This window comes from Salvelinus namaycush, chromosome 26 (genome assembly GCF_016432855.1).
Source record: "Salvelinus namaycush isolate Seneca chromosome 26, SaNama_1.0, whole genome shotgun sequence".
In the NCBI taxonomy this organism is placed as follows: domain Eukaryota; kingdom Metazoa; phylum Chordata; class Actinopteri; order Salmoniformes; family Salmonidae; genus Salvelinus; species Salvelinus namaycush.
The window spans coordinates 37,763,006-37,825,635 of record NC_052332.1 but is presented as its reverse complement, the minus strand read 5'-3'; the positions used below and the strand labels follow the sequence as shown (position 1 = coordinate 37,825,635).

Here is a 62,630-nt window from a genome sequence, read left to right as displayed (position 1 = left end):
GCATTACAATAGACTAGGGCCCTTAGATCATTACAATAGACTAGGGCCCTTAGAGCATTACAATAGACTAGGGCCCTTAGAGCATTACAATAGACTAGTGCCCTTAGAGCATTACAATAGACTAGTGCCCTTAGAGCATTACAATAGACTAGTGCTCTTAGAGCATTACAATAGATGAGGGCCCTTAGAGCATTACAATAGACTAGGGCCCTTAGAGCATTACAATAGACTAGTGCCCTTAGAGCATTACAATAGACTAGGGCCCTTAGAGCATTACAATAGACTAGGGCCCTTAGAGCATTACAATAGACTAGGGCCCATAGAGCATTACAATAGACTAGTGCCCTTTGAGCATTACAATAGACTATTGCCCTTAGAGCATTACAATAGACTAGTGCCCTTGGAGCATTACAATAGACTAGTGCCCTTAGAGCATTACAACAGACTAGTGTATGAAGCTGTCTTGTTTCACTTAATCTCTTTCTCTCTCTCTCTGCCCGGTCTCACTCTCTATCTCCCTACCATCTCTCTCTCTCTTCCCTGTCTCACTCTCTATCTCCCTACCATCTCTCTCTCTCTCTTGACCTCTGTGACCTGGGAGAGTAAATGGTAATACCTTCTCTTCCTCCCTCTCCTCCTCCTAGGCTGCCTTCAAATTCTCTTCCTCCTCCTTGTCTTCCTCTCCACCTCCTTCAGCTCCTCATCGTCCTCCTTGTCTTCCTCTTCACCTCCTTCAGCTCCTCTTCCTCATCCTTCTCTTCCTCTCCACCTCCTTCAGCTCCTCTTCCTCCTCCTCCTCCTTCTTCTTCTTCTTCTTCACTGCTCTACGTCATGTCTGCCTCACAGGGTCACAGTACCTTTACAGCTAATGGGAAGAGAAATGTAGCTTGACTAAGTGGCAAATGGGAGACAATTACCGTGGCCATGTTCTGCTCCAATCCATTGCCTGTTTGCTGAAAATGTTTAGAAACTACTAAATAAGTGAAAGCATAACCATGAAAAATCTCTCTCTCTCTCTCTCTCTCTCTCTCTCTCTCTCTCTCTCTCTCTCTCTCTCTATATATATATATATATATATATATATATATATATATATATATATATATATATATATATACAGTGGGGCAAAAAAGTATTTAGTCAGCCACCAATTGTGCAAGTTCTCCCACTTAAAAAGATGAGAGAGGCCTGTAATTGTCATCATAGGTACACTTCAACTATGACAGACAAAATGAGGGGAAAAAATCCAGAAAATCACATTGTAGGATTTTTTATGAATTTATTTGCAAATTATGGTGGAAAATAAGCAAGATTTCTGGCTCTCACAGACCTGTAACTTCTTCTTTAAGAGGCTCCTCTGTCCTCCACTCATTACCTGTATTAATGGCACCTGTTTGAACTTGTTATCAGTATAAAAGACACCTGTCCACAACCTCAAACAGTCACACTCCAAACTCCACTATGGCCAAGACCAAAGAGCTGTCAAAGGACACCAGAAACAAAATTGTATACCTGCACCAGGCTGGGAAGACTGAATCTGCAATAGGTAAGCAGCTTGGTTTGAAGAAATCAACTGTGGGAGCAATTATTAGGAAATGGAAGACATACAAGACCACTGATAATCTCCCGCGATCTGGGGCCCACACAAGATCTCACCCCGTGGGGTCAAAATGATCACAAGAACGGTGAGCAAAAATCCCAGAACCACACGGGGGGACCTAGTGAATGACCTGCAGAGAGCTGGGACCAAAGTAACAAAGCCTACCATCAGCAAGAGCATTGAAGATGAAACGTGGCTGGGTCTTTCAGCATGACAATGATCCCAAACACACCGCCCGGGCAACGAAGGAGTGGCTTCGTAAGAAGCATTTCAAGGTCCTGGAGTGGCCTAGCCAGTCTCCAGATCTCAACCCCATAGAAAATCTTTGGAGGGAGTTGAAAGTCTGTGTTGCCCAGCAACAGCCCCAAAACATCACTGCTCTAGAGAAGATCTGCATGGAGGAATGGGCCAAAATACCAGCAACAGTGTGTGAAAACCTTGTGAAGACTTACAGAAAACATTTGACCTCTGTCATTGCAAACAAAGGGTATATAACAAAGTATTTAGATACACTTTTGTTATTGACCAAATACTTATTTTCCACCATAATTTGCAAATAAATTCATTAAAAATCCTACAATGTCAGAGTCTCTGGGTTCGCGCCCAGGCTCTGTCGCAGCCGGCCGCGACTGGGAGGTCCGTGGGGCGACGCACAATTGGCTTAGCGTCGTCCGGGTTAGGGAGGGTTTGGCCGGTAGGGATATCCTTGTCTCATCGCGCTCCAGCGACTCCTGTGGCGGGCCGGGCGCAGTGCGCGCTAACCGAGGGGGGCCAGGTGCACGGTGTTTCCTCCGACACATTGGTGCGGCTGGCTTCCGGGTTGGAGGCGCTGTGTTAAGAAGCAGTGCGGCTTGGTTGGGTTGTGCTTCGGAGGACGCATGGCTTTCGACCTTCGTCTCTCCCGGGCCCGTACGGGAGTTGTAGCGATGAGACAAGATAGTAATTACTAGCGATTGGATACCACGAAAATTGGGGGAGAAAAGGGGATAAAAATAAAAAAAATAAAAAAATACTACAATGTAATTTTCTGGATTTTTTTTTTCTCATTTTGTTTGTCATAGTTGAAGTGTACCTATGATGAAAATTACAGGCCTCTCTCATCTTTTTAAGTGGGAGAACTTGCACAATTGGTGGCTGACTAAATACTTTTTTGCCCCACTGTATATATATATATATATATATATATATATATATATATATATATATATATATATATATATATATATATATATATATATATATTACATTCACTCCACTTACCAGTTAATCAGGTATTCCGTCTATCAGGAAACCAAGCCAATTTCCGAATGTTGCATCTGGCTCTGATCTGCAGTCGCTTAGCAAGGTCTGACCCTCGTTAAATAACTAACAGACTGTAGATTACATTCAGTCTGACTACACTGGAAACAATTACTTTCTGAATTGACCCATAACAATGACTTTAACTGGTCACAAGTTAATTAGTAATGTTTTCTCAGTTTAAAAATACTACATTTGTTGAAACCAAATATGATGAAATTTAAACTGTTTTATTTGATTATTACCAAACCTATATGTCAAGTTGAAACCTATTTCTTTCAACACCAACTTAATTTCCCCCATTGGTTAATAAACCTTATGAATAACAAATACAAACTAATATGTCATGAAATTTGAGGAACTGACTTGTTGGAAAGGTGACATCCTATGGTATGAGGGTGCCACGTTGAAGGTCACTGAGCTCTTCAGTAAGGCCATTCTACTGCCAATGTTTGTCTATGGAGATTGCATGGCAGTGTGCTCGATTTTATACACCTGCCAGCAATGGGTGTGGCTGAAATAGCCGAATCCACTAATTTTCAGGGGTGTCCACATACTTGTGTATATACAATGTATTTAATGTAAACACAACCCATTTTTTCATCTTGTTCCAAGTTCACTTTTTAATTTGGAATTACCTATCCAAATGTATTCAATTGGGTAACAAATAATACAAAAAAATACTCTAAATCAAGAAATTAAGTTGGTTCAATCACTTGAAATAATGTTTTCAAAGATATTCTTTATTAAAGACTTTCACATTTAGTAGCCGAAATATCAAAATTAAGCATTGGTTTCCTTATACATAGAAACCTTATCTGGCTCTTTAGTATCACATACAATTCTGCTCCCGAATGGCGCATCGGTCTAAGCCACTGCATCTCAGTGCTAGAGGCGTCACTACAGACCCTGGTTCAATTCCAGGCTGTATCACAACCGGACGTGATTTGGAGTCCCATAGGGCGGCGCACGATTGGCCCAGCATCATCCGAGTTAGGGTTTGGCTGGGGTAAGCCATCATTCTAAATAAGAATTTGCTCTAAGCTGACTTATCTAGTTAAATAAAGGTTAAATAAAATAAATAAATAATAAATAAAATGCAAGAATTATTACAGATTCTAGGAGTGTATGTGTTCAGGTTTGAACAATGACTACTATAGACCACATTATTTGGAATGACATTCACTCTGACAGGTCAGTTAAGTCAGTTAAGAATAAATTCTGCCACTTTAAGAATGTTTACATATCTCGCATTACTCATCTCATGTGTACAGTTGAAGTTGGAAGTTTACATACACTTAGGTTGGAGTCATTAAAACTCGTTTTTCAACCACTCCACAAATTTCTTGTTAACAAACTATCGTTTTGGCAAGTCGGTTAGGACATCTACTTTGTCCATGACACAAGTCATTTTTCCAACAATTGTTTACAGACAGATTATTTCACTTATACTTCACTGTATCACAATTCCAGTGGGTCAGAAGTTTACATACACTAATTTGACTGTGCCTTTCAACAGCTTGGAAAATTCCAGAAATGTATGTCATGGCTTTAGAAGCTTCTGATAGGCAAAATGACAACATTTGAGTCAATTGGAGGTGTACCTGTGGATGTATTTCAAGGCCTACCTTCAAACTCAGTGCCTCTGCTTGACATCATGGGAAAATCAAAAGAAATCAGCCAAGACCTCATAAAAAAATTGTAGACCTCCACAAGTCTGGTTCATCCTTGGGAGCAATTTCCAAACGCCTGAAGGTACCACGTTCATCTGTACAAACAATAGTACGCAAGTATGAACACCATGGGAACACGCAGCCGTCATACCGCTCAGGAAGGAGACGCTTTCTGTCTCCTTGAGATGAACATACTTTGGTGCGAAAAGTGCAAATGAATCCCAGAACAACAGCAAAGGACCTTGTGAAGATGCTGTAGGAAACAGGTACAAAAGTATCTATATCCACAGTAAAACGAGTCCTATATCGACATAACCTGAAAGGCCTCTCAGCAAGGAAGAAGCCATTGCTCCAAAACCGCCATAAAAAAGCCAGACTACGGTTTGCAACTGCACATGGGGACAAAGATTGTACTTTTTGTAGAAATGTCCTCTGGTCTGATGAAACAAAAATATAACTGTTTGGCCATAATGACTATCATTATGTTTGGAAGAAAAAGGGGGAGGCTTGCAAGCCGAAGAACACCATCCCAACCGTGAAGCACGGGGGTGGCAGCATCATGTTATGGGGGTGCTTTGCTGCAGGAGGGACTGGTGCAGTTCACGAAATAGATGGCATCATGAGGGAGGGAAAATGATGTGGATATATTGAAGCAACATCTCAAGACATCAGTCAGGAAGTTAAAGCTTGGTCGCAAATGGGTCTTCCAAATGGACAATGACCCCAAGCATACTTCCAAAGTTGTGGCAAAATGTCTTAAGGACAACAAAGTCAAGGTATTGGAGTGGCCATCACAAAGCCCTGACCTCAATCCTATAGAACATTTGTGGGCAGAACTGAAAAAGTGTGTGCGAGCAAGGAGGCCTACAAACTTGACTCAGTTACACCAGCTCTGTCAGGAGGAATGGGCCAACATTCACCCAACTTATTGTGGGAAGCTTGTGGAAGGCTAAACGTTTCAAAGGCAATGCTACCAAATACAAATTGAGTGTATGTAAACTTCTGACCTACTGGGTGTATGATAAAAGTTATGAAAGCTGAAATAAATAATTCTCTCTACTATTATTCTGACATTTCACATTCTTAAAATCAAGTGTTGATCCTAACTGACCTAAGACAGGGAATTTCTACTCTGATTAAATGTCAGGAATTGTGAAAAACTGCGTTTAAATGTATTTGGCTAAGGTGAATGTAAACCTCCGACTTCAACTGTATGTACTGTATCCTTAACGATCTATTCTTTACTATCTATTGCATCTTAGCCGCTCTGTCACTGCTCATCCATATATTTTATACTTATATATTCTCACATGACAGCCCGCTTGGAGTTTGCCAAAACGCACCTAAAGCATTCTCAGACCATGACATACAAGATTATCTGGTCTGATGAAATCAAGATTGAACTCTTCGGCCTGAATACCAAGTGTCATGTCTGGAGGAAAACCTGGCACCATCCCTCCGGTGAAGTACGGTGGTGGAAGCATCATGCTGTGGGGGGAACTGGGGGACTAGTCAGGATCGAGGGAAAGATGAACGGAGCAAAGTACAGAGAGATCCTTGATGAAAACCTTCTCTCGAGCGCTCAGGAGCTCTGACTGGGGCAAAGATTCACCTTCCAACAGGACAACGACCCTAAGCACACAGAATATGCAAGAGGATGTCCGTTTTTATGGGGTGATATACAATATATACTGAAAGTATTCAGACCCCTTCACTTTTTGTTACGTTACAGCCATTATGGGATATTGTTTGTAGATTGATGAGGAAAAAATGTTATTTAATCAGTTTTAGAAAAAGGCTGTAAGGTAACAAAATGTGGGAAAAGTGACGGGGTTTGAATACTTTTCAAATGCACTGTAGAACACTGTTGTGTCTTATGTAGGGGCTGGTGAGATATGAACAATGAATATATTTGACAGATTGATTTTGACATGATAATAAATTAGAGGAATATCTTTGAAAAGAGTGCTGTCCCAAACAGTGTCATGGATTAAAGGAGGATTCACTGCACCATTCATTAGAAGGAAATGCACTTTTGAGTGAGCATGTTGCTTGCTGTTGTGAAGGGTTTTATCACTGAAATATACTAGGAGCAAAAACAGAGGTAGTGAATAACACACACACACACACACACACACACACACACACACACACACACACACACACACACACACACACACACACACACACACACACACACACACACACACACACACACACACACACACACACACACACACATATTACAGTTTTTCTCAATTGCTAAAACATTAAAACCCATTGGCTGAACAAAGTTCTCAGTTGCCTGGACTCATTTAGCTAATTATGCAGTCTGTTGTCAATACCTTAAACCATTTCACATTGTAAAACACAATCTGCAGATCTCACTTAGACTTTTCAGCAAAACTCTAAACACATTCTCATTTTCAAAACACATTCTGCACTCTAATACACATGTCATCCATACTGGTAAACACAAGTGGCAACAATCAAATACAAATAGAGAACACATGTCATTGATTGACACACAACCACTCAAAATGGATTTAACCTGTTTCAAATGATGCCACACAACCAATATAAGCCAGTTCAGAGAGCAAACAGGTTGTTGAAGGTGGGAAGGAGAAAGTCTGAGAATGGATAGAAGAAACAATGTGAGAGGACGAGGACGAGTGCGTATGCGAGGTGGGCGACGAGGAGGAAGAGGGCAAGAAAGAGGAAGAGGAGGACGAAGAGGAAGAGGAAGACAGAGTGGAAATATCTGATGAAATTCGAGCAACAGTTATAGACCATGTTCTTGTCCATGGACTGACAATGAGGGAAGCAGGACTTAGAGTGCAACCCAATTTGAGCCGATTTTCTGTGTCCACCATAGTAAGGACATTCAGAGAAGAGAACAGGTACAGTATACTACTGTATTTTTGTAATTGCAAATTTACTGTACTACACTATATGCAGCTGTTTCATTTGTAAAGTTAATCACTGTATGTATTGTACTGCATGAATGTTTTGTAACTGCACAACTACTTTTTGTAGAATTGCAAGGCTGCCACATGCAGGTGGAAGGACAGCTATATTCACTCGGGAGCAAGAGGCCGTTATAGTTGGCATGGTCCTTCAAGATAATGCAATACGACTCAGAGAAATCCAGGAACGAGTGATACAACACAACACACACTTCCAGGGAATCGACAGTGTGAGCATTTCCACAATTGACCGTGTCCTCCATCGTAACAGGATGCGAATGAAACAAGTATACAGAGTACCTTTTGAGCGCAACTCACCAAGGGTGAAAGAACTGCGAGCTCAGTATGTGCAAGTAAGTGTACATTCAGAAACATTTACTGTAATCCAGATTGTCTACAGTACTAACACATACTATGTGAATGACATTACTCTTCAGTACATACAATGTATGTGAATCAGAAGCCTAATTGTACTCTACAGTATAGCACTGTCTCTGTACGACTTACAAAATCCTACATACAGTATATTGTATTTCGACACAGACAATATTTGGAATCCTTGGACAGACCCCATGAGTTCATCTCTGTCGATGAAGCAGGCTTCAATCTAACAAAGAGGAGAAGGAGAGGCCGAAACATGATTGGACAGCGGACCATTGTTGAAGTCCCTGGTCAACGAGGTGGCAATGTCACAATCTGTGCTGCTATCAGCAACCATGGTGTTCTACATCACCATGTTACACTCGGGCCATATAACACCCAGCACCTTCTAAGATTTATTGCCAATCTAAGAGATATTTTATTTGAGCAGCAGGTTCAAGAGCAGCAGGGTCAAGAGCTAAATGAGAATCCCATTCTCACCTATGTGATAGTGTGGGACAATGTCAGTTTCCACCGAGCTGCTCAGGTTAAGGGAATGGTTTAACATCAATGGGCAGTTTATGAACTTGTACCTCCCTCCATACTCGCCTTTCCTGAATCCGATTGAGGAGTTTTTCTCCTCTTGGCGATGGAAAGTGTATGATAGACAACCCTACACCAGAATAAATCTGCTGCAAGCCATGGATTTAGCCTGTGTTGATATAGGTGAGGAATCATGTCAGGGCTGGATACGGCACACAAGAGGCTTCTTCCCCCGTTGCCTCAGGAGGGACAATATTGCTTGTGATGTCGACGAAGTGCTCTGGCCTGACCCAGCCCAAAGACAAGAAGAAGCACATTGATCACATGTTTACTCCTTTGATTTTTGTCCCTTTTAGTATTGTATACTGTAGTACAGTGCATTGTAGGCTGTATACTGTACAATGGACAAATTGTATGGCCCTGAACATTGTGCTTTCCATTTATTAACAGTACTGACTGCTCAATAGATTTTGACTGGTTGCAGGTTCATATCAACAAAGAACAAGAATTACAGTATCACAGAGACAAAGAACAAGAATTACAGTATCACAGAGACAAAGGACACGTTTGTGAGATGCAGGGTACAGTACTGTAAAAATAGAGGTACAAGGAGGAGGAAGAACAAAAAACTAAATTGCAAAGAGCAAAGCAGAGTAGTAATTTCTGATCAATTTTGAGCTACTATGATGGAACATGTTTTCGTTCATCAAAAGACAATGACGGAAAAATATGAATATTTTTTTTGATTAAAAATGTACTTCTCCCTGAGAATTGTATGTTTTAAACAATGTGTTTTATATTTTTAGGTGTATTGTTTACTGACTGCTTGAGAGTGTATATCATTTTGATCACTTTGTTTATGATTTGAGAGCAGTGTTTGATTTTGAACACCGGTAAAACTGTTTTGAGGCGAATGTTTCATTTTGCGAGAGGAGTCAGAGGTTATGTAAATAGTGCTTGAAGATGAGGTTTTGTGTTTAATGTTTTCAGGAAATGGAGCAAGGTTTCAGAAATTGTGTTTTAGCAATTGAGAAAAACTGTAATGCCTGTGCATTTGGTCGTGTCGCAAGCACATGTCAGTGTGTGTGTGTGTGTCAAAGGGAATACATTAGCACAGAGAAAAAACACATCAATAATAAAGCAAAAAACACTTTACTGAGAAACTGAAACTGTATGAAGAACAACAGGAAAACAACTTCGGCTTAAGAGACATAGAGAGAAAAAGAGAGGTGGTGAGAGAGAGAGAGAGAGAGAGAGAGAGAGAGAGAGAGAGAGAGAGAGAGAGAGAGAGAGAGAGAGAGAGAGAGAGAGAGAGAGAGAAAGAAAGAAAGAGGGAGTGAGAAAAAGAGAGTGAGGGAGAGAGAAAGAGAGAGAGAGCAAAAGAGAGAGAAAGAAAGAGGGAGTGAGAAAGAGAGAGATGGTGAGAGAGAGACCGGGAGAGAAAAAAAGAGAGTGATTGGTGTCATTGTGTGTTTTAGCTGAGCTGTGTGTGTCTGTTCGCCTCATTGGAGACCCTGTGCCAGTTGAAATCAGCCCCACAGCCTTTAATGACAAGGGCATCTGTGCTTACATTTCAAAACACTCTTCAAGTAATGGTCCTGGTGGTGTCTGGCCCATTTGCCAGCTTGATGACATGTGCACTTCTCTCCTTCTCCCTCTCAGTACAGACACATCCCCTTCCTCTGACCTTTCTTCCCTCTATCCCCTCTTTCCTCTCTCTGGACCTTCTATACTCCCTCCATCTCTCTCTTTCTCTCCATCCCTCCCTCTCTCTCTCTCTCTCCCCATCCCTCCCTCCCTCCCTCCCTCCCTCCCTCCCTCCCTCCCTCCCTCCCTCTCTCTCTCTCTCTCTCTCGTTCTTTCCCCACTCTCTCCCTCTATCCCTCCCTCCTTCTCTCCAAGTAAATGGCTTTCTTCAGCTGAGTGATTTTCTAAGGTCACAGGAGCAGGATTTAGGGCTGAGGCCAGCAGAAAAAGTGAGGAAAGGAGGAGGAAGATGAAGAAAAGAAGGGACACAGAAAATATGAATTACTGTTGATTACAGGCTGAGGCTGTTACTGTTAATGACAGGCTGATGCTGTTACTGTTGATGACAGGCTGAGGCTGTTACAGTTGATGACAGGCTGAGGCTGTTACAGTTGATGACAGGCTGAGGCTGTTACAGTTGATGACAGGCTGAGGCTGTTACAGTTGATGACAGGCTGAGGCTGTTACAGTTGATGACAGGCTGAGGCTGTTACTGTTAAACAGGTCAACATACACAAGGCTGCGGGGCCAGACGGATTACTAGGGGGAGTGATGAGCTCTACAGCAGAGTCTCACAACTCTTCACTGGTTGAAAACTGTTTTCTGCCCCTCCCAAAAGATAGAATTTGTAGATAATTGGCCCTCTTTCTGGGACTCACCCACAAACAGGACCAAGCCTGGCCTGCTGAGGAGTGACGAACTCCATCCTAGCTGGAGGGGTGCTCTCATCTTATCTACCAACATAGACAGGGCTTTAACTCCTCTAGCTCCACAATGAAATAGGGTGCAGGCCAGGCAGCAGGCTGTTAGCCAGCCTGCCAGCTTAGTGGAGTTTGCCACTAGCATAGTCAGTGTAGTCAGCTCAGCTATCCCCATTGAGACTGTGTCTGTGCCTCAACCTAGGTTGGGCAAAACTAAACATGGCGGTGTTCGCCTTAGCAATCTCACTAGGATAAAGACCTCCTCCATTCCTGCCATTATTGAAAGAGATCGTGATACCTCACATCTCAAAATAGGGCTACTTAATGTTAGATCCCTCACTTCAAAGGCAGTTATAGTCAATGAACTAATCACTGATCATAATCTTGATGTGATTGGCCTGACTGAAACATGGGTTAAGCCTGATGAATTTACTGTGTTAAATGAGGCCTCTCCTCCTGGTTACACTAGTGACCATATCCCATGTGCATCCCGCAAAGGCAGAGGTGTTGCTAACATTTACGATAGCAAATTTCAATTTACAAAAAAGAAAATGACATTTTCGTCTTTTGAGCTTCTAGTCATGAAATCTATGCAGCCTACTCAATCCCTTTTTATAGCTACTGTTTACAGGCCTCCTGGGCCATATACAGCATTCCTCACTGAGTTCCCTGAATTCCTATCGGACCTTGTAGTCATAGCAGATAATATTCACATTTTTGGTGATTTTAATATTCACATGGAAAAGTCCACAGACCCACTCCAAAAGGCTTTCGGAGCCATCATCGACTCAGTGGGTTTTGTCCAACATGTCTCTGGACCTACTCACTGCCACAGTCATACTCTGGACCTAGTTTTGTCCCATGGAATAAATGTTGTAGATCTTAATGTTTTTCCTCATAATCCTGGACTATCGGACCACCATTTTATTATGTTCGTAACAATTATGCGATTATGCAATCGTAACAAATAATCTGCTCAGACCCCAACCAAGGAGCATCAAAAGTCGTGCTATAAATTCTCAGACAACACAAAGATTCCTTGATGCCCTTCCAGACTCCTTCTGCCTACCCAAGGATGTCAGAGGACAAAAATCAGTTAACCACCTAACTGAGGAACTCAATTTAACCTTGCGCAATACCTTAGATGCAGTTGCACCCCTAAAAACTAAAAACATTTGTCATAAGAAACTAGCTCCCTGGTATACAGAAAATACCCGAGCTCTGAAGCAAGCTTCCAGAAAATTGGAACGGAAATGGCGCCACACCAAACTGGAAGTCTTCCGACTAGCTTGGAAAGACAGTACCATGCAGTATCGAAGAGCCCTCACTGCTGCTCGATCATCCTATTTTTCCAACTTAATTGAGGAAAATAAGAATAATCCAAAATTTATTTTTGATACTGTCGCAAAGCTAATTAAAAAGCAGCATTCCCCAAGTGAGGATGGCTTTCACTTCAGCAGTAATAAATTCATGAACTTCTTTGAGGAAAAGATCATGATCATTAGAAAGCAAATTACAGACTCCTCATTAAATCTGCGTATTCCTCCAAAGCTCAGCTGTCCTGAGTCTGCACAACTCTGACAGGACCTAGGATCAAGAGAGACACTTAAGTGTTTTAGTACTATATCTCTTGACACAATTATGGAAATAATCATGGCCTCTAAGCCTTCAAGCTGCATACTGGACCCTATTCCAACTAAACTACTTAAAGAGCTGCTTCATGTGCTTGGCCCTCCTATGTTGAACATAATAAACGGCTCTCTATCCACCGGATGTGTACCAAACTCACTAAAAGTGGCAGTAATAAAGCCTCTCTTGAAAAAGCCAAACCTTGACCCAGAAAATATAAAAAACTATCGGCCTATATCGAATTTCCATTCCTCTCAAAAAGTTTAGAAAAAGCTGTTGCACAGCAACTCACTGCCTTCCTGAAGACAAACAATGTATACGAAATGCTTCAGCCTGGTTTTAGACCCCATCATAGCACTGAGACTGCACTTGTGAAGGTGGTAAATTACCTTTTAATGGCGTCAGACCGAGGCTCTGCATCTGTCCTCGTGCTACTAGACCTTAGTGCTGCCTTTGATACCATCGATCACCACATTCTTGTGGAGAGATTGGAAACCCAAATTGGTCTACACGGACAAGTTCTGGCCTGGTTTAGATCTTATCTGTCGGAAAGATATCAGTTTGTCTCTGTGAATGGTTTGCCCTCTGACAAATCAACTGTACATTTCGGTGTTCCTCAAGGTTCCGTTTTAGGACCACTATTGTTTTCACTATATATTTTACCTCTTGGGGATGTCATTCGAAAACATAATGTTAACTTTCACTGCTATGCGGATGACACACAGCTGTACATTTCAATGAAACATGGTGAAGCCCCAAAATTGCCCTCGCTAGAAGCCTGTGTTTCAGCCATAAGGAAGTGGATGGCTGAAAACTTTCTACTTTTAAACTCGGACAAAACAGAGATGCTTGTTCTAGGTTCCAAGAAACAAAGAGATCTTCTGTTAAATCTGACAATTCATCTTGATGGTTGTAAAGTCGTCTCAAATAAAACTGTGAAGGACCTCGGCGTTACTCTGGACCCTGATATCTCTTTTGACGAACATATCAAGACTGTTTCAAGGACAGCTTTTTTCCATCTACGTAACATTGCAAAAATCAGACATTTTCTGTCCAAAAATGATGCCGAAAAATTAATCCATGCTTTTGTTACTTCTAGGTTAGACTACTGCAATGCTCTACTTTCCGGCTACCCAGATAAAGCACTAAATAAACTTCAGTTAGTGCTAAATACGGCTGCTAGAATCCTGACTAGAACCCCAAAAATGGATCATATTACTCCAGTGCTAGCATCCCTACACTGGCTTCCTGTTAAGGCAAGGGCTGAATTCAAGGTTTTACTGTTAACCTACAAAGCGTTACATGGGCTTGCTCCTACCTATCTTTCCGAGTTGGTCCTGCCGTACATACCTACACGTACGCTACGGTCACAAGACGCAGGCCTCCTAATTGTCCCTAGAATTTCTAAGCAAACAGCTGGAGGCAGGGCTTTCTCCTATAGATCTCCATTTTTATGGAATGGTGTGCCTACCCATGTGAGAGACGCAGACTCGGTCTCAACCTTTAAGTCTTTATTGAAGACTCATCTCTTCAGTAGGTCCTATGATTGAGTGTAGTCTGGCCCAGGAGTGTGAAGGTGAATGGAAAGGCTCTGGAGCAAAGAACCGCCCTTGCTGTCTCTGCCTGGCCGGTTCCCCTCTCTCCACTGGGATTCTCTGCGTCTAACCCTATTACAGGGGCTGAGTCACTGGCTTACTGGTGCTCTTTCATGCCGTCCCTAGGAGGGGTGCGTCACTTGAGTGGGTTGAGTCACTGACGTGATCTTCCTGTCTGGGTTGGCGCCCCCCCTTGGGTTGTGCCGTGGCGGAGATCTTTGTGGGCTATACTCGGCCTTGTCTCAGGATGGTAAGTTGGTGGTTGAAGATATCCCTCTAGTGGTGTGGGGGCTGTGCCTTGGCAAAGTGGGTGGGGTTATATCCTTCCTGTTTGGCCCTGTCCGGGGGTATCATCGGATGGGGCCACAGTGTCTCCTGACCTCTCCAGTCTCAGCCTCCAGTATTTATGCTGCATTAGTTTATGTGTCGGGGGGGTGGGGTCAGTTTGTTATATCTTGAGTACTTCTGTCTTATCCGGTGTCCTGTGTGAATTTAAGTATGCTCTCTCTAATTCTCTCTTTCTCTCTTTCTTTCTCTCTCTCGGAGGACCTGAGCCCTAGGACCATGCCTCAGGACGACCTGACATGATGACTCCTTGCTGTCCCCAGTCCACCTGGCCGTGTCGCTGCTCCAGTTTCAACTGTTCTGCCTGCGGCTATGGAACCCTGACCTGTTCACCGGACGTGCTACCTGTCCCAGACCCGCTGTTTTCAACTCTCTAGAGACCGCAGGAGCGGTAGAGATACTCTTAATGATCGGCTATGAAAAGCCAACTGACATTTACCCCTGAGGTGCTGCACCCTCGACAACTACTGTGATTATTATTATTTGACCATGCTGGTCATTTATGAACATTTGAACATCTTGGCCATGTTCTGTTATAATCTCCACCCGGCACAGCCAGAAGAAGACTGACCACCCCTCATAGCCTGGTTCTTCTCTAGGTTTCTTCCTAGGTTTTTAGCTTTCTAGGGAGTTCTTCCTAGCCACCGTGCTTCTACACCTGCATTGCTTGCTGTTTGGGGTTTTAGGCTGGGTTTCTGTACAGCACTTTGAGATATCAGCTGATGTACGAAGGGCTTTATAAATACATTTGATTTGATTACCAGGACGTGTGCTCCGGGCATGTGCTGACCAACTGGCAGGTGTCATCACTGACATTTTCAACATGTCCCTGATTGAGTCTGTAATACCAACATGTTTCAAGCAGACCACCATAGTCCCTGTGCCCAAGAACACTAAGGCAACCTGCCTAAATGACTACAGACCCGTAGCACTCACGTCCGTAGCCATGAAATGCTTTGAAAGGCTGGTAATGGCTCACATCAACACCATTATCCCAGAAACACTAGACCCACTCCAATTTGCATATCGCCCAAACAGATCCACAGATGATGCAATCTCTATTGCACTCCACACTGCCCTTTCCCACCTGGACAAAAGGAACACCTATGTGAGAATGCTATTCATTGACAACAGCTCAGTGTTCAACACCATAGTGCCCTCAAAGCTCATCACAAGCTAAGGATCCTGGGACAAACACCTCCCTCTTCAACTGGATCCTGGACTTCCTGACGGGCCACCAACATGTGGTAAGGGAAGGTAACAACACATCTACAACGCTGATCCTCAACACATGGGCCCCTCAAGGGTGCGTGCTCAGTCCTCTCCTGTACTCCCTGTTCACTAATGACTGCACGGCCAGGCACGACTCCAACAACATCATTAAGTTTGCTGATAACACATAGTGGAAGGCCTGATTACCGACAACAACGAGACAGCCTCTAGGGAGGAGGTCAGAGACACGGCCGTGTGGTGCCAAGCCAACAACCTCTCCCTCAACGTGATCAAGACAAAGGAGATGATTGTGGGGAGGTTAACCACTGGCATTCCTAAGGGTTACACCAGCAGAGTCCTTACTGTTGATCAGAGGGGAGGTTAACCACTGGCCTTCCTAAGGGTTACACCAGCAGAGTGCTACTGTTTCTGTGGTGTGTGTGTGTGTGTGTGTGTGTGTGTGTGTGTGTGTGTGTGTGTGTGTGTGTGTGTGTGTGTGTGTGTGTGTGTGTGTGTGTGTGTGTGTGTGTGTGTGTGTGTGTGTGTGTGTGTGTGTGTGTGTGTGTGAGAGAGTGTGAGAGTTTGTGTGTGTTCTGTGTTTCCCTTTATAATTACTGCTCATTAAAGTCAATGAGGGCTTCATGAAGTGTGCTCAATGCCCAGGAGTAAGGGGCTCTCTCTCTGTGTGTGTGTGTGTGTAATTGTTTGAAGCACACACACACAGACTAAAACGTAACTTAGGTAGAGATGCTGTAAAAGCAGCAGTAATCTGCTTCATAGGACGCGACCCTTCAGCATGTCATGTCATCATATCATAGGACAGGACCCTTCAGCATGTCATGTCATCATATCATAGGACAGGACCCTTCAGCATGTCATGTCATCATATCATAGGACAGGACCCTTCAGCATGTCATGTCATCATATCATAGGACAGGACCCTTCAGCATGTCATGTCATCATATCATAGGACAGGACCCTTCAGCATGTCATGTCATCATATCATTGGACAGGACCCTTCAGCATGTCATGTCATCATATCATAGGACAGGACCCTTCAGCATGTCATGTCATCATATCATTGGACAGGACCCTTCAGCATGTCATGTCATCATATCATAGGACAGGACCCTTCAGCATGTCATGTCATCATATCATAGGACAGGACCCTTCAGCATGTCATGTCATCATATCATAGGACAGGACCCTTCAGCATGTCATGTCATCATATCATAGGACGCGACCCTTCAGCATGTCATGTCATCATATCATAGGACAGGACCCTTCAGCATGTCATGTCATCATATCATAGGACAGGACCCTTCAGCATGTCATGTCATCATATCATTGGACAGGACCCTTCAGCATGTCATGTCATCATATCATAGGACAGGACCCTTCAGCATGTCATGTCATCATATCATAGGACAGGACCCTTCAGCATGTCATGTCATCATATCATAGGACAGGACCCTTCAGCATGTCATGTCATCATATCATAGGACAGGACCCTTCAGCATGTCATGTCATCATATCATAGGACGCGACCCTTCAGCATGTCATGTCATCATATCATCGGACAGGACCCTTCAGCATGTCATGTCATCATATCATAGGACAGGACCCTTCATGTCATGTCATCATATCATAGGACAGGACCCTTCAGCATGTCATGTCATCATATCATAGGACGCGACCCTTCAGCATGTCATGTCATCATATCATAGGACAGGACCCTTCAGCATGTCATGTCATCATATCATAGGACAGGACCCTTCAGCATGTCATGTCATCATATCATAGGACGCGACCCTTCAGCATGTCATGTCATCATATCATAGGACAGGACCCTTCAGCATGTCATGTCATCATATCATAGGACGCGACCCTTCAGCATGTCATGTCATCATATCATAGGACAGGACCCTTCAGCATGTCATGTCATCATATCATAGGACAGGACCCTTCAGCATGTCATGTCATCATATCATAGGACGCGACCCTTCAGCATGTCATGTCATCATATCATCGGACAGGACCCTTCAGCATGTCATGTCATCATATCATAGGACAGGACCCTTCAGCATGTCATGTCATCATATCATAGGACAGGACCCTTCAGCATGTCATGTCATCATATCATAGGACGCGACCCTTCAGCATGTCATGTCATCATATCATAGGACAGGACCCTTCAGCATGTCATGTCATCATATCATAGGACAGGACCCTTCAGCATGTCATGTCATCATATCATAGGACAGGACCCTTCAGCATGTCATGTCATCATATCATCGGACAGGACCCTTCAGCATGTCATGTCATCATATCATAGGACAGGACCCTTCAGCATGTCATGTCATCATATCATAGGACAGGACCCTTCAGCATGTCATGTCATCATATCATAGGACAGGACCCTTCAGCATGTCATGTCATCATATCATAGGACAGGACCCTTCAGCATGTCATGTCATCATATCATAGGACAGGACCCTTCAGCATGTCATGTCATCATATCATAGGACAGGACCCTTCAGCATGTCATGTCATCATATCATAGGACAGGACCCTTCAGCATGTCATGTCATCATATCATAGGACAGGACCCTTCAGCATGTCATATCATAGGACAGGACCCTTCAGCATGTCATGTCATCATATCATCGGACAGGACCCTTCAGCATGTCATGTCATCATATCATCGGACAGGACCCTTCAGCATGTCATGTCATCATATCATAGGACGCGACCCTTCAGCATGTCATGTCATCATATCATAGGACAGGACCCTTCAGCATGTCATGTCATCATATCATAGGACAGGACCCTTCAGCATGTCATGTCATCATATCATTGGACAGGACCCTTCAGCATATCATGTCATCATATCATAGGACAGCATGTCATGTCATCATATCAGTGCTTTAATTTCTAAATGGTTCACCCAATGTGGATGAAATTAAAGATGACAGTCTGTACTGTAATCTCATAGTCAATGTTTGATTTCAAATCTTAATTTTTGGAGCATAGAGCCAAAATAATAAAAAATGCTTCACTGTGCCTATAATTAGAGAGGGCACTGTACAGTGGGGCAAAAAAGTATTTAGTCACCCACCAATTGTGCAAGTTCTCCCACTTAAAAAGATGAGAGAGGCCTGTAATTTTCATCATTCAACTATGACAGACAAAATGAGAAAAAAAAATCCAGAAAATCACATTGTAAGATTTTTTATGAATTTATTTGCAAATTATGGTGGAAAATAAGTATTTGGTCACCTACAAACAAGCAAGATTTCTGGCTCTCACAGACCTGTAACTTCTTCTTTAAGAGGCTCCTCTGTCCTCCACTCGTTACCTGTATTAATGGCACCTGTTTGAACTTGTTATCAGTATAAAAGACACCTGTCCACAACCTCAAACAGTCACACTCCAAACTCCACTATGGCCAAGACCAAAGATCTGTCAAAGGACACCAGAAACAAAATTGTAGACCTGCACCAGGCTGGGAAGACTGAATCTGCAATAGGTAAGCAGCTTGGTTTGAAGAAATCAACTGTGGGAGCAATTATTAGGAAATGGAAGACATACAACACCACTGATAATCTCCCTCGATCTGGGGCTCCACGCAAGATCTCACCCCGTGGGGTCAAAATGATCACAAGAACGGTGAGCAAAAATCCCAGAACCACACGGGGGGACCTAGTGAATGACCTGCAGAGAGCTGGGACCAAAGTAACAAAGCCTACCATCAGTAACACACTACGCCGCCAGGGACTCAAATCCTGCAGTGCCAGATGTGTCCCCCTGCTTAAGCCAGTACATGTCCAGGCCCGTCTGAAGTTTGCTAGAGAGCATTTGGATGATCCAGAAGAAGATTGGGAGAATGTCATATGGTCAGATGAAACCAAAATAGAACTTTTTTGGTAAAAACTCAACTCGTCGTGTTTGGAGGACAAAGAATGCTGAGTTGCATCCAAAGAACACCATACCTACTGTGAAGCATGGGGGTGGAAACATCATGCTTTGGGGCTGTTTTTCTGCAAAGGGACCAGGACAACTGATCCGTGTAAAGGAAAGAATGAATGGGGCCATGTATCGTGAGATTTTGAGTGAAAACCTCCTTCCATCAGCAAGGGCATTGAAGATGAAACGTGGCTGGGTCTTTCAGCATGACAATGATCCCAAACACACCGCCCGGGCAACGAAGGAGTGGCTTCGTAAGAAGCATTTCAAGGTCCTGGAGTGGCCTAGCCAGTCTCCAGATCTCAACCCATAGAAAATCTTTGGAGGGAGTTGAAAGTCCGTGTTGCCCAGCAACAGCCCCAAAACATCACTGCTCTAGAGGAGATCTGCATGGAGGAATGGGCCAAAATACCAGCAACAGTGTGTGAAAACCTTGTGGAGACTTACAGAAAACGTTTGACCTCTGTCATTGCCAACAAAGGGTATATAACAAAGTATTGAGATAAACTTTTGTTATTGACCAAATACTTATTTTCCACCATAATTTGCAAATAAATTCATAAAAAATCCTACAATGTGATTTTCTGGATTTTTTTTCTCATTTTGTCTGTCATAGTTGAAGTGTACCTATGATGAAAATTACAGGCCTCTTTCATCTTTTTAAGTGGGAGAACTTGCACAATTGGTGGCTGACTAAATACTTTTTTGCCCCACTGTATGTGTCAGTCTCATAAACTGAGTTTGTCTCTGACAAGCAGGGCCGTGGCACTCTGTAGGCCAATTTGTGCTGTTGATTTAAACACATAGAAATCTAGTTTGATATGATTTGTTTAACCTTTCTATGGCTACTTGGCCTACAATGATGAGGAAAGACAACCAAGCTAATCAACAGGAGAACAGAAAAACAACAATTAGTTAAATCCCTTACCACAAGATCCTCTATGTTGGGTTTTACTCTCATTATCTAACGACCAAAAACGGATAATTAGGCCTTGATATTTAGCTTCATTAAGTGGGTTTGTCATGTGTGGGTTGTTTTTAAAGACATACATGTAGCTAATAACTCCATTATGTTGAATTCTCCAAGGATCCGTTAAAGTAAACTCTCACATAAGATAATAACTTCCTTAATGACGTCTCTTGGGGACAGTTTTGGGTTTATATACGTATAGTGGACAGAGCAGCAGAGATACAACTGTTGGTGTTACTGCAGGATTCAGGGACAGAGAGTCAGAGAGATAGTCTCTCACACCACCTGAACCTGTGGTGGAACACAGCCAACAGACAGTCCTGGACCATCAACTCTACTACCTGAACCTGCCGTGGTGGAACACAGCCAACAGACAGTCCTGGACCATCAACTCTACTACCTGAACCTGTGGTGGAACACAGCCAACAGACAGTCCTGGACCATCAACTCTACTACCTGAACCTGTGGTGGAACACAGCCAACAGACAGTCCTGGACCATCAACTCTCCCACCTGAACCTGTGGTGGAACACAGCCAACACAGAGACCCGGACCATCAACTCTCCCAGCTGAACCTGTCATGGTGGAACACAGCCAGCAGACAGACCTGGACCATCAACTCCACAGTCAGCTGTGAATCATATCACTGTGCCCAGTAAGTAGGCCTGGGCAATAGAATAGGAATATTCCACATTAAATAGGCAGAGGCTTTATAGTAGAATAGGACTATTCCACATTAAATAGGCCTAGGCTTTACAGTAGAATAGGACTATTCCACAGTAAATACGCCTCGGCTATATGGAAGGCCTGGGCTATAGAGAATAATAGGCCTATTCACTTGTGTTTGTAAAGTGTTGGTGCTGGTAGCCTAGTGGTTAGAGCATTGTGTGAGTAACCAAAAGGTTGCTTGATCAAATTCATGAGCTGACAAGGTAAAAAGCTGTTGTTCTCCCCTGAACAAGGCAGTTAACCCACTGTTCCTTGGTAGGCTGTCATTGTAAATAATACTTTGTTCATAACTAACTTGCCTAAAAAAAAAAGTTGAATTAAGAATGCAGGATGTATCTGGTTGTTTAGTTTTTCATAGGGTACTTATGATCCACACGTTGTTAAATCTCTCTCTCTCTTGTTCTCTCCTTTTAGGTTTTACGCATCAACCGAGCAAGCTTTTGTGTTTTTCTGTGCATGCATAGACCCGGAGCGCGGGAGTGCGGAACCAGCTCAGCCATGACATTCCTCCGCAGGTTGCAATGGAACGACTCCTCCGTTCTAATCCACCCCCCGGGGTTCTACATCATCGGCTTCACCTCCCTGCCCTTCGCCAACCTCTACTTCATCTTCCTCGCTTTCGTTTACGTGGTGTCGGTCGTGTTCAACACATTTGTGATCTATATAATAACGGTGGACCTTCGCCTCCACAATCCCAAGTATATGGCGGTTGGTAACCTAGCTGTGGTTGATCTGGTGCTGAATACTTGCATTATTCCCGGTATGCTAAAGGCGTTTCTTGCTAAGAACAATTTTGTGCCGTTTAATCTGTGTATGGTACAGATGTATGTGTATTATTCCTTCTTAAGTATGGAATCGTTCTCCATCGCCGTGCTCGCCTATGACCGTATGATCGCCATATGTTTCCCTCTGAGGCACGGCTCCATCAACACCATGACGAGTATGTCGTGTATTCTTGGTGTCATCTGGTGCTTCTGTCTTGGTATACCGATATTCAGCACATCCATTATGACCAGACTGTCCTACTGCGATTCCGTTAACGTCTACAGCTATTTCTGTGATTACGCACCAGTGTTTCGGCTGGCATGTAACGACAACACCCTGCAATGGGCTGTGGCTTCAGTTCTGAGCCTGGTTATCCTCCTCGGCCCACTGTGCTTCATCATTCTGTCATACATGAGTATTCTAATCGCTGTGTTCAGGATGAAAAGCGTTGAGAGTCGTGTGAAAGCGCTGGCCACCTGCACTGAGCACCTCATTCTAGTGGCGGTATTCTTCTTTCCGGTTCTGACTATTTTCATGGTCGGGTTATTAGCGCGCATCAAACCAGACCCTGATCTGCGCGTACTGAGCCTGTCGCTGGCCTCGTGCATCCCGCCCTGTCTCAACCCCATCGTCTACTCTCTGAAAACTAAAGAGATCAAGAACAAAGTGCTCACCATGTTCAGGAGAATTAAAGTTCAAGTAGTTAACGGTTGATCTTTACGCATAGGTTGCTACATAGGTTGCTACGTGCGTGAAGTTACCATAAAATCAAATCAAATGTATTGGGCTGTCCATATCAAGGGGTTGAAATGGGGGGACATGCATATAACTCATACATAACTTATTTTGGCCTTTCGAAGTTTACATATCATGCACTTGGTGTGTCATTGCTTAAATTTGAGTTTATAATGAGCAAGCCACATTTTGAATCTATCATCCGTTTTACTCTCAACATTTTCATTGATTGTCATGATTGTGTCATGGTTATCCATCTGATGAAGAAGGCCCATCCACACGCACTGCCCCTTGTTAAACACAGAGGTATCACAGAAACTATTATCAATGATTTACATTTCCTTTTCAGCTTTTCTACACATTCTGAAATAACAACACATTTGCTCATCCTAATCCTATGTCATCAACCAAATGTAATCACTTGAAATAAGCATGGTAGGCTCTATAACCGACTGAATATTCCAAACATCTTCTAGTAATAAAGCAGAAAATCAAACACATACTGTATCTCTGTAATGTTTTCTTTTCTGAGTGCTTAAACAGGTTTTAATAAGTCTACCTGGTTGATCCTGTTCTTTTGTCAATATGTTCTCAATATTTGTCACTATGTTTTTACCTGTTTAAGTCCTGATCTGTAAAGCTCACTGGACTGCAATATCTTCTATGAAAGATGGTAAAGAAATAAAGTGTATTATTATTATCATCATCATGCTTTGTGAAATACAAGCCTTGGCTCAAACTGCGGGGTTAGAAACAAGCTCATTTTAAGAGTATAGAACTGTAGCAGACTATGTGTTTCCTTTGGCATGTAACCACACTCCACGTAGTGGCGACCTGTCATTCAGGGAGGGGGTTGCCTATTTGCATGTTATTTTAGAATTAATACGTGTCTCATATCAGTTTGCAAACAATGTAAAAAAAGTTTTATTATTGACTTAATAAACCCTCCATAAAAACATAGTCTCTTTTCTGCTTTCTTGTGTAAGGCAGCTCCTAAATTCAGGTGTTTTAGCCTAGCTCAGTGCTTTCTGTGGTGGTGGGGCAGCCAGCGAAAAATATTGAGCATAGGGGTTGGTAATGTTCTCTAGTTGCGCCGTGATTGGCTCAGTATACTGTCACTCATGGGGACAATGCGTCACTGCCAAATCTAAGGGTAGAGCTTGAAAATTCAAGCCCCTTGGGTACTGAATTAGAGTTACATTAGAAGTGTCCATCCAAGAAGGCTCAAGGTAATTGGCCACAGATAAAATTACGTCAAATCACGTCATATCTACACTAGCTTTCACTGGACTGATCATGTCAACATCATACTTTCAAAATCTTAGCTACAAGTCATCATCATGAATCAAATCTACAATCTACTGGCAAATCCTTTTTAATACTTGTCATATGAAGATAAATAATGAAGAGAAATTATAGATAAAACGTATCTGTGCTCATCGGCCAGAGGACATAAACATTACACAACAAGTTGGACATCGCAAATTCAACAATGAACGGTTTGGAAGGAATCAGTGGCTAAATGCAAGCATTGCAAAGCAATCACCAGCCTGCTATTCAGTGGAGTGGATGTGTGGTGCCAAATATGGTTTTAAGGTCCTGTTTTCCCAAGTTTAAAATGATAAACATTCAGCATTAGCAATGCTGTCCGTCCAGCATGTCTTCTGCTGCTCTCAAAACAACTGGAAACCCGGAACTGGGAAATCTGACTGCAGTTCAAGACAGCTGGGAACTGGAAAAATACGTTTTGAACGGTCATCCAACTCAGAATCAGGAAGTCACGCCTCTTTCTAGAGCTCCGACCTGAAGATCACCGACCTTGTTGTTTTTCCAAGTTCCCAGTTGTCTTGAAAGAACCTTAAATCCAGAGAATACCAGTCTTTGATGACAAAGTTTGACGTCAAAATTTGCCCACGAAGGACCGGCGCGCCACCTTCCTGTTCCAGTGAGCACAGCACATCAAGGTAAGTCCAAAAATGTATTGTATGCTGCTGCATAAATTATGTAATATGCCAGGGAGATACAGTTGAAGTCAGAAGTTTAAATACACTCAGGTTGGAGTCATTAAAACTCGTTTTTCAACCACTCCACAAATTTCTTGTTTAGAAACTATAGTTTTGGCAAGTCGGTTAGGACATCTACTTTGTGCGTGACACAAGTCATTTCTCCAACAATTGTTTACAGACAGATTATTTAACTTATGATTCACTGTGTCACAATTCCAGTGGGTCAGAAGTTTACACACACTAAGTTGACTGTAACTTTAAACAGCTTGGAAAATTCCAGAAAATGATGTCATGGCATTAGAAGCTTCTGATATTCTAATTGACATCATTTGAGTCAATTGGAGGTGTACCTCTGGATGTATTTCAAAGCCTGCCTTCAAACTCAGTGCCTCTTTGCTTAACATCATGGGAAAAATAAAAAAAATCATCCAAGACCTAAAAAAAAAAATTGTAGACCTCCACAAGTCTGATTCACCCTTGGGAGCAATTTCCAAATGCCTGAAGGTACCATGTTCATTTGTACAAACAATAGTACGCAAGCATAAACACCATGGAATCAGGCAGCCATCATAACGCTCAGGAATTCTGTCTCCTGGAGATGAACCTACTTTAGTGCGAGAAGTGCAAATCAATCCCAGAACAACAGCAAATGACCTTGTGAAGATGCTGGAGGAAACAGGTACAAAAGTATCTAAATCCACAGTAAAACAAGTCCTATATCAACATAACCTGAAAGGCCGCTCAGCAAGGAAGAAGCCACTGCTCCAAAACCGCCATAATTAAGACAGACTACTGTTTGCAACTGCACATGGGGACAAAGATCATACTTTTTGGAGAAATGTCCTCTGGTCTGATGAAACAAAAATAGTACTGTTTGGCCATAATGCCCATTGTTATGTTTGGAGGAAAAAGGGGGATGCTTGCAAGCCGAAGAACACCATCCCAACCGTGAAGCACAGGGGTGGCAGCATCATGATATGGGGGTGCTTTGCTGCAGGAGGGACTGGTGCACTTCACAAAATAGATGGCATCATGAAGGAGGAAAATTATGTGGGTATATTGAAGCAACATCTCAAGACATCAGTCAGGAAGTTTAAGCTTGGTCGCAAATGGGTCTTCCAAATGGACAATGACCCCAAGCATACTTACAAATGTGTGGCAAAATGGCTTAAGGACAACAAAGTCAAGGTATTGGAGTGGCCATCACAAAGCCCTGACCTCAATCCCATAGAAAATGTGTGGGCAGAACTGAAAAAGCGTGTGCAAGCAAGGAGGCCTACGTACCTGACTCAGTTACACCAGCTCTGTCAGGAGGAATGGGCCACAATTCACCCAACTTATTGTGGGAAGCTTTTGAAAGGCTACCCAAAACATTTTACCCAAGTTAAACAATTTAAAGGCAATGCTACCAAATACTAATTGAGTGTATGACCCACTGGGAATGTGATGAAAGAAATAAAAGCTGAAATAAATCATTCTCTCGACTATTATTCTGACATTTCACATTCTTAATAAAAAGTGGTGATCCTAACTGACCTAAGACAGTGCATTTTTACTTGGATTAAATGTCAGGAATTGTGAAAAACTGAGTTTAAATGTATTTGGCTAAGGTGTATGTCAACTTCCGACTTCAACTGTATGTATACTGTAGCTACAAAAGTAATACTAAGTGTATGTTGTGTAGTAAACTCTCAGTAGCCTATGTGCCTCACCTTAATAATTTGGTCAATTTTCCCCTCTTAACCTCTTTGGGCTCAAGGGGCAGTATTGAGTAGCCAGATAAAAGGTGCCCATTTCAAAAAGGCCTCGTACTCAATTCTTGCTCGTACAATATGCATATTATTATTACTATTGGATAGAAAACACTCTCTAGTTTCTAAAACCGTTTGAATTATATCTGTGGGTGAAACAGAACTGGACTTAGAGCAATTTTCCTATGTGTATGTCAGAATGCAGAATTTTGCTGGCTGTTCTGAGACCTGTGTATTAATTTGCCTGTCCTCTATTGGTTGAGATGCACTGCATACGCCTTCCACTGGGTGTCAGCGAATAGGGAGAGTTGAAATGGAGTTTCTACGTAGGTCCCAAAGGTTATAAATTGCTTGGAACCGAAGTGTCCCATCTTTCCACTCTTCGCTCTGACGCAGGAAGGGTCTTGGCATGTCATTTTAGAAGCTCCCGTATTAGCTCCTAGATATATCCGGCTCTGTTTTTATTCGATATAGGTGTTGAAGACATCGTAATGTTGTTATTTTAAACCGAATTATATCAGTTTATGTCAGTATATTGCGATTTTCGGGTATTTATTTTCGTGACGTTTTAGGAAGTTGGGTATCTCTGGCCCACATGGCTATTGTTTACTGCTAATTGCAACGTTGAAGACGACGTTCTCCAACCTAGCAACGATTCTTTTGGACAAAGGACACATTTCCCAAGATTCTGATGGGAGTTCATCTAAAAGTAAGAACTATTTATGCTGATAATTCATTGTTCTGTTGAAAAATGTCAAATGCATAAGACGCCATGTCCTGCAGTGTAGCCTTGCGTTATCGCAGCCTGTATTGCGCAGTAAGGTTAATTTTAAAAATGTAATTCAGCGATTGCATTAAGAACTAATTTGTCTTTCAATTGCTGTCCAACCTGTATTTTTTTAGTCAAGTTTATGAATAGTATTCGATAAGAAAAGGTGCCTTTACAAGATGGCGCCGGACAGATTGCTTGACGTTATGGACACTATTCTCATTGTCTAAGCACGATTTGTGCCGCTAAATATGCACATTTTCGAACAAACTCTATATGCATTGTGTAATATGATGTTACAGGACTGTCATCTGAAGAATTCTGAGAAGGTTAGTGAAACAATTAATATATTTTGGTGGTTTATACGTTATAGCTATTTTTGCCTTGAATCAATGCTGTTGTTATGTTTGCTATTGTGCTAAGCTAATATAACGCTATATTGTGTTTTCACTGTAAAACACTTGATAAATCGGAAATATTGTCTGGAATCACAAGATGCCTGTCTTTCAATTGCTGTACACTATGTATTTTTCAGAAATGTTTTATGATGAGTATTTAGTTATTTGGCGTTGGTGTCTGTAATTTTTCTGTCTGCTTTCGGTGCAATTTCTGACTGTAGCTGCAATGTAAACTATGATTTATACCTGAAATATGCAAATTTTTCTAACAAAACATATGCTATACAATAAATATGTTATCAGACTGTCATCTGATGAAGTTGTTTCTTGGTTAGTGGCTATTTATATCTTTATTTGGTCGAATTTGTGATAGCTACTGATGTAGTAAAAAACTGATGGAGTAAAAATAGTGGTGTCTTTTGCTAACGTGGTTAGCTAATAGATTTACATATTGTGTCTTCCCTGTAAAACATTTTAAAAATCGGACATGTTGGCTTGATTCACAAGATGTGTACCTTTCATCTGGTGTCTTGGACTTGTTAATGTGTGAAAGTTAAATATTTAAAAAAAATATCTTTTGAATTTCGCGCCCTGCACTTTGAGCTGGCTGTTGTCATAAGTGTACCGACGTCGGGCTTGCACGCCAAACAGGTTAATTTCGCCTAGTGTTCTGACTTGGTGGTGCACATGTAGCCTATAAACTGTTTTAGAGAAATGTAATCATTGAATATTGTAAGAACATTCATTGTCTGCTTATATGCCCCCTTTATTTAATCTACAGTTCTGACTTGGTGTACAGGGAGAACACTGTAAGAACAGTTTCTGAATTCTGCCGCTGTTGTCACGACTTCCACCAAAGTCGGTCCCTCTCCTTGTTCGGGTGGCGTTCGGAGGTCGACGTCACCGGTCTTCTTGCCATCGCCACTCCACTTTTCATTTTCCATTTGTTTTGTCTTGTTTTCCCACGCACCTGGTATTCATTCCCTCATTACATGTTGTGTGTTTAACCCTCTGTTCCCCCCATGTCTGTGTGTGTAATTGTTGATTGTCGGGTTGGCACTCTTCTGGCTGGTTTGAGCCTGGTTCTATTTTACACCCGTGCTTTTTGACAGCCTGTACTTTGTACCTTGTTATTTTGTACTTAGTGCTGCCTCACCTATTCTGAGGGCATTTGTTTTTGTGACGCGATTGCGTTCTATTCATATGTTGCCTCAGTAAAGTGCCTTGTCCACTCATCTCTGCTCTCCTGTGCCTGACTTCCAATGCACCAGCTACACCCACACCTTGACATTATCACCCGTTCAAAGGCCAGGTATTCTTAATTTAGTTATCATCTATTCAAATGCCAGGTATGGGGTTATCATCTGTTCAGAGGCCAGGGATTGGGTTATCACCTGTTTTAAAGGCCAGGTATTGCATAAAGTTGCACACACAATACAACGTTTTCCTTCTTGACCTTTAGTTCTTGGACATGATATGAGGAACAGGATAATCCCCAATAGGCCAATAGGTGATGTTTTCAGTGTCATAGGACAGGACCAAGATTCCTATGGAGGAGCGTTTCAGTCTACAAACAGCTTCAATGGCCAGCTAACAGATGTGCACATGTTGGACTTTGTCCTCTCTCCATGTAAGATAGAGGTCTACGTGTAGGCAGGAAGCTTCAGGCCATGTAGCGTTCTGGATTGGGGAAGGTTAGAGTTCAGCACACATGGCTACGTAGTGCTGGAGAACCTGCAGACAATCAGCACCTGAAGGATGGGTTCACAGAGCAACAACGGAGTTCCAGAACCTCCAGATGACAGTGACCTGGTTCCAAAACTATCTGAAGTCAACAACATCTTTATAGAACTCTCCAAGTGCAACAATAGCATTCCAGAATTCTGAAGAAGTCAATAACATCTTTATAGAACTGTCCTAATGCAACAATAGCATTCCAGAATTCTGAAGAAGTCAATAACATCTTTATAGAACTCTCCTAATGCAACAATAGCATTCCAGAACTCTGAAGACAACATCTTTATAGAACTCTCCTAATGCAACAATAGCATTCCAGAACTCTGAAGACAACATCTTTATAGAACTCTCCTAATGCAACAATAGCATTCCAGAACTCTGAAGACAACATCTTTATAGAACTCTCCTAATGCAACAATAGCATTCCAGAACTCTGAAGACAACATCTTTATAGAACTCTCCTAATGCAACAATAGCATTCCAGAACTCTGAAGACAACATCTTTATAGAACTCTCCTAATGCAACAATAGCATTCCAGAACTATCTGAAAACAACGTCTTTATAAAACTCTCCTAATGCAACAATGGCATTCCAGAACTCTGAATAAGACAAGAACAATGCCATTCCACAGCAGTGTTGAGTCTGTTTTTGTTTATACCTAAAGTTAGGTACATTTATATTCTCTAATCAAATTAAAAACCGTGCTTTAAATAAAACACAACGTTTTGGTCAATGGTGTTTCTAATGGGACCAATTATTACATCCTATTACAAAACCATACCTTCTCCCTGCAATTGGGGTAAGGATAAAACAAGTATATGAGGTGTATCCATTGTAATTGTTTTTTACTGTAAAAATAAGAAAATAATTTAACTGCAAAGTAAACGGAACATCCTCACAAAATACAACATATCAGCATTTCTAAAGAGCCTGCAGGCAGCCCAACCAGTGTGTGTGTGTGTGTGTGTGTGTATGTGTGTGTGTCTGTGTGTGTGAGTGTGTGTGTGTGTGTGTGTCTGTGTGAGTGTGTGTGTGTGTGTCTGTGTGTGTGTGTGTCTGTGTGTGTATGTGTGCGTGTGTGTGTGTGTGTGTATGTGTGTGTGTCTGTGTGTGTGTGTATGTGTGTGTGTGTGTGTGTGTGTGTGTGTGTGTGTGTGTGTGTGTGTGTGTGTGTGTGTGTGTGTGTGTGTGTGTGTGTGTGTGTGTGTGTGTGTGTGTGTGTGTGTGTGTGTGTGAGAGAAACAGCCAGTCAGCTACTCATCCAGATGTCAGTTCTAAACTGCTATATGAGCATTTTGATCACTTTGCTTCATAAAAGATGCTGATTGTTGACCATTCATACTGCTCCTTCCTCCTCACCTCTCTACACAGATATTAGATAACCCCAACTCAGGGGGATGAACGACATGTAGCATTTCACTCTACTCACAAACTTGAGCCATATTTGATAGCAAGTTATAATTGAGTGTTACACTATCAGTGGCCTTGATAATGTCTATGCTCCCCAACCTAACCAAACTTATGTGGGTAAGCCCAGAGTTTTAGAATTAGTTTGTACGTAACCTAACCCCAACCTAACCTAACCAAGCCTTTGTGGGTAGGCCCAGAGTTTTAGAATTAGTTTGTACGTAACCTAACCCCAACCTAACCTAACCAAGCCTTTGTGGGTAGGCCCAGAGTTTTAGAATTAGCTTGTACATAACCTAACCTAACCAAGCCTTTGTGGGTAGGCCCAGAGTTTTAGAATTAGCTTGTACATGACCTAATCAAACCTACATATACAGTGCATTCGGAAAGTATTCAGACCCATTGATTTATTCAACATTTTGTTACGTCACAGCCTTATTCTGAAATAGATTCAATAGTTTTTTCCCTCATCAATCTACACACAATACCCCATAATGACAAAGCAAAAACAGGTATAAAAATAGGCCTAATAGAAAACAAAATGTAAACAATATTATTAAAGGACACAAGGTATCAATGTCTGGGTATAGAATGACCAGTCAGTCCCCGTGAGAATGAGACGCATTCTATTGGTTCTAATTCTAATATTCAAAATCCTCTATTTATCTGTTGTTTACTGTCTCAGTCAGCCAATAATTAAACAGAAAGGACACAGAGCAGCACAATGTGTCCCGTGAGGCTAGAGGTTTTATATGGGCTGAATCCTCAAGATGGTGCCCATGCACAACAATAGGAAATGATTAGCATACTTTAATGAACAGATCTCTCATAGGATGCCCTAGGGAAGCCTATATTCAGTTGGGTGAAATATGCATCCTGCATAGGGTTCCTTGGAAGATGCAACGGTTTCAGCATCCAGTTTGGTACATTTATTTGGTACTTTTTCTATGTAATACTATGTATTATAAACAAGTGTTGAGTACAGTGGCTGGAGTAGAATAACTCTTATTTAGCCTACTTAGCTTTTGTTTACAAGTTACTATTCTGGCAAATTGCAGTGCCCTCAGAAAGTACTCACACCCCTTGACTTTTTCCACATTTTGTTGTGTTAGAGCCTGAATTTAAAATGGATTTTGTGTCACTGACCTACAGATAATACCCCTTAATGTCCAAGTGGAAATATGTTTTTAGAAATTAAAAGCTGAAATGTAATGAGTCTAAGTATTCAACCTCTTTGTTATGCCAAGCCTAAATAAGTTCAGGAGTAAAAATGTGCTTAACAAGTCGCATAATAAGTTGCATTGACTCTTTGTGCAATAATAGTGTTTAACATGATTTCTGAACGACTACGTCATCTCTGTAACCCACACATACAATTATCTGTAAGGTCCCTCAGTCGAGCTGTGAATTTCAAACATTGATTCAACCACAAAGACCAGATAGGTTTTTACAAAGCCTCACAAAGAAGGACACCTATTGGTAGAAATGGGTAGAAATAAAAAAGCAGACATTGAATATCCCTTTGAGCTTGGTGAAGTTATTAATTACACTTTGGATGGTGTATCAATACACCCAGTCACTACAAAGATGCAGGCGCCCTTCCTAACTCAGTTGCCGGAGAGGAAGGAAACCGTTCAGGGATTTTGCCTATTCTGACTTTAAAACAGTTACATAGTTTAATGGCTGTGACAGGAGAAAACTGAGGATACATCAACAACACTGTAGTTACTCCACAATACTAACCTAAATGACAGAGTTAAAAGAAGGAAGCCTGTACAGAATAAAAAGATTCCAAAACATGAATCCTGTTTGCAATAAGGCAATACAGTAAAACTGCAAAGACATTGGCAAAGAAATTCACATCACTTTGTACCACTCTTCATATTTTCAAGCATGGTGGTGGCTGCATCATGTTATGGGTATGCTGGTCATTGGCAAGGAATAGGGAGTTTTTTAGGATAAAAATAAATGGAATAGAGCTACTGTAAGAACATGCATAACCCTTGAGGAAAACCTTGTTCAGTCTGCTTTCCAACAGACACTGAGTGAAAAATTCACCTTTCAGCACAACAATAATCTAAAATACAAGACCCAAATGTACACTGGAGTTGCTTACAAAGATGTGGCCTAGTTACAGTTTTGACTTAAATTAACTTGAAAATATATGGCAAGACTTGGAAATGGCTGTCTAGCAATGTTCAACAACCAACTTGACAGAGCTTGAAGAATTTTAAAAATAATAATTTGCAAATATTTTACAATCCAGGTGTACAAAGCTCTTAGAGACTTACCCAGAAAGAGTCACTGCTGTAATCATCGCCAAAGGGGATTCTAACATGTATTGACTCAGGGGTGTGAATACTTATGTAAATTAGATGTCTGTATGAAATCTTCAATGAATGTCCAAAAATAATGTCACTTTTTGTCATTATGGGGTGTAGATGGTGAGAGAAAAAACATTGATTTACTAAATGTTTTATTCAGGCTGTAACAAGAACAAAATGTGGAATAAGTCAAGAGGTATACATAGTATTTGAAGGCACTGTTTGCTACCACAGAGTTTCTAAACATCCTATACTGTCTTTGATGCTACGGTGCCTCGGAAACGATGTGTCCAAAGTAAGCCGTCACCTGTCCTGTCCGTTCTGTAAAGACTTCCCCTATGTTATGAAATCCACGGGGGGTAACATGAATGTGAATGTTCAGCGGCTCAAGCTATTCAATTCAAGGATTCAAATTCCAAGTAGCTACTGCTTTCAAAAAAGTTGATCATTATAATGTACACTGCTCAAAAAAATAAAGGGAACACTTAAACAACACAATGTAACTCCAAGTCAATCACACTTCTGTGAAATCAAACTGTCCACTTAGGAAGCAACACTGATTGACAATAAATTTCACATGCTGTTGTGCAAATGGAATAGACAAAAGGTGGAAATTATAGGCAATTAGCAAGACACCCCCAATAAAGGAGTGATTCTGCAGGTGGTGACCACAGACCACTTCTCAGTTCCTATGCTTCCTGGCTGATGTTTTGGTCACTTTTGAATGCTGGCGGTGCTCTCACTCTAGTGGTAGCATGAGACGGAGTCTACAACCCACACAAGTGGCTCAGGTAGTGCAGCTCATCCAGGATGGCACATCAATGCGAGCTGTGGCAAGAAGGTTTGCTGTGTCTGTCAGCGTAGTGCCCAGAGTATGGAGGCGCTACCAGGAGACAGGCCAGTACATCAGGAGACGTGGAGGAGGCCGTAGGAGGGCAACAACCCAGCAGCAGGACCGCTAGCCAATCTTGGTGTTCTCTGGCAAATGCCAAACGTCCTGCACGGTGTTGGGCTGTAAGCACAACCCCCACCTGTGGACGTCGGGCCCTCATACCACCCTCATGGAGTCTGTTTCTGACTGTTTGAGCAGACACATGCACATTTGTGGCCTGCTGGAGGTCATTTTGCAGGGCTCTGGCAGTGCTCCTCCTGCTCAAAGGCGGAGGTAGCGGTCCTGCTGCTGGGTTGTTGCCCTCCTACGGCCTCTTCCACGTCTCTTGATGTACTGGCCTGTCTCCTGGTAGCGCCTCCATGCTCTGGACACTACGCTGACAGACACAGCAAACCTTCTTGCCACAGCTCGCATTGATGTGCCATCCTGGATGAGCTGCACTACCTGAGCCACTTGTGTGGGTTGTAGACTCCGTCTCATGCTACCACTAGAGTGAGAGCACCGCCAGCATTCAAAAGTGACCAAAACATCAGCCAGGAAGCATAGGAACTGAGATGTGGTCTGTGGTCACCACCTGCAGAATCAATCCTTTATTGGGGGTGTCTTGCTAATTGCCTATAATTTCCACCTTTTGTCTATTCCATTTGCACAACAGCATGTGAAATTTATTGTCAATCAGTGTTGCTTCCTAAGTGGACAGTTTGATTTCACAGAAGTGTGATTGACTTGGAGTTACATTGTGTTGTTTAAGTGTTCCCTTTATTTTTTTGAGCAGTGTATTAGAATGATTTGTATAACTTCTGTTCCCTGATGTTAATGGAGGTCATTTTATGGCTGTGCAGTTGATTGTGATGTTAAGTTATTTAGCTTGCTAACCGAGTGGTGCAGCGGTCTAAGGCACTGCATTTCAGTGCATGAGGCATCACTACAGTCCCTGGTTTGAATCCAGGCTGTATCACATCTGGCTGTGATTGGGAGGTGCACAATTGGCCCAGCGTCATCCAGGTTTGGCCGGAGTAGGCTGTCATTGTAAATAAGAATTTGTTCTTAACGGACTTGGGTAGTTAAATAAAGGTACAAAAAAATGCTTTTGGATTTAGTGACTGGCTTCAGCATCATTTTGTTTTCTCATCAAAGTATAGATGTTGCCAGAATGCCAACAAACTTATCTCCCTGTGTGCGCAAGCGGTCGTTTATCCAAAACTTGAAAGAAATGACCTTTGAGCACTTTGACTACCGCCAGACTAGCGTTGGACAATGCGCTGTATCAGCTCTACTGTCACGCCCTGACCATAGTTTGCTTTGTATGTTTCTATGTTTTGTTTGGTCAGGGTGTGATCTGAGTGGGCATTCTATGGTGTGTGTCTAGTTTTTCTGTTTCTGTGTTTGGCCTGATATGGTTCTCAATCAGAGGCAGGTGTTAGTCGTTGTCTCTGATTGGGAACCATATTTAGGTAGCCTGTTTGGTCATTGTGGGTTGTGGGTGATTGTCTATGTTAGTTGATGTTGCATGTCTGCACTTGGTTTCATTAGCGTCACGGTCGTTTGTTATTTTGTTTAGTTTGTATAGTTTGTTTAAGTGTTCTTCGTTTAATAAATAGAAGAATGGATTCACATCACGCTGTGTTTTGGTCCTCCTCTCTTTCGCCTAACGACAAGCGTGACATCTAAGAAATGCGTATCCAACGAAGGCCAATGGCCCAGAGCCAGCCATGAGGCTGATTAGCTAGTAAGTTAGCTAGGTAGACAACCAAACAATGGTGTGTTTACACCAATGATGTATATAAACTCTGGATTGTTGAGGCTATGTGTTGGTCAACGAGAGGCTTTGAACACCTTTAGAGGAAGCAGTCCTCCATAGAAATGAATGGAATTCTACAGTATTTCAATTTAATGTTTCAAGGACAATTACATGTATTTAAGTATTTTTCGGATGTTGTAGTGGGGACAGTAACATTAGTACCTTACAAAAATTATTTTGTATTTTTGTCTGTTTAGCTCATATAATATAATTTAAAACTATGCATTAAGGTGTCTGTAATATAATACATGTGGCAAAAACAAATATAGACATTAATAAATGCATTTCTATAGCTTCCAAAATATGTTTTACAACGGTGGGGGAGAACCAAGATGGAGGCATGGTGGCTTCAACACAGCGCCCCCTATCAGTGATTTAGTGTATATATAAATCATGGATTCACCATTTGTGTACGTAAGCATAAATGACCCAGTTATGCAGCCAATTAACCTCAACTCCACTATTTACGACAAAACTACACTGTTCTGTACTTTCAGGAGTTTCTTTTGGTGCTGAAATCAGCAGCTTAAAAAATGATTTTATGTAACGTCGGAGCTCCAGTCCGCCCACAGTAGTCACCGCTCAATTTTTTGTTGTTGTTACATTTCCCCTGCAGCGTTGAGAGAAACATATACTGGGAGTTAAACAGCATGGAATGTAATGTATTCATTAGTGGACAGTAGCAAAACATTTCGCAACGTAAACATTTTCGCAACGAAAACAAGAGTTTTTATTAGACCCTTTAGTATCTCCCCATTTCGTTCTGTTTGCTTCTGTTTGCTTCTGTTTGGTTCTTAGTGAATACACCCCTGAGCTCTTTCATGACATTGCCTTTCTCTACTCCAATCCCTCTAACTCCCCTCTCAGACAAAGCTGCCTCCCAAAATGGCCTCCCCTCCATTCCACGACCGGAGCCGTCGGCCCAGCCCCAGCGAGGACCAAGATGAGGACGACCCAGCAGGACAGGCTGTATGGAGCAGCACTATGCCGTCCAGGAGGACAGGGCCGACCACCAGGACTGAAGGAAGTGTCAGAGCCAGGTCCAGACCTTCAAAGACTGAATGATGATCTTCCAGAAAGCCTGGAAGGAACAGCTGATGAGGCAGGCTAAAGCAGCAGCAATGTGGGACACAGAGTCTCCTTAGAAGAGCAAAGACTGGTTGGTGTTGATCAAAGGTTTTAGATGGATCACTTTGGGAACAGGATGATGTAGTACCTACTTTCAGACATTTGGCCCCATCCTCAGTTGCTTCATTCTGTGTCTGGACTGATGGAAGATATCAACAGCAGATATCAACAGCATATCAACAACATATCAACAGCAGATATCAACAGCAGATATCAACAGCATATCAACAACATATCAACAGCAGATATCAACAGCAGATATCAACAGCAGATATCAACAGCAGATATCAACAGCAGATATCAACAGCAGATATCAACAGCGTATCAACAGCAGATATCAACAGCGTATCAACAGCAGATATCAACAGCAGATATCAACAGCAGATATCAACAGCAGATATAAACAGCACATATCAACAGCAGATATCAACAGCGTATCAACAGCAGATATCAACAGCGTATCAACAGCAGATATCAACAGCGTATCAACAGCAGATATCAACAGCGTATCAACAGCAGATATCAACAGCGTATCAACAGCAGATATCAACAGCAGATATCAACAGCAGATATAAACAGCAGATATCAACAGCAGATATCAACAGCATATCAACAACATATCAACAGCATATCAACAGCATATCAACAACAAATCAAGAGCATATCAACAACATATCAACAGCATATCAAAAGCATATCAACAGCAGATATCAACAGCATATCAACAGCAGATATCAACAACATATCAACAGCATATCAACAACATATCAACAGCATATCAACAACATATCAACAACATATCAACAGCATATCAACAACATATCAACAGCATATCAACAGCATATCAACAACATATCAACAGCATATCAACAGCATATCAACAGCAGATATCAACAGCATATCAACAACATATCAACAGCATATCAACAACATATCAACAGCATATCAACAACATATCAACAACATATCAACAGCATATCAACAGCATATCAACAACATATCAACAGCATATCAACAGCATATCAACAACATATCAACAGCATATCAACAACATATCAACAGCATATCACCAGCAGATATCAACAGCATATCAACAACATATCAACAGCATATCAACAACATATCAACAGCATATCAACAACATATCAACAACATATCAACAGCAGATATCAACAGCATATCAACAACATATCAACAGCATATCAACAGCAGATATCAACATATCAACAGCATATCAACAGCATATCAACAGCAGATATCAACAGCATATCAACAGCATATCAACAGCAGATATCAACAGCATATCAACAGCAGATATCAACAGCATATAAACAGCAGATATCAACAGCAGATATCAACAGCATATAAACAGCAGATATCAACAGCAGATATCAACAGCAGATATCAACAGCAGATATCATCAGCATATCAACAGCATATAAACAGCAGATATCAACAGCAGATATCAACAGCATATAAACAGCAGATATCAACAGCAGATATCAACAGCAGATATCAACAGCATATCAACAGCATATAAACAGCAGATATCAACAGCATATAAACAGCAGATATCAACAGCATATAAACAGCAGATATCAACAGCATATCAACAGCAGATATCAACAGCAGATATCAACAGCATCACCATCAATCAATGTGTGTGTGTGTGTCTCTGTTTGTTGGTAGAGTTGGTTGAGGGCACATTTAATGTCTTTTTATTTATTTGGACATATTAAACTAAATGGTGTTAAATTAAATAGATCACCATCATTGGATTTATTTGTCTTATTTTAACTTCTGCCAATCAAATTCCCCCTTTTTGTGTAGTTCAACACAAGGCCTTCAGTACAGTCCCACATGTTGTTACAGACGCTATGCACAAGGTGACAGTATGACCTCAGTTTTCTCTGAGCAAGGAGAAGGACATGTATCAATCACAGCCACATTCTCACAGTCACATTAAAATGACAGACTAGGATTGAATGGGGGGAGGACGATGACACAGTTATATCTAGATTTTGTATTTATTTATCCGATTGTTTTCCGTCAAAGATCATACTGAGTGTGTAAAATCCACAATCGTAGCACTCCTACACCCAACCTCCTTCCCAACCTCTCATCTCTTAGCAACAGCTGTGTTCACCTTGCTTTTTTGTACAGCGAATAACTTCCCGTCTTTAAGTAGACCAACTCCATATTAATGGCCATGATTTTGTAATGAGATGTTCGACGAGCAGGTGTCCTCATACTTTTGATCATGTAGTGTATATAGAGCGTGTGAGCATGTGTGCTGAGAAGACATTTAACAGAAAACAGAAGCAAAGTACTTCTTTGTGCTTTGAGGCGCTATGCCTTTTTAGGGCTTATAAGATCCAACTTCTCTCCTAAAGTACCAAAAGTCTGTGGATTATGTAATTGAAGAAAGACTGCCACTTATGTACAATGTAAGTATTGTGGTGAGTTTGTATTAACTTATAAATGAAATTAAAATATAATGGCTGTTTGGGGTCTACTTGGGGAGAGTGGGTCCACCGAGAGACTGAAGTGAGATGAATGGAGGTCACACACCTCAGAGATGTGTCTGATGCTCTCCCAGTCACCCGGTCCCAATCCCTCGGATAGAGACCCTCTCCACTCTCTCCATTGATTCTTAATTATAATAACAAACAAGGAGTAATAATAATGATTCCTCTCCTAATCCGTCCAGAACTCCTATTCATTTTACAGCAGGTTGGCAAGTCACACAAATAAATACAATTACATTGTATTATAGTTAAATCCTTCCTTCTCTCCCAAACCAAACCCATCCCTCTCCAAATCCCCTTCCTTGTTTTCTCCCCACTTTACCACAACCAAGCCAAGCTTGTCCCAACCTCCGGCCCTTGCCCACCGAAGCTATGCTTTTCCCTACCTCCCATCTTTGCCCACCCCTCTGACACACTTACTCCCATCCATCCATTGACTTACTCATCCATTCTCATTCATTCCCGCCCAACATACACCACTGGCCTTCCTAAGGGTTACACCAGCAGAGTCCTTATTGCTGGACAGAGGGGAGGTTAATCTCTCGCCTTCCCAAAGGTTACATAATCAGGGTGCTACTTTTACTGTGGTGTGTGTGTGTTTGTGTTTCGCTTTATAATTACTGCTCATTAAAGTAAATGAGGGCTTCATGAAGTTTGCTCAATGCCCAGGAGTAAGGGGCTCTCTGTGTGTGTGTGTGTGTGTGTCTTCTTTTATAATTGCCAGAGAGCATAGGGTGTTCATTGTAGCCAGATTAATTAACACTAAAGAGATTGTTTGTTTACAGGCAAGGTCATTACCCAGCATTCCCCTGGGATGACATAACAAAACAAAAAAACTAATTAGAACACTACACAGGAAGTCACAAAAGCAGAGATTAGAGAAATCCTGTTTTGTCAGGGGTCGTAAGGGATTGTCCCATTTCTCTGTTTGTGTGTATGTGTGTTTGTGTGTGTGTGTGTGTGTGTGTGTGTGTGTGTGTGTGTGTGTGTGTGTGTGTGTGTGTGTGTGTGTGTGTGTGTGTGTATGAGTGTGAGTGTGTGAGTGTGTGTGTGTGTGAGAGAGAGAGAGAGAGAGAGAGAGAGAGAGAGAGAGAGAGAGAGAGAAAGTGGGAGAGAGCATGCATGCGTGTGTGTTTGTTTTTTTCGAAAAGCAGGGGAGAAGACAAGTTTTGGGGTCAGAGGACATGTTTCTGTTTGTATTTATACATTAGCTTCAGTCATTGTGCATCACTATAACCAAACACAACATAACAAGGTGTGTTATTATGTTTCACTTTCTATGAAGGTTGTCTCTCGGGTCCTTCCTGTATGACACGATGTGTTGTTCGTCAACCCACTTGGTACAATATGGGTTCATTAAATGGCTAGAAAGCAACATATTCAAGTATTGTCACGCCCTGACCTTAGAGATGCTTTTTATGTCTCTATTTTGGTTTGGTCAGGGCGTGAGTTGGGGTGGGCATTCTATGTTTTGTGTTCTATGTTTTCTATTTCTGTGTGTTTTGCCGGGTGTGGTTCTCAATCAGAGGCAGCTGTCTACCATTGTCTCTGATTGAGAACCATACTTAGGTAGCCTTTTCCCACCTGTGTTTTGTGGATAGTTATTTTCTGTTTTGTGTGTCTGCACCAGACAGAACTGTTTTGTTTGTTCCGCTTTGTTATTTTTTGTTCTAGTGTTCAGGTTTATCAAAAATCATGAACACGTACCACGCTGCACCTTGGTCCTCTTCTTCAAACAGCCGTTACAAGTATTGGATATTCTTTGCAAACAGTTCATTTTTTATACTATTTATTTTTTCACTCCATGTACAAACTTATCCAAACAACAATTACAGATGCACACAAAAAATGACTACATCTCATCTCATCTACCCAGACCTGCATGCTCACACCCAAATCCCTAGTGCCTGCAATATTGTTTGCCACTTGGCCTTAAATTGTTTGTTTTTCTTGTCGCCCATGCTATTTCAAAATGTTATTAGTAAATCACTAGATTTTTCCATTCTGTTAATCATGGCGGATTGATTGATTTCCATGTTTTTATTATACTTATTTTGAAGATGAGTGATGAGAATCGTCCAGCCCATTGGGTATCTCACCACACCCCCATATGCCATGTCTTGAAATATGCAGACAGACGGATTAAAAGTATGTTTACAATGTAATACTTCTGACAGCCAAGTTTCTAGCTCCGCCCACAACTTCCAGACTTCATAGCGTTCCCAGAAAGCATGGATTATTGATTCATTGTTAGTTTTACAATTAAGACATGACTCTGCTGTTCTACTGGAGAATTTGTGAATTTTGTCTCTTGTACAATAAATGATATGCATTAGTTTGTGCTGGATTAAGCATACATTAACTGTAATTTCATTAATTATGTTGTAACACTCCCTCCATCTTGTGCCAACATCAGTTATTTTTAAGTCTTGGTTAGTTTATATTTGTCAGTTGGATAAACTCACTGCAAGGTGATATGTAACTTATAATTTGCATGCATTTTTTTTCTGTCATGGAAATAAATGTACTTCCTGTTACCAAGTCATTTACAGTTTCTATGCCTTTAGTTTTACGGTATGGACCAACGTATCTGTGAATTGTGAAAAGCTTTCCAAGGATTGTTTCATCAGGTAGTTATTAGGGAGTGACATTGGTTCTTGTAGAATACCATTATTTTTCTTCCATATTGTTATTGTGTTCTTAACTAGGAAGTTATTAACAATGTTGTGTTATTAACTCTTTTCTTACATTTATGCTTTGAAAATAGACACGTAAAAAGATTCTGTCGATGAGAATGCACATCTTCAATATGTACCCATTGTTCCTCTTTAGTGCATTTAACTATATGTCGCAAGTAAAAAACCTTGGGTAGCGAGTTGATACAATTCTACGTCTGGAAGGTTAAAACCTCCCTCAGACTTAGGAAGATGTTCAATTTTCCTTTTTATTCTATGAATTTTAATTGCCCGTATAAAGTTTATTTTGAGTGAGTATACTTTTTAAAATAATGTATTTGGTGTATTTGTTGTTTGTTATCACTTATTAAGCAATCCATGTATTTCATATTTTTTGTGGTCCATTTAAAGAATTGCTGTAGATTGTGAGTTATTATTTAAAAAAATTGTCCTATTGCCATTATTTCGTTTTTTCCCACGTTACTTTTATGTCCTGCGATTTTTTATTATTCAAAAAGAAAAATTGGGCAAAGGGGCTATTGAGTTTTCAATATTGGTATATGAGGAGATCATCTACAAATACATGTAGTTTCCATTCATGTTCACCAATACTGATACCTGTTACGTTTGGGTCCTAACTAATCATTTCTGCAAGCGGATCAATTGCGAGTGCAAACAGTAGGGTGGAGAGGGGACATCCCTATCTTGTGCCCTCTTCTACAGCAATTTCATCAGATAATGTATACATTTGTATATATTTTTGCTTTAGGACATTTATACAAAATATTTGTATTTATTTATTATTTCAGGTGGAAAGTTGAAAGCTTCCAAAGTTTTGAATAGAAAAGGCCTTCAAGATGGTCATAATTATTTTCGGCATCAACAGCCACTATTAAAAAATCTTGTTTATTTGCATATTGTATTAAACTGAAACATGTTCTTGTATCTGATTCTAAGTATGTATTTCTAATAAACCCTTTTACACTAATACACTAAGAATATACCCTTTAAACCCTTCTATACTTTTGCCATTCTATTGCTTATAAGCTTTGTTATTTTATTGTCTCAATTTATTTAACTTGTGGGTCTATAACCCACAATGGACAATCCAGATTTTCTTAGTTTTAATATATCTGAAATAACTGTTTGATACATGGAACTAGAAAGCACTGAATTGAGTGTGTCGTCATTTGTTTAAATAGGGGTACTACTTTGTCCCAAAATGTTGAATAGAATTCCATCGGAAAGCCATCCATTCCTGGTGCTTTTCTCCGTGGGAATGTTGTAACAGTATACAGTGCATTCGGAAAGTATTCGAAATTGAGCTCAGATGCATCCTATTTCCATTGATTATCCTTGAGATGTTTGTACTATTTTGAGTCCACCTGTAATAAATCCAATTGATTGGACATGATTTGGATAGGTACACACCTGTCTACAGTGCATTCGGAAAGAATTCAGACCCCTTGACTTCTCCACATTTTGTTACATTACAGCCTTATTCTAAAATGGCTTAAACAAAAAAAAAAACACACACACCAATCTACACACAATAACCCATAATGACAAAGCGAAAACAGGTTTTTAGAAATGTTTGCTAATTTGAGGAAAAAAACAGAAATACCTTATTTACATAAGAATTCAGACCCCTTTGCTTTGAGACACAAAATTGAGCTCCTGTTTCCATTGATCATCCTTGAGCTGTTTCTATAACTTGACTGGAGTCCACCTGTGGTCAATTCAATTGATTAGACATGCTTTGGAAAGGCACACACCTCTCTATATAAGGTCCCAAAGTTGACAGTGCATTTCAGAGCAAAAACCAAGCCAAGAGGTTCAAGGAATTGTCCTTGACAATCCTCCCACAACCCGGACGATGCTGGGCCAATTGTGCGCTGCCCTATGGGACTCTCGATCAGGGCCGGTTGTGACACAGCCTGGAATCTAACTCAGGTCTGTAGTGACGCCTCTCGCACTGCGATGCAGTGGCTTAGAACGCTGCATCACTCGGGAGGCCCCAGGTGTCAGTTATTAATCAACTCATTGTCCGTCAGGTCCCTGGAGAACAGGGTCTGTCAGTGCAGCCAGTCACCAAAAACACTAAGACTCTATTCAGTTCAGTTTATCAACAGTGTTGTCAAGTCGTCGTTGCAAGAATCTGTTCTAATTTTGAAAAAAAATGAAGACTCAATCAATCAAATCAATCAGGGTTTCATCTTTCCATCGATCAATTTAGCAATCTTTGTCTGTTGTTATATAGAGATACAGTGCCCTCTAATTATTGGGGTCTGACTACTTTCCGAAGGCACTGAAGGTCAGTAATCCTGGTATTATCTACTGGGGTTACAGTGCCCTCTGTAATTATTGGGACTGAAGGTCAGTAATCCTGGTATTATCTACTGGGTTTACAGTGCCCTCTGTAATTATTGGGACTGAAGGTCAGTAATCCTGGTATTATCTACTGGGTTTACAGTGACTGAAGGTCAGTAATCCTGGTATTATCTACTGGGTTTACAGTGACTGAAGGTCAGTAATCCTGGTATTATCTACTGGGTTTACAGTGACTGAAGGTCAGTAATCCTGGTAATATCTACTGGGTTTACAGTGCCCTCTGTAATTATTGGGACTGAAGGTCAGTAATCCTGGTATTATCTACTGGGTTTACAGTGACTGAAGGTCAGTAATCCTGGTATTATCTACTGGGTTTACAGTGACTGAAGGTCAGTAATCCTGGTATTATCTACTGGGTTTACAGTGCCCTCTGTAATTATTGGGACTGAAGGTCAGTAATCCTGGTATTATCTACTGGGTTTACAGTGACTGAAGGTCAGTAATCCTGGTAATATCTACTGGGTTTACAGTGCCCTCTGTAATTATTGGGACTGAAGGTCAGTAATCCTGGTATTATCTACTGGGTTTACAGTGCCCTCTGTAATTATTGGCACTGAAGGTCAGTAATCCTGGTATTATCTACTGGGTTTACAGTGCCTTCTGTAATTATTGGGACTGAAGGTCAGTAATCCTGGTATTATCTACTGGGTTTACAGTGCCCTCTGTAATTATTGGGACTGAAGGTCAGTAATCCTGGTATTATCTACTGGGTTTACAGTGCCCTCTGTCATTATTGGAACTGAAGGTCAGTAATCCTGGTATTATCTACTGGGTTTACAGTGACTGAAGGTCAGTAATCCTGGTATTATCTACTGGGTTTACAGTGCCCTCTGTAATTATTGGAACAGTGCAGCATGTTTTCTTCATTTGGCTCTATACTTCAAGACTTTGGATATGAAATCAAACAATGACGATGAGGATAAAGTGCAGTCTGTCAGCTTTAATTTAATCCATATTGGGTGAACCTTTTAGAAATTACAGCACTATTTTTTGCATAGCCCATTTTAGGGGAGCAAAAGTATTGGGACAAATTCACTTAGCTGTGTACAAAACGTACCGTAATTTCTAAACGGTTCCCCCAATATAGATTAAATTAAAGCTGACAGTCTGAACTTTATCCTCATCGTCATTGTTTGATTTCAAATCCAAAGTCTTGAAGTATAGAGCCAAAATAATAAAAAATGCTTCACTGTGCCTATAATTAGAGAGGGCACTGTATGTGTCAGTCTCATAAACTGAGTTTGTCTCTGACAAACAGGGCCGTGGCGCTCTGTAGGCCAATTTGTGCTGTTGATTTAAACACATAGAAATCTAGTTTGATATGATTTGTTTAACCTTTCTATGGCTACTTGTTCTACAATGATGAGGAAAGACAACCAAGCTAATCAACAGGAGAACAGCAGAAAAACAACAATTAGTTAAATCCCTTACCACAAGATGCTCTATGTCGGGTTTTACTCTCATTATCTAACGACCAAAAACGGATAATTAGGCCTTGATATTTAGCTTCATTAAGTGGGTTTGTCATGTGTGGGTTGTTTTTAAAGACATACATGTAGCTAATAACTCCATTATGTTGAATTCTCCAAGGATCCGTTAAAGTAAACTCTCACATAAGATAATAACTTCCTTAATGACGTCTCTTGGGGACAGTTTTGGGTTTATATACGTATAGTGGACAGAGCAGCAGAGATGCAGATGTTGGTGTTACCGAAGGATTCAGGGACAGAGAGTCAGAGAGATAGTCTCTCACACCACCTAAACCTGTGGTGGAACACAGCAAACAGACAGTCCTGAACGATCAACTCTCCCACCTGAACCTCTGGTGGAACACAGCCAACAGACAGACCTGGACCATCAACTCTCCCACCTGAACCTGCCGTGGTGGAACACAGCCAGCACAGAGACCCAGACCATCAACTCTCCCACCTGAACCTGCCATTGAGTAACACAGCCAGCAGACCGACCCAGACCATCAACTCTCCTACCTGAACCTGCCATTGAGTAACACAGCCAGCACAGAGACCCAGACCATCAACTCTCCCAGCTGAACCTGCCATTGAGTAACACAGCCAGCAGACTGACCCAGACCATCAACTCTACTACCTGAACCTGTGGTGGAACACAGCCAGCACAGAGACCCAGACCATCAACTCTCCCAGCTGAACCTGCCATTGAGTAACACAGCCAGCAGACCGACCCAGACCATCAACTCTCCCAGCTGAACCTGTCGTGGTGGAACAGCCAGCAGACTGACCCATGGTCCATATCACTGTGCCCAGTAAGTAGGTATGTGCTATAGAGTAGAATAGGACTATTCCACAGTAAATAGGCACAGGCTGTAGAGTAGAATAGCAGTATTCACTCGTATTTGTAAAGTGTTGGTGCTGAATTAAGAATGAAAGCTAAATCTGGATGTTGGTTGTTGGGGCGGCAGGTAGCCTAGTGGTTGTTGGGGCGGCAGGTAGCCTAGTGGTTAACGTGTTGGACTAGTAACCAAATGGTTGCCAGATTGAATCCTTGAGTTGACAAGGTAAACATCTGTCGTTCTGCCCCTGAACAAGGCAGTAGGCCTTCATTGAAAATAAGAATTTGTTCTTAACTGACGTGCCTAGTTAAATAAAGCAACAACAAAAAAAATGGGTGCAATTTTAGCAAAACATGGGTAAGCTTAGCACAACATAGTGCAGTTTAATCAAGCAATTTATCTGGTGATTAAATCACCATTTTAAGTGAAGACATTATCATACTGGCTGTTGCTACTTGTAAACTGACTGATAACAAAGTCCTTATCAGCCACACATTGCTAATTCTGTCTCTCTCCTTTTAGGTTTTACGCATCAACGGAGCAAGCGTTTGTGTTTTTCTGTGCATGCATAAACTTGTAGCGCAGGTGTGCGGAACCAGCTCAGCCATGACATTCCTCCGCAGGTTGCAATGGAACGACTCCTCCGTTCTAATCCACCCCCCGGGGTTCTACATCATCGGCTTCACCTCCCTGCCCTTCGCCAACCTCTACTTCATCTTCCTCGCTTTCGTTTACGTGGTGTCGGTCGTGTTCAACACATTTCTGATCTATATAATAACGGTGGACCTTCGCCTCCACAATCCCAAGTTTATGGCGGTTGGTAACCTTGCGGTGGTTGATCTGGTGCTGAATACTTGCATTATTCCCGGTATGCTAAAGGCGTTTCTTGCTAAGAACAATTTTGTGCCGTTTAATCTGTGTATGGTACAGATGTATGTGTATTATTCCTTCATAAGTATGGAATCGTTCTCCATCGCCGTGCTCGCCTATGACCGTATGATCGCCATATGTTTCCCTCTGAGGCACGGCTCCATCAACACCATGACGAGTATGTCGTGTATTCTTGGTGTCATCTGGTGCTTCTGTCTTGGTATACAGATATTCAGCACATCCATTATGACCAGACTGTCCTACTGCGATTCCGTTAACGTCTACAGCTATTTCTGTGATTACGCACCAGTGTTTCGGCTGGCATGTAACGACAACACCCTGCAATGGGCTGTGGCTTCAGGTCTGAGCCTGCTTATCCTCCTCGGCCCACTGTCCTTCATCATTCTGTCCTACATGAGTATTCTAATCGCTGTGTTCAGGATGAAAAGCGTTGAGAGTCGTGTGAAAGCGCTGGCCACCTGCACTGAGCACCTCATTCTAGTGGCGGTATTCTTCTTTCCGGTTCTGACTATTTTCATGGTCGGGTTATTAGCGCGCATCAAACCAGACCCTGATCTGCGCGTACTGAGCCTGTCGCTGGCCTCGTGCATCCCGCCCTGTCTCAACCCCATCGTCTACTCTCTGAAAACTAAAGAGATCAAGAGCAAAGTGCTCACCATGTTCAGGAGAATTAAAGGTCAAGTAGTTAACGGTTGATCTTTACGCATAGGTTGCTACATAGGTTGCTACATAGGTTGCTACATGTGCAGTGGCGGTTCTAGCTTGTATGGCTCCCTGGGCGAACCCCCCCATTCAGCGCCCCCATCCCCCCCCCAAAAAGCACCATTCTGCACTAACTGTAATTTTTATTCAGACATTTGGAACAACACAAATAAATAATCACAACATTTAAAACTATATAAACATAAAAATATATACAAAAATAAGACTCATAAATATAAAAAATAATTAACAAAGACAAATAGAAACAAATGTGTTGATTTGGCCCTGGAGCATCAATACATTACCCATCCCTCAACACTGTCAACTAAGATTCAAGACTAAACCAATTCACCTTGGTGGTGTGCAGACTGGTTTTATATTATTCTTAATGATTTCACACAAACCAGAAAAAAATGCAACAATATGTCTGTGAAATTATATATTCACAGTATTATGAATGAATTGTGGTTGATAGATTCCCCCGCTCCCCCTACCTTGGGCTTCCTGTGGGGAGACCTAAGGTCAACATACCCCCGCCCCCTCCTCATCTCGTACTTCTGAGTGGGAGACCGTCCCAGGCAGTAGCCTGTCTATCTCACAAACTAGAATCAGGACGCCCACTCCGACAAGGTTAATTGACCTACAGACCCCCAAGGTGACATGACATCATTGACGTAACGTGCAAATGAGCGATAGAAAACCAATCGTGCAAATGTCACCATTGCGATTTTTTTTTTGTGCGGGCACCCCGTGCCGCGCCCAACAAGATGCTGTCCTGAGCGGCTGCCCATGTCGCCTATACTTAAATCCGCCACTGTATGTGCGTAATGTTACCATGTCTGTCAAGGTGGTTGAAATGGGGGGACATGCATGTAACTCATGCATAACTTATCTTGTCCCTTTTAAGTTTAAATTTAAAGCACTTGGCATTTTCATCGTTTAAATAGGAGTTTATAACGAGCAAATGACATGTTTTGTTTTCAATTTTTGACATTGATGATTATGTCCATCTATTTTTGAACACAGAGGTATCACAGAAATGATTATCAATGACTTACATTTCCTTTTCAGCTTTCCTACAAGACAGAGGTGGCTAGAGGAAGAAGCTATAGAAGGATGGGCTCATTGTAATGGCTGAAATGAAAACAAATGTAATGGTATTAATCACATCAAACTTATGGAAACCACATGTTTGACTCCATCCTATTCATTCTATTTCAATCAGCCCGTCCTCCTATAACTTCTCCCACCTATATGTTCTGCAATAACTCCATATTAGCACTTCCTAATCCTGTGTCATCAACCAACCAAACAATATTCCCAACATCCATCTTCTAGTAAAAAAGCAGAACATCAAACACATACTGTATCTCTGTAATGTTTTCTTTTCTGAGTGCTTAAACAGGTTTTAATAAGTCTACCTGGTTGATCCTGTTCTTTTGTCAATATGTTCTCAATATTTGTCACTACGTTTTTACCTGTTTAATTTCTGATCTTTAAAGCATGCCAGAGTGCAATATCTTGTAAAGAAATAAAGTTTATTATTATTATTATCATCATGCTTTGTGAAATACAAGCCTTGGCTCAAACTGCGGGGTTAGAAACAAGCTCATTTTAAGAGTATAGAACTGTAGCAGACTATGTGTTTCCTTTGGCATGTAACCACACTCCATGCATAGGCGACCTGTCATTCAGGGAGGGGGTTGCCTGTTTTGCATGTTATTTTAGAATTAATACGTGTCTCATATCAGTTTGCAAACAATGTAAACATTTTTTTATGTTAATAAACCCTCCATAAAAACATGGTCTCTTCTTTGTTTTCTTGAGTAACGCAGCTCATAAATGCAGGTGTTTCAGCCTAGCGCAGTACTTGTTGTGGTGGTGGGGCAGCCAGCGGAAAATACTGAGTGTAGGGGTTGATAATGTTCTCTAGTTGCGCCGTGATTGGCTCAGTGTTCTGTCACTCATGGGGACAATGTGTCACTGCCAAATCTAAGGGTAGAGCATGAAAATTCAAGCCCCTTGGGTGCTGAATTAGAGTGCTTTGTATTTGTATTCATTTTTGTAAATGTGTTTGATCAAAATATAACCCATTTATAATCCTAGAAGCCTTTTAAATCCTGAGAGTTTAGGCCATGATTCAATCAGATCAGTGGTATTACCATGGTAGCTGACAGATCCATAGCTCTTGTTCAGGCAGTGTCTGGAGTGTAATTGAAATATGAGCTGTTTCTCTTGTGGACACACGAGAGAAACACACATATCCCAGCTGCATTTGAAGTTAAACAGTGATAGAATGTCTAGGTTCTATACATTTTAGAACTAGTCTAATAACATTCAAAACATTTTTTATCATTATACGAAAACAGAACCCACAAAAGCCCCCAAGCTACAACATTGTGTATTCCTGTGTTCCAGTGTTTAAACGTGACGTAATCTTGGCCTTAGTTCACCATTTCAAACCTACCTTTGTCTAATCAGTTCCGTGTACTTGTATCTTTTATCAATGTTTATTATGTGTTATGCTGGTGAATGAGGACCCAAAAGCGACTTAACAGAAACAGAGTCTTTATTCCAGTCTTAAACAAAAACGATACTCCTGGATATTATCTTAGGAAAATACTAAACAGGAAAACTGAAATCCTCTCGTCAGTAGAGAGGAACGACTGGAGACGCGACCACAGACTGCAGGTCGCTTCGGGAAGGCACAGGCCGTAGCTGACATAGACACCTGCTCACACGCAGCATCTGAAGACGGCAAAAACACGACAGGGCGGAACAAGGACACAGAACAGCAAACATCAAACAAGGATCCGACAAGGACAGAAGCGGAAAACAGAGGGAGAAATAGGGACTCTAATCAGAGGGCAAAATAGGGGACAGGTGTGAAAGAGTAAATGAGGTAGTTAGGAGAATGAGGAACAGCTGGGAGCAGGAACGGAACGATAGAGAGAGAGAGCGAGAGAGGGAGAGAGGGAGGGGGAGAGAGAGGGATAGAAAGAGGGAAAGAACCTAATAAGACCAGCAGAGGGAAACGAATAGAAGGGAAGCACAGGGACAAGACATGATAATCAATGACAAAACATGACAGTACCCCCCCACTCACCGAGCGCCTCCTGGCGCACTCGAGGAGGAACCCTGGCGGCAACGGAGGAAATCATCAATCAACGAACGGTCCAGCACGTCCCGAGATGGAACCCAACTCCTCTCCTCAGGACCGTAACCCTCCCAATCCACTAAGTACTGGTGACCACGTCCCCGAGAACGCATGTCCATGATCCTCCGTACCTTGTAAATAGGTGCGCCCTCGACAAGGACGGGGGGGGGGGAGGGAAGACGAACGGGGGCGCGAAGAAAAGGCTTGACACAGGAGACATGGAAGACAGGGTGGACGCGACGAAGATGTCGCGGAAGAAGCAGTCGCACAGCGACAGGATTGACGACCTGAGAGACACGGAACGGACCAATGAACCGCGGAGTCAACTTGCGAGAAGCTGTCGTAAGGGGAAGGTTACGAGTGGAAAGCCACACTCTCTGACCGCGACAATACCTAGGACTCTTAATCCTACGTTTATTGGCGGCTCTCACAGTCTGCGCCCTGTAACGGCAAAGTGCAGACCTGACCCTCCTCCAGGTGCGCTCACAACGTTGGACAAAAACCTGAGCGGAGGGAACGCTGGACTCGGCGAGCTGGGACGAGAACAGAGGAGGCTGGTACCCAAGACTACTCTGAAACGGAGATAGCCCGGTAGCAGACGAAGGAAGCGAGTTGTGAGCGTATTCTGCCCAGGGGAGCTGTTCTGCCCAAGACGCAGGGTTACGAAAAGAAAGGCTGCGTAATATGCGACCAATCGTCTGATTGGCCCTTTCTGCTTGACCGTTAGACTGGGGATGAAACCCGGAAGAGAGACTGACGGAAGCACCAATCAAACGACAGAACTCCCTCCAAAACTGTGACGTGAATTGCGGGCCTCTGTCTGAAACGGCGTCTAACGGGAGGCCATGAATTCTGAACACATTCTCAATGATGATTTGTGCCGTCTCCTTAGCGGAAGGAAGCTTAGCGAGGGGAATGAAATGTGCCGCCTTAGAGAACCTATCGACAACCGTAAGAATCACAGTCTTCCCCGCAGACGAAGGCAGACCGGTAATAAAGTCTAAGGCGATGTGAGACCATGGTCGAGAAGGAATGGGAAGCGGTCTAAGACGACCGGCAGGAGGAGAGTTACCTGACTTAGTCTGCGCGCAGTCCGAACAAGCAGCCACGAAACGGCGCGTGTCACGCTCCTGAGTAGGCCACCAAAACCGCTGGCGAATAGAAGCAAGCGTACCCCGAACGCCGGGGTGGCCAGCTAACTTGGCAGAGTGAGCCCACTGAAGAACAGCCAGACGAGTAGAGACAGGAACGAACAGAAGGTTACTAGGACAAGCGCGCGGCGACGCAGTGTGAGTGAGTGCTTGCTTTACCTGTCTCTCAATTCCCCAGACAGTCAACCCGACAACACGCCCCTCAGGGAGAATCCCCTCGGGGTCGGTAGAAGCCACAGAAGAACCAAAGAGACGGGATAAGGCATCAGGCTTGGTGTTCTTATTTCCCGGGCGATAAGAAATCACGAACTCGAAACGAGCGAAAAACAACGCCCAACGAGCTTGACGTGCATTAAGTCGTTTGGCAGAACGGATGTACTCAAGGTTCTTATGGTCAGTCCAAACGACAAAAGGGACGGTCGCCCCCTCCAACCACTGTCGCCATTCGCCTAGGGCTAAGCGGATGGCGAGCAGTTCGCGGTTACCCACATCATAGTTGCGTTCCGATGGCGACAGGCGATGAGAAAAATAAGCGCAAGGATGGACCTTATCGTCAGAATGGAAGCGCTGGGACAGAATGGCTCCCACGCCCACCTCTGAAGCGTCAACCTCGACAATAAATTGTTTAGTGACGTCAGGAGTAACAAGGATAGGAGCGGATGTAAAACGCTTCTTGAGGAGATCAAAAGCTCCCTGGGCGGAACCGGACCACTTAAAGCACGTCTTGACAGAAGTCAGAGCTGTGAGAGGAGCAGCCACTTGACCGAAATTACGAATGAAACGCCGATAGAAATTAGCGAAACCGAGAAAGCGCTGCAACTCGACACGTGACTTAGGAACGGGCCAATCGCTGACAGCCTGGACCTTAGCGGGATCCATCTGAATGCCTTCAGCGGAAATAACAGAACCGAGAAATGTGACAGAGGAGACATGAAAGGCGCACTTCTCAGCCTTCACGTAGAGACAATTCTCTAAAAGGCGCTGGAGTACACGTCGAACGTGCTGAACATGAATCTCGAGTGACGGTGAAAAAATCAGGATATCGTCAAGGTAAACGAAAACAAAGATGTTCAGCATGTCTCTCAGTACATCATTAACTAATGCCTGAAAGACAGCTGGAGCATTAGCGAGACCGAACGGCAGAACCCGGTATTCAAAATGCCCTAACGGAGTGTTAAACGCCGTTTTCCACTCGTCCCCCTCTCTGATGCGCACGAGATGGTAAGCGTTACGAAGATCCAACTTAGTAAAGAACCTGGCTCCCTGCAGAATCTCGAAGGCTGACGACATAAGGGGAAGCGGATAACGATTCTTAACCGTTATGTCATTCAGCCCTCGATAATCCACGCAGGGGCGCAGAGTACCGTCCTTCTTCTTAACAAAAAAAAACCCCGCTCCGGCGGGAGAGGAAGAAGGCACCACGGTACCGGCGTCGAGAGAAACAGACAGATAATCCTCGAGAGCCTTACGTTCGGGAGCCGACAGAGAGTATAGTCTACCCCGAGGGGGGGTGGTTCCCGGAAGGAGATCAATGCAACAATCATACGACCGGTGAGGAGGAAGGGAGTTGGCTCTGGACCGACTGAAGACCGTGCGTAGATCATGATATTCCTCCGGCACTCCTGTCAAATCACCAGGTTCCTCCTGAGAAGAGGGGACAGAAGAAACAGGAGGGATAGCAGACATTAAACACTTCACATGACAAGAAACGTTCCAGGATAGGATAGAATTACTAGACCAATTAATAGAAGGATTATGACATACTAGCCAGGGATGACCCAAAACAACAGGTGTAAAAGGTGAATGAAAAATCAAAAAGGAAATGGTCTCACTGTGGTTACCAGATACTGTGAGGGTTAAAGGTAGTGTCTCACATCTGATACTGGGGAGAAGACTACCATCTAAGGCGAACATGGGCGTGGGCTTCCCTAACTGTCTGAGAGGAATGTCATGCTTCCGAGCCCATGCTTCGTCCATAAAACAACCCTCAGCCCCAGAGTCTATCAAGGCACTGCAGGAAGCAGCCGAACCAGACCAGCGTAGATGGACCAACAAGGTAGTACAGGATCTTGATGGAGAGACCTGAGTAGTAGCGCTCACCAGTAGCCCTCCGCTTACTGATGAGCTCTGGCTTTTACTGGACATGAAATAACAAAATGTCCAGCAGAACCGCAATAGAGGCAAAGGCGGTTGGTGATTCTCCGTTCCCTCTCCTTAGTCGAGATGCGAATACCTCCCAGCTGCATGGGCTCAGTCACTGAGCCGGTGGGAGGAGATGGTTGAGATGCGGAGAGGGGGAACACCGTTAACGCGAGCTCTCCTCCACGAGCTCGGTGACGAAGATCTACCCGTCGTTCTATGCGGATGGCGAGTGCAATCAAAGAGTCCACGCTGGAAGGAACCTCCCGGGAGAGAATCTCATCTTTAACCTCAGCGTGGAGTCCCTCCAGAAAACGAGCGAGCAACGCCGGCTCGTTCCAGTCACTGGAGGCAGCAAGAGTGCGAAACTCTATAGAGTAATCCGTTATGGATCGATCACCTTGACATAGGGAAGCCAGGGCCCTGGAAGCCTCCTTCCCAAAAACTGAACGATCAAAAACCCGTATCATCTCCTCTTTAAAGTTCTGATAATCGTTAGTACACTCAGCCCTTGCCTCCCAGATAGCTGTGCCCCACTCCCGAGCCCGACCAGTAAGGAGTGATATGACGTAGGCGATCCGAGCTCTCTCTCTTGAGTATGTGTTGGGCTGGAGAGAGAACACAATATCACACTGGGTGAGAAAGGAGCGGCACTCAGTGGGTTGCCCAGAGTAACATGGTGGGTTATTAACCCTAGGTTCCGGAGACTCGGAAGACCAGGAAGTAGCAGGTGGCACGAGACGAAGACTCTGAAACTGTCCTGAGAGGTTGGAGACCTGAGCGGCCAGGGTCTCAACGGCATGACGAGCAGCAGACAATTCCTGCTCGTGTCTGCCGAGCATTGCTCCGTGGATCTCGATGGCAGTGTTGCGAGAATCCGTAGTCGCTGGGTCCATTACTGGTCGGATCCTTCTGTTATGCTGGTGAATGAGGACCCAAAAGCGACTTAACAGAAACAGAGTCTTTATTCCAGTCTTAAACAAAAACGATACTCCTGGATATTATCTTAGGAAAATACTAAACAGGAAAACTGAAATCCTCTCGTCAGTAGAGAGGAACGACTGGAGACGCGACCACAGACTGCAGGTCGCTTCGGGAAGGCACAGGCCGTAGCTGACATAGACACCTGCTCACACGCAGCATCTGAAGACGGCAAAAACACGACAGGGCGGAACAAGGACACAGAACAGCAAACATCAAACAAGGATCCGACAAGGACAGAAGCGGAAAACAGAGGGAGAAATAGGGACTCTAATCAGAGGGCAAAATAGGGGACAGGTGTGAAAGAGTAAATGAGGTAGTTAGGAGAATGAGGAACAGCTGGGAGCAGGAACGGAACGATAGAGAGAGAGAGCGAGAGAGGGAGAGAGGGAGGGGGAGAGAGAGGGATAGAAAGAGGGAAAGAACCTAATAAGACCAGCAGAGGGAAACGAATAGAAGGGAAGCACAGGGACAAGACATGATAATCAATGACAAAACATGACATTATGAGTATTTCTGTAAATTGATGTGGCTCTCTGCAAAATCACCGGATGTTTTGGAGGCAAAACATTACTGAACATAACGCGCCAATGTAAACTAAGATTTTTGGATATAAATATGAACTTTATCGAACAAAACATACATGTATTGTGTAACATGAAGTCCTATGAGTGTCATCTGATGAAGATCATCAAAGGTTAGTGATTCATTTTATCTCTATTTCCGCTTTTTGTGACTCCTCTCTTTGGCTGGAAAAATGGCTGTGTTTTTCTGTGACTAGGTACCTAACATAATCATTTGGTGTGCTTTCGTCGTAAAGCCTTTTTGAAATCGGACACTGTGGCTGGATTTACAACAAGTTTATCTTTAAAATGGTATAAAATACTTGTATGTTTGAGGAATTTTAATTATGAGATTTCTGTTGTTTGAATTTGGCGCCCTGCACTTTCACTGGCTGTTGTCAAGTCGATCCCGTTAACGGGATCTCAGCCATAAGTTAATATGGGGTACAGAGGGAGGAGTTGAGACATACTACTGTAGTCTAGACAGTAATATGGGATACGGCCCTATCTGGTGCTGTAATCCTATTTGATGCTTGTTATTTTACACAAAAACAAAAAACACAGCAACATGTTCATGTCAGTCACAATGTTTTGTTCTGTATAAAGTCGTGGTCAAAAGTTTTGAGAATGAGACAAATATTAATTTCCACAAAGTTTGATGCTTCAGTGTCTTTAGATATTTTTGTCAGATGTTACTATGGAATACTGAAGTATAATTAAAAGCATTTCATAAGTGTCAAAAGCTTTTATTGACAATTACATGAAGGTGATGCAAAGAGTCAAAATTTGCAGTGTTGACCTTTCTTTTTCAAGACCTCTGCAATCTGCCCTGGCATGCTGTGTTGTTCTCTGACACAGTAGAGTATGTCTTCCTGTCCTATGCATGTCTTATGTATGTCCTGAGTATGCAAACATTAAGAACACCTGCTCTTTCCATGACATAGATTGACCAGTGAATCCAGGTGAAAGCTATGATCCCTTATTGATGTCACTTGTTAAATCCACTTCAATCAGTGTAGATGAAGTTGAGGAGACAGGTTAAATATGGATTTTTAAGCCTTGGGGCAATTGAGACATAGATTGTGTAAGTGTACCATTTAAAGGGTGAATGGGCAAGACAAAAGATTTTAAGTGTCTTTGAACGGTGTATGGTAGTAGGTGCCAGGCACACCGGTGGAATGCTTTTGACTCATGTAAAGTCCATGCCCCAACGAATTTACGGTTCTGAGGGCAAAAGTGGGTGCAACTGAATATTAGGAAGGTGTTCCTAATGTTTTGTACACTCAGTGTGATCCTCACTTTTAAGACTTCTAATCAGGAAATGTGATATTAATATGGTGTGCTCGCACATTAGATATTCTAAAGAATGTTTACCGTCACATAAAATGAGTGAGAAGGCAACTGGTTTTGAAAGTCAGTTCCTTTTTGTTCTCTCTTTTCACAGAGCATGTTAAATATTTCTGCTGTGAACATAGTGAAAGTGAGGGCTTTAAAAGCTACATTCTGTGATTGGTAAATACATTTTTTTGGTGGGACTTTGAAATGAATTATATATTAGCCATTGATTGTTAATGAATATAATTGAAAAGCATCATGAGCTTATGTAACAGTGTAACTTTATGGCGTCCCCTCGCCCCGACTCGGGCGCGAACCAGGGACCCTCTGCACACATTAACAACTGACACCCACGAAGCATCGTTACCCATCGCTCCACAAAAGCCGCGGCCCTTGCAGAGCAAGGGGAACCACTACTTCTAGGTTTCAGAGCAAGTGACGTAACCGATTGAAACGCTATTAGCGCGTACCCACTAACTAGCTAGCCATTTCACATCCGTTACACTCACCCCCCTTTCAACCTCCTCCTTTTCCGCAGCAACCAGTGATCCGGGTCAACAGCATCAATGTAACAGTATAACTTTATGGCGTCCCCTCGCCCCGACTCGGGCGTGAACCAGGGACCCTCTGCACACATTAACAACTGACACCCACGAAGCATCGTTACCCATCGCTCCACAAAAGCCACGGCCCTTGCAGAGCAAGGGGAACCACTACTTCTAGGTTTCAGAGCAAGTGACGTAACCGATTGAAACGCTATTAGCGCGTACCCGCTAACTAGCTAGCCATTTCACATCCGTTACACTTAGTTCAACTGTCTTAGCCAATCAGAAGCCATAATATAAGGTTGTTTTTCAGGGCCTATAGAACGTCTACACCCCCTTGAACTTTTTTACTTTTTAAAATTTTCACCAATGACCTACTACTGGCACTAAGTGAAGCCTGTGTGTCTGTGTACACTGACGAATCAACATTATACACGTCAGCTACCACAGCAAGTGAAATCACTGCAACTGTTAACAAAGAGCTGCAATCAGTTTCAGAATGGGAGGCAAGTAATAAGCTAGTAATACATATTTCAAAAACTAAAAGCATTGTATTTGGGACAAATCATTCACTAAACGTCAAATAAATCTTGTAACGAATAATGTGGAATATGAGACTAAACTGCTTGTTGTAACCCTGGATTGTAAACCGTCATGGTCAAAACATATCGATGCTATGTTGACATTGCTATTAACAAAACAAGTCCTACAGGCTCTAGTTTTGTCGCACCAGGACTACTGCCCAGTCATATGGTCGTGCCACAAAGAGGCACATAGCAGCACGTCTGGCACTTAAATGTACACACAGAGCTAGCATCAACGACATACATGTCAATCTCTCCTGGTTTAAAGCAGAGGAGAGATTGACTTCATCACTACTTGTCTTTGTGAGAGGTATTGACATGTTCAAAGCACCGAGCTGTCTGTTTGAAATACTGGCGCACAGCTCAGACACCCACGCATACCCCACAAGACATGCCACCAGAGGTCTCTTCACAGTCCCCAAGTCCAGAATAGACTATGGGAGGCGCACAGTACTACTTAGAGCCATGACTACATGGATCTAATTTCCACATCAAGTAACTCCTGCAAGCAGTAAAAAAATGAAATACAAATGAAATAAACATACTACACCTTATGGAACAGCACAGACTGTGAAGAGACACACAGACACACACACACTCCAGCACACACACTCTACACACGTACATTGTAATATTGTTGTATGGTGGTTTTATACATTTTGTACTGTAGATATGTAGTAGTGTAATAATGTTGTATGATGTACTGTGTTCTTATAGTTATAGTTATAGTATTACAGTTTCTCAGAACAAGAATAGACTGATGAGTTTCAGAAGAAAGGTCTTTGTTTCTGGACATTTTGAGCCTGCAATCGAACCCACAAATGCTGATGCTCCAGATACTCAACTAGTCTAAAGAAGGCCATGCTTCTTTAATCAGAACAACAGTTTTCAGCTGTGCTAACGTAATTGCAAAAGGGTTTTCTAATGATCAATTAGCCTTTTAAAATGCTAAACTTGGAACACAGGAGTGATGGTTGCTGATAATGGGCCTCTGTGCACCTATGTAGATATTCCACAAACAATCTGCCGTTTCCAGGTACAATAGTCATTTACAACATTAACAATGTCTACACTGTATTTCTGATACATTTTATGTGATTTTAATGGACAAAAAATGTGCTTTTCTTTCAAAAAACAAAGACATTTCTACATGACCCCAAACTTTTGAACGGTAGTGTACATATGGACAGACTGACAGAAAGACGGACAGAACCTCTTCCTCACCATAGCAGTAGAGGATCACCTGTCCTCGAGATATGTCTCTGGATGTTCTGATAGAGACAGATACTCCATCTGACACGGAGCGAGAAGTAGAACAGGAACCAGGACTCTCTCTGCTTCTACATCTGCATTGCTTGCTGTTTGGGGTTTCAGACTGGGTTTCTGCATAGCACTTTGTGACATTGGCTGATGTGATTGATTGACAGTAGAAACCAGTTCATCAGAAGAGCATAGGTCTGGTTGAGGTGAGTCCAAGTGAGCAGTGTGTGTGTGTGAGTAGTTCTGAAAGTGAGGCTGGTGTTGAGGCTGCAGGACTGGTTCAGAACACTCAGCGTGGGAAATATCGCCGTGGCAATGCACACGTCCTGGCTGGACTGCACCACAGTAAAGTCACCTGTAAAATCATGGAATGGTCAAAAGATCAGTATAAGGTCACACAGGAAGTCTTTTATCTCTTTGTGCTTACTGAATACATCTACCTTCCAAATGGCACCTTATTCCCTGAATTGTGAACTACTGTTGACCAGAGCCCCATGGGCCCTGGCAAAAATGTAGTGCACTATATATGGAATAGGGTACCATTTGGAACACACTGATAAGTATGATAAAGAACTTATGCTGAACTAAACAAAAACTCAGCTGTGTCTCTAAGCAGGCTTACTGCCTGGACGTCACACCGCAGCTTCAGCATGTGTCTCAGAACTACACTTCCCAGCAGGCTTAGCTCCACCACCCAGCACCATCTCTCTTTCTCATCCTCCTCCTGGCCCTGCGATTGGTTGTTGTACTTTTTGCTCACACAGGCACTCTCCCAGGACGCAGGTGGAGGTCTGGCCTGGCAGAGGCACAGATAGAGCGTTGCTGTGGTGATGGAGCACCGGTAGTGCAGGCTGGGGGCGTGGCTAATCAGGTGAAGCAACAGGTGGTAGACGCTCATGTAGGAGTCGCCATGGTAACACGCAGAGGGGTCGACAACGTTGTCCAAGGCTCTCGTGGTATCACTGGACCCAGAATCCTTCTCCTTTGGGCTGAAATGTTATGTGATTAGTCCCAAGAATGCCTGTTCTAAGCCAATCTTCTCTCTGATTTGTTTAGAATCACTGTCCTCATTTTCAATATCTCCTTAAACCCTGCCTTCAGCACCACCCTCAGTGCCAGCTGTGACATCAACCCCGGAGCCCTGAGCTCGGCTCCGATTGGACCCTCCCAGCGATGATGCCCCTCCCACACCCCCCTCTGAGCAGTACCGGGCGTAACTGCACCCCTCACACGGCACGGTGCTCACAATCTCCCCCAAACACCGATGACAATGCCTCTCCTTTATCCCAGACACTCTTCTCTCAGTCACTCCTCTTCTCTTTATCCAGCTCTGTCCCTTCCTCCCTTTCCCTCCCTCCGTCCATGATATGAGCACACAGCTGTAAGCCCTGTCCTCCAATCTCCCGGGCGTAGTTCCTTCCTTTCCCAGGGCTGAATCAGACAGACACACCAGGGGAGAGACATGACACAGGAGCACTCCCATTCTGTTGCTGCTGGGAGTTTGGGGACTTTGTGCCCCTGGGCCTGCTACACACACCCTCTGCCTGGTCCCCTTATCCCTGTCTTGGGGTGTTTAGCACCTCTCCCTGGTTTTGGAGGTGGTTGAGGCACTTTATGCGTCTGTCCTGAAGAGATCGCCATTGTCCTTTGCAGAATCTTTCTGGTTGTAGTGTTGTAGAGAGGATACGTTGAAGTACACTGTCATTCTCAGGAGATTGTCTGTCCTTTCCTAGGCCACGTACGTTTACAGCTGCAGCTGATAACTCGACTTCTAGGATGTATCACTTCTTCATTAGTGAATAAGAGTACAAAGTTCATACCATTTTGCCATAATCTGCTCACTCTGAATTCTGTCTGGTCTAGTAGAAAGTCATCCTTCCAGCGTGGTGATCGTCACCTCCACGTTGAAATTAGCCCTTTTAAACATATGGACACCAGTCCTCACGTCATCGGGAACTAAATTTGACTTCCGTCAACGGGCTTTTGTAGTGGGGGAGAGAAGGGCGTGTTTCATAGTTCTCAAACAATGTCTGTTCACTTGGGCGTGGCCACTGAGTGAGCATAGTTTACTTATGAAAACAATTCTCTCATTTAGAAGCTAAAATTACATTTAATCTTTTCATAAATAGTTTAATATTTAAACATTTAAATTGCACAACAATTCCATGTGAATCTGATAACTGGAATGTGTCGACATTCCAAGATACAATTTATGTCATCCTATCATCAGATATAATGTCCCAGACACCCACTGATCTGACATCATATTCTCTAACTACCAACAGACACTTTCAACTGGTTGAGAAGTGAAATATTGTTCCATTCCCCAACATTTTGATGTTACCATACACTCTCTATGTTAACAAAGGGCTT

General features: G+C 42.6%; 2 protein-coding genes across 2 annotated transcripts; both read left to right on the top strand.

Moving 5' to 3' along the window:
- Nucleotides 1-21,831: 21,831 nt before the first annotated feature.
- On the top strand, nt 21,832-46,574 carry LOC120021137 (olfactory receptor 1M1-like). Its single transcript, XM_038964776.1, has 3 exons — nt 21,832-22,797; nt 36,787-36,948; nt 46,422-46,574. Exons 1-3 carry the CDS (start codon nt 21,832-21,834, stop codon nt 46,572-46,574), a joined length of 1,281 nt encoding a protein of 426 aa, XP_038820704.1.
- Nucleotides 46,575-47,555: 981 nt separating this feature from the next.
- On the top strand, nt 47,556-48,536 carry LOC120021136 (olfactory receptor 1M1-like). Its single transcript, XM_038964774.1, has one exon. The coding sequence runs from the start codon at nt 47,556-47,558 to the stop codon at nt 48,534-48,536; it is 981 nt and encodes a 326-aa protein (XP_038820702.1).
- Nucleotides 48,537-62,630: the final 14,094 nt, after the last annotated feature.

What these genes read in the sequence shown, in the direction of transcription:
- LOC120021136 (XM_038964774.1), top strand. Translation starts at nt 47,556, where the DNA reads ATGACATTCCTCCGCAGGTTGCAATGGAACGACTCCTCCGTTCTAATC.
- LOC120021137 (XM_038964776.1), top strand. Translation starts at nt 21,832, where the DNA reads ATGACATTCCTCCGCAGGTTGCAATGGAACGACTCCTCCGTTCTAATC. An exon ending in TCAGGAGAATTAAAGTTCAA is followed by an intron (nt 22,798 to 36,786) that starts GTAGTTAACGGT and finishes CTCCCCTCTCAG; the next exon opens with ACAAAGCTGCCTCCCAAAAT. An exon ending in CCACCAGGACTGAAGGAAGT is followed by an intron (nt 36,949 to 46,421) that starts GTCAGAGCCAGG and finishes GGTGGAACACAG; the next exon opens with CAAACAGACAGTCCTGAACG.